The sequence below is a fragment of the Rana temporaria genome, chromosome 12 (assembly GCF_905171775.1).
Source record: "Rana temporaria chromosome 12, aRanTem1.1, whole genome shotgun sequence".
Taxonomy (NCBI): Eukaryota; Metazoa; Chordata; class Amphibia; order Anura; family Ranidae; genus Rana; species Rana temporaria.
The window spans coordinates 43,525,972-43,598,060 of record NC_053500.1 but is presented as its reverse complement, the minus strand read 5'-3'; the positions used below and the strand labels follow the sequence as shown (position 1 = coordinate 43,598,060).

The 72,089-nt window shown below is 45.6% G+C and overlaps 2 protein-coding genes across 3 annotated transcripts; one reads left to right on the top strand and one right to left on the bottom strand.

Annotated features, from left to right (window-relative positions):
• Nucleotides 1-6,273: 6,273 nt before the first annotated feature.
• On the top strand, nucleotides 6,274-6,750 carry LOC120918671 (60S ribosomal protein L21-like). The gene has a single exon (XM_040330353.1). It carries the CDS (start codon nucleotides 6,322-6,324, stop codon nucleotides 6,712-6,714), a length of 393 nt encoding a protein of 130 aa, XP_040186287.1. The 5' UTR covers nucleotides 6,274-6,321; the 3' UTR covers nucleotides 6,715-6,750.
• Nucleotides 6,751-16,603: 9,853 nt separating this feature from the next.
• Nucleotides 16,604-71,251, bottom strand: TOP2A (DNA topoisomerase II alpha). Of its 2 annotated transcripts, none has more exons than XM_040331009.1 (34): nucleotides 71,104-71,251; nucleotides 63,255-63,410; nucleotides 62,316-62,406; nucleotides 62,079-62,142; nucleotides 61,854-61,999; nucleotides 60,639-60,736; nucleotides 57,464-57,676; nucleotides 57,208-57,381; nucleotides 49,690-49,791; nucleotides 49,460-49,597; nucleotides 47,363-47,501; nucleotides 44,674-44,831; nucleotides 43,475-43,600; nucleotides 43,273-43,383; nucleotides 43,067-43,172; nucleotides 41,705-41,814; nucleotides 41,519-41,611; nucleotides 39,928-40,042; nucleotides 39,564-39,834; nucleotides 39,226-39,457; nucleotides 38,856-38,990; nucleotides 38,567-38,767; nucleotides 36,075-36,270; nucleotides 35,901-35,992; nucleotides 35,464-35,604; nucleotides 33,178-33,261; nucleotides 31,226-31,426; nucleotides 29,199-29,337; nucleotides 28,955-29,107; nucleotides 27,107-27,263; nucleotides 25,051-25,193; nucleotides 24,607-24,822; nucleotides 21,874-22,058; nucleotides 16,604-18,109 (listed from the first exon to the last, which is right to left on the bottom strand). In XM_040331009.1, the coding sequence occupies exons 1-34, from the start codon at nucleotides 71,122-71,124 to the stop codon at nucleotides 17,972-17,974; spliced, it is 4,845 nt and encodes a 1,614-aa protein (XP_040186943.1). In that variant the 5' UTR covers nucleotides 71,125-71,251; the 3' UTR covers nucleotides 16,604-17,971. The 2 variants fall into 2 exon arrangements, with proteins under 2 accessions (XP_040186943.1, XP_040186944.1); XM_040331010.1 differs by having other exon boundaries at nucleotides 24,607-24,819.
• Between the last annotated feature and the right edge of the window lie 838 nt (nucleotides 71,252-72,089).

The window sequence follows — 72,089 nt, the reverse complement described above, 5'->3', positions numbered from 1 at the left end:
AAAAAGAAAAAACAAATGCAGCGCCTTCTAAGCGTAGCAAGCTCATTTATTAGTGGTAATATATGTAAAAAGGCTGTGAAAAGCCTACTCACAGACATGAATGAATATGGGCAAGGTAGTTGTAAACAATCATCCGCATGGTGTAGCCGGTGTGCGTACGATGTCCTGATGCAGGCAGCGTGGCGATGTTATTCTCTGAAAGGCAGCAGCTACAGGGACCAAGACGCTCTCGGAACCTTCGCGCTGGTATCTGGTATCCACTGCGGACTGCACGTGACGTCACTTCCGGTTGCGGGAGGTGCACGCGTTCAAGACTTTCGAGTCTCTTCCTCAGGCTGGGCTGTGGCCATTTTACTGAAGACCAGTATATATAGTGGTGATACATAGGTCTTACTTGGGGCTATCATAGTCTTGATATTTCTTGCCCGCCTATAACTCACCACATTAGTAATATATATATATATATATATATATATATATTTTTTTTTGAAACAGTCATTTTATAATTATCAAATTTACATTACCCTATTTATATTAATCCCTGTTTTAGATTAATAATTTAATGATGACGTCGTCAACATCATCAATTCCTTCTGGTATATAGTATAGATATAAAATAAAACAGGGAATATCTGTAAATGTAAATATATATATATATTAGTATATTTTTTTTATATATATATATATATTTTTTATATAATTTTCTTTTATATATCTTTTATACATGTTCATTTTAATCATAAGCTTAGATGGTAATGATATTACCCAAGGCGTTATTGCAGCTTTAATGATTGTTTGTTACCATGGAAGATGATTAACTTTTAATCTCTAATTGGTTTATTTGTGTCAGACCTCAAAAATGTAGTTCCAGCATAGGTTCCCCTAAGGGCCATTATAACAATACCCCTCTATTTAGTGAAATTCTATCTATTTGAAGTTATTTCAAGATCATCTCAATATTATGTCAATTGTTGTTCACTTATTATTTATTTATCTGCATAGTATTGCCAATTAATGTTGTTATTGCAAAAGCAGGCCCTCTTGTGGCCATAGATGTGCCCTGCTATGTTGTTGTAAAATACGATCTAGCTAGATTATATGTGGGGCGGGCCTATGTATCACCACTATATATACTGGTCTTCAGTAAAATGGCCACAGCCCAGCCTGAGGAAGAGACTCGAAAGTCTTGAACGCGTGCACCTCCCGCAACCGGAAGTGACGTCACGTGCAGTCCGCAGTGGATACCAGATACCAGCGCGAAGGTTCCGAGAGCGTCTTGGTCCCTGTAGCTGCTGCCTTTCAGAGAATAACATCGCCACGCTGCCTGCATCAGGACATCGTACGCACACCGGCTACACCATGCGGATGATTGTTTACAACTACCTTGCCCATATTCATTCATGTCTGTGAGTAGGCTTTTCACAGCCTTTTTACATATATTACCACTAATAAATGAGCTTGCTACGCTTAGAAGGCGCTGCATTTGTTTTTTCTTTGCTTCTATACAGATCACTTCATCTGTCAGCTGGCAGCCATCTAAAGCAAGGCAATAGTAAAGTAGTTATACAGTGCCATGGACAATTGATGGACTTTAACATCCACCTTATAGCACTGGTTTCCTTTGGACTTTAATCCCAGTTTCATTTTATTCATTTTTCCTCATCCTTATTTTTACTTTTATTTTTATTTTTATTTTTATTTACATTGTTATATTCATTTTTATATTCATTTTTATATTTATTTTTATTTTTATTTTTCAGCTTAAAATTAGTTTATTTACATTCTGGCCTTTATCTCTATTTCAATTAATACTAGCCTTTTGTGAACCTTAGACATCTACTGGGAGTGCGCTTGAATATCATGTTTTGTTTTGTGTCCTGCGACCACCGGCTGGCGACATCCCGGACAGAACCAACATCCACGCAGTTACGGCAAGGCTGTCGGCCCGGCACACTGTGACACAGACATAGAGCCTGGTCATATGTGTGCCCTGGAGCGTATAGCGACGAGGCATGTCGTGGACAGCCCAGCGCGTAGCTAAAGGCCAGCACACGCTCGATGGCCGAACATGGGGGGGGGACTACAAGGATCGAGGATCCAGCCTGTCACCCACTCGGCAGTTGATTGTAGATCCCAGGATCCAAAAACGCAGGAAAAAACAAAAAGAAAAGCGAGAAAATCACAAAAAAATCTCCAGAGCACATGGGCCCAGAAGAGCCATGTCATCTCCTTTTGCTAGGCAGAGAAAAACTGAGGCTGCATGATAGAGAGAGGGATGTACCCGGGGGATCCGTCCCCTGGGAGGTACTGTACTCTGTGTGGAGTGTTTTAACACTTAACATGCTGTTTTTCTGCCTAGTCAATCTCTTAAAAGGGAGGATAATACCCTAAGGCAGTGTTTCTCAATCTTTTTCCAGTCGGGGCACCCTTAAAAAGTATTTTCAGTCTTGAGGCACCCCAGTCCAAGGCTTGGTTCACATTATGGTGTGTCGCAGAACACGCGCAAAATCACGCTCATTCCTGACACACAGAAAAATGCTCTGCTCTTTAGGGGTACCATTAATTCTTAATGGTACACCCACACATTGGAAAATGTGGGGTGCTTTTGCTGCAGTGCAATTAAAAAAAAGAAGAAGGTTGGGGACTTGTTTCCCTGCATTTTTGTGGGTACAGAAGCCATTGAAATGAATGGTCTGCCCTACATGCAGCTGCACAGATGTGAACCAAGGGCTTGTTAACATGTCAAAGGGGCGGTAAAACCACATGGTTGAGCCGTTTGTACCACCCCCAACTTCTCTATCTTTAGCTGCAGAGGCAGCAGCTGGGGTGTTCACATGCTGTGGCTGCAACTGGAGGTATACCGAGGGTGAATGGGGGTGCACTGCAACTACCCCGCAACTGTGTGCATTGCACGGTTGCGGTGTAGTGATGCTGCATTTACGGGCTTAAAACAGGTAGTAAAGAGGCAACATATAATGCCTCTTTACGGCCTGTCAAATGCCTCTGAAAAGCGATCTGTGCATGGATTGCTTTTCAGAGAAGCAGCAGTCCTTGCTATCAAACAAGCCCTACAAAATCCATTGTCATGGTACAGGAATGGGGGGGGGGGGGGGGGCAGGATTAAAAGTAACATACATACAGACTACAGACACAGGCTTACACATGCATACACATACATACATACATACCAGGGTTGCCAACTTTCAGTAAATTTACGAAGTTTGTAAAATCTGTACTTTTTTCATCTGTCCTTGAATGTCCATTGCGGACATGTAGGCTGCATGTCTGTAACTGACATTCATGGACAAATGCAAAAAGTATGGATTTTACAAACTCTTTGTAAATTTACTGAAAGTTGGCAACCCTCATACATACATACATACACACACACACACACACACAGACAGTCACATGTGCACACATACAGACAGACAGTCACATGTGCACACACACACACACACACACACACACACACACACACACACACACACACACACACACACACACACAGACAGTCTACATGCGCACACACACACACACACATAGACAGACAGTCACATGTGCACACACACATACAGACTAGGGTTGCCACCTCATCCCTTTAAAAGCGAAAACATATTAATTACACAGGTTCTCTGGCTGATTAAGGTGCTGCTAATTAAACTCACTTGGTGCCTTATCGACATTAAATTAGCCCCAGAACCTGTGTAATTACTATGTGTTCGGGTTTAAAGGGATGAGGTGGCAACCCTAATACAGAAAAACCGTCACATGTGCACACACACACATATAGACAGACAGTCACATGTGCACACACACACACACACACACACACACACATATACAGACAGTCAGTCAGTCACATGTGCACACACACACAGTCACATGTGCACACACACACACACACACAGTCACATGTGCACACACACACACAGTCACATGTGCACACACACACACAGTCACATGTGCGCACACACACACACACATACAGTCACATGTGTGCGCGCACACACACACACAGACAGTCAGTCACATGTGCACACATACAGACACAGTCACATGTGCACACACACACACACGCATACAGACAGTCACATGTGCACACACACACACATACAGACAAATGTATAAAGCCATTTTTAAAAATAATAATGTAGCTTCTAGCTCAGTACCTTTCCAGATTTCTCTTTAGCCGGGTACTGCACTCTAGGGGGAAGCAGAGAGCACAGCACACTCCTCTGCACTTTACTTTCATTTTTGAAGCCGACAGAGCTCACAGTTGGGCAGGAGAGCTCATCTGACAGCCTTCTCTCCACTGACCCCCGGCGGCACACCTGAGAACCTCTGACGGCACACTGGTTGAAAAAGGCTGCCCTAAGGTCAATTGCTGCTGTGTCCGTCCATGAACGGAAGAGAAATAAGGACATTTAAAAGCAAAATCGAAGGATGAGGTAAGTGAAGGACGACTGCACTAAGGTAAAGGAAGCTATTTACAGTGCCTTGCGAAAGTATTCGGCCCCCTTGAACTTTGAAGCCTGAAATGTGGCAAAAGTTCGCAAACAAAGATATAAAACTGTATTTTTTTTGAAGAATCAACAAGTGGGACACAATCATGAAGTGGAACGAAATTTTTTGGACATTTCAAACTTTTTTTAACAAATAAAAAACTGAAAAATTGGGCGTGCAAAATTATTCAGCCCCTTTACTTTCAGTGCAGCAAACTCTCTCCAGAAGTTCAGTGAGGATCTCTGAATTATCCAATGTTGACCTAAATGACTAATGATGATAAATACAATCCACCTGTGTGTAATCAAGTCTCCGTATAAATGCACCTGCACTGTGATAGTCTCAGAGGTCCGTTTAAAGCGCAGAGAGCATCATGAAGAACAAGGAACACACCAGGCAGGTTCGAGATACTGTTGTGGAGAAGTTTAAAGCTGGATATGGATACAAAAAGATTTCCCAAGCTTTAAACATCCCAAGGAGCACTGTGCAAGAGATAATATTGAAATGGAAGGAGTATCAGACCACTGCAAATCTACGAAAACTTGGCCGTCCCTCTAAACTTTCAGCTCATACAAGGAGAAGACTGATCAGAGATGCAGCCAAGAGGCCCATGATCACTCTGGATGAACTGCAGAGATCTACAGCTGAGGTGGGAGACTCTGTCCATAGGACAACAATCAGTCGTATACTGCACAAATCTGGCCTTTATGGAAGAGTGGCAAGAAGAAAGTCATTTATTAAAGATATCCATAAAAAGTGTCATTTAAAGTTTGCCACAAGCCACCTGGGAGACACACCAAACATGTGGAAGAAGGTGCTCTGGTCAGATGAAACCAAAATCGAACTTTTTGGCAACAATGCAAAACGTTATGTTTGGCGTAAAAGCAACACAGCTCATCACCCTGAACACACCATCCCCACTGTCAAACATGGTGGTGGCAGCATCATGGTTTGGGCCTGCTTTTCTTCAGCAGGGACAGGGAAGATGGTTAATATTGATGGGAAGATGGATAGAGCCAAATACAGGACCATTCTGGAAGAAAACCTGATGGAGTCTGCAAAAGACCTGAGACTGGGACGGAGGTTTGTCTTCCAACAAGACAATGATTCAAAACATAAAGCAAAATCTACAATGGAATGGTTCACAAATAAACATATCCAGGTGTTAGAATGGCCAAGTCAAAGTCCAGACCTGAATCCAATCGAGAATCTGTGGAAAGAACTGAAAACGGCTGTTCACAAATGCTCTCCATCCAACCTCACTGAGCTCAAGCGGTTTTGCAAGGAGGAATGGGCAAAAATTTCAGTCTCTCGATGTGCAAAACTGAGAGAGACATACCCTAAGCGACTTACAGCTGTAATCGCAGCAAAAGGTGGCGCTACAAAGTATTAACTTAGGGGGGCTGAATAATTTTGCACGCCCAATTTTTCTGTTTTTTATTTGTTAAAAAAGTTTGAAATATCCAATAAATTCCGTTCCACTTCATGATTGTGTCCCACTTGTTGATTCTTCAAAAAAAAAAAAATAAGGATTTTTGTACTCACCGTAAAATCCATTTCTCTGAGTTCATAGACGGACACAGCATCCTTTGACCTTAGGGTTATGCTTCTTCCTACCAGGAGATTTAGGCAGAATTCTTACAGCACTTAAGGTGTTAAAACTTTCCTTCATGCCGCTCCTTCCAGGGGGCGTGGCTCCCCCAGGCATAACCCCCACTCTGCTCTAGCAGCTTCAGTTTGTAACAAGCAGTACAAACCAAGGAGGGGTTCTCTAGACCCTTCCGCAAGCATGGTCCGGTGCCACTGTCAACTTATATGCGCATCTACAAGAAGGGTGATATTGTTGATATCAAGGGTACAGGCACAATCCAGAAAGGTATGCCACACAAGTGCTACCATGGCAAGACTGGCCGGATCTACAATGTCACACAGCATGCTGTTGGAATAATTGTCAACAAACAAGTCAAAGGTAAGATACTTGCCAAGAGAATCAATGTCCGTGTAGAGCACATCCGCCACTCAAAGAGCAGAGACAGTTTCCTGCAACGCGTGAAGGAAAACGAGAGGAAGAAAAAGGAAGCCAAGGAGAACGGCACCTGGGTGGAGCTTAAACGTCAGCCAGCCCAACCAAGTGAAGCTCACTTTGTCCGAACATTTGGAAAGGAACCCGAGCTCCTTGAGCCAATTCCATATGAGTTTATGGCATAAAATACTGCTATTAAAACATCCTTTTCTCAAAAAAAAAAAAAAAAAAAAAAAAAAAAAACCAAGGAGGGGTGGGTGCTGTGTCCGTCTATGAACTCAGAGAAATGGATTTTACGGTGAGTACAAAAATCCTTTTTTCTCTTTCGTTCATAGACGGACACAGCATCCTTTGACCTAAGGGACGTCCCCAAGCAGTGTCAAAAAAACGAGGGGTGGGAAAGATAACACAGCAAACAACAGGTTACACCCCAAACAAAACCGGAGTTACTCAACGGAGGAACTCCAACCTTAAACTGCCGCCTGTAACACCCTGCGGCCGAAGGAGGCATCAGAAGATGCACTCACGTCCACCTTATAAAACTTCGAAAAAGTGTGGACCGACGACCAGGTCGCAGCCTTACACACCTGTAACACAGAGGCTTGGTGTCGGAAAGCCCAGGAGGCTCCAATCGCCCTGGTCGAATGTGCCGTGACCCGAAAGGGAGGCGCCCGCCCCTTCAGGGCGTAGGCCTGAAGCACAACCTGTCGGATCCACCTGGAAATGGTGGCCGACGAGACTGCCAGGCCCTTACTGGGACCGGACACAGACACGAACAGTGAGTCCGACTTCCGGAACGGAGCTGTCGCCGACAAGTAAACTCGAAGGGCCCGAACCACATCCAGAGAATGTAAAACGGCTTCCTTCGGGTTCTTCGGCTGAGGACATAATGATGGAACAACAATGTCCTCGTTAATGTGAAAGGCCGAAACGACCTTCGGAAGAAAAGAAGGTCGCGGGCGCAGCACCGCCTTATCCTGATGGATGACCAAGTAGGGGGCCTTGCAAGACAGGGCCGCCAGTTCAGACACTCGTCTGATAGAGGTAATAGCTACCAGAAAGACCACCTTCTGCGACAGAGTCAGCAAGGGGATCTCCCGAATGTCCTCAAAGGGGGCACGCTGAAGCGCCGAGAGGACCAAGTTCAAGTCCCAAGAAGGTAGCGGAGGGCGCACCGGGGGGGCCACATGCCGGACCCCCTGCACAAACGTGCGAACCAAAGAGTGCGCTGCCACGGGACGCTGAAAATAAACAGCCAGAGCAGAAATCTGACTCTTGATCGTGCTCAAGGCAAGAGCCTGGTCCACTCCCCGCTGTAGGAACAGCAGGATCCGGGACACCACGTAAGTACGGGGGTGCCACTTCATCTCCTCACACATAGAGATGTATGCTTTCCATGTACGATGATAAATTTTTCGAGAAGGGGACTTCCGTGCACGCATCATGGTAGAGATTACCGGGCCCGACAGGCCCCCGGTCCTTCAGTACCTGGTTTTCAACAGCCACGCCGTTAAAGCCAGGGACCGTAAAGCAGGATGGAAGATCGGGCCCTGAGACAGGAGATCTTCCCTCAGAGGCAGGCGCCAGGGGGCGTCTGCCACCAGACGTACCAGGTCCGCGTACCAAGAGCGACGCGGCCAATCTGGGGCGATCAGGATCGTAGGAATCCCTTCGGCCTCCACCCTGCGCAGCAGGCGGGGTAGGAGCCTTAGAGGAGGGAAGGCGTAAATCAGGTGATATTGACCCCAGGGAGCCACCAACGCGTCTGACGCGTCTGCCCACGGGTCCCTTGACCTGGCCACAAACCATGGTACCTTCCGATTGAGACGGGACGCCAGAAGGTCCACGTCTGGAGTGCCCCATTTTTGGCACAGGATCTGAAACACCTCCAGGTGGAGAGACCACTCCCCTTGATCCAGAGTCGTGCGACTTAGGAAGTCGGCCTGCCAATTCAGAACTCCCGGAATGTATGCCGCTGACAGGGCCGGAACGGACCTTTCGGCCCACCGAAGTATGTGAGCGACCTCCGTCGCCGCGGCCGAGCTCCTTGTGCCGCCCTGATGATTGACGTACGCCACGGCCGTGGCGTTGTTGGACTGGATCCTGACAGGACGGCCCTGCAGCTCCAGGGACCACCTGACAAGGCACAGCTTGATCGCTCGGAGCTCCAGGATATTGATCGGCAGGCAGGACTCCTCCTGAGTCCATCGCCCCTGGGCTGACTGGGTGCCCCAGACGCCCCCCCAGCCGAAGAGGCTGGCATCCGTCGTGACCACTGTCCAGCGGCACGGAAGAAAAGACTTCCCGGACCGAAGCACCGGAGACGTCAGCCACCACGCCAGGGAAGACTTGGCCAGATGGCTCAACCGAATCTGGCGATCCAGAGAAGATGGGACCCTGTCCCATCGTGACAGAATCTCCTTCTGTAGTACCCTGGTGTGGAATTGGGCATACGGAACCACCTCGAAGGAGGCCACCATCAGACCCAGAACCCGCATGCAGAAGCGAAGAGACGACCACTTCTGGGTCGACAACTGTCTCACTGCAGATTGCAGGGTCCGCAGTTTTTCCGATGGGAGGAACACTTTCGCCTCCCCCGAATCCAAAACCATCCCCAGGTGTTCCAGCCTCTGGGACGGAACCAACACTGATTTTTTGAGATTCAGAAGCCAGCCGAACTCCTGCAGAGTCCGACACGTGATGGACACGTCCTCCTCTAACTCTGAGCTTGAAGAAGCTCTCAGGAGAAGGTCGTCCAGGTATCCCACGATAGCGATCCCTCGCTGCCTTAGCAAGGCCAGGATCGGGGCGAGCACCTTGGTGAACACCCGTGGTGCCAACGCCAGCCCGAACGGGAGGGCCACGAATTGATAGTGGCCCTCCCCGATCGCAAAACGCAGAAACCTTTGGTGGCTTGTGCAAACGGGGACATGCAGGTATGCGTCCATGATGTCCAAGGACGCCATGAAGTCCCCCTGGTGGAGGGCCGCTATGATAGAACGGACTGACTCCATCCTGAATCGCTGAACCTTGACAAAGGAGTTGAGGGCCTTTAGGTCCAGGACAGGGCGAACCCCTCCCTTCTTGGGAACCACGAACAGATTGGAGTAGAACCCCCGAAACCGTTCCAGCGAGGGAACCGGCACAACCACCCCTCTGTCCAGAAGATCCTGGACAGCCCCGGACAGGGCTAGCCGACGATCCGAAGGAAGCTGGAGGTTGGATGGAAAAAATCTGTTTGGGGGACAAGAGAGGAACTCTATCTTGTACCCCGAGGCGACCACCTCGCAAACCCAACGGTCGGTCAGAAGAGAATTCCACCGATCCGCGAAGTCGTGAAGCCGTCCCCCCACCCGAGACCCGGGCGGGGGCAGACCTTCATGCGGAAGCAGGCTTGTTTGGTTTGTTAAACCAGGGGCGCTTACGCCCGGCAGCAGGGGCTTTTGCCCCTTGCGGACCTTTTCCAGCTGCGCTGGGCGCACGAAAAAACCGCTTAGGGGTAGTAAAAGTAGGACCTTGCTTGCGGCGAGGTTCCTTACCCTTCCCCGACTGAGGGAGCAAGGTGCTCTTACCTCCAGTGGCATCCTTAATGATGTCATCCAGGGATGCCCCAAAGAGCCGTCCGCCCTTAAAGGGCAAATCCACCAAGGCCTTTTTCGAGGACTGGTCAGCCGACCAGCACTTCAGCCATATAAGGCGGCGCAGAACCACTGCGTAGACAGAAGCCCTGGAAAGCAAAGGAATCGAATCCATAGCCGCCTCACAGAGAAACTTCTGACCCTGAATCAACTGCTCAGCCAGGTCCCTAGAGGACTCGGAAGCACCCTGGACCTCCAGATCCTGCAGCAGGAGCTTCGCCCTTTCTTTTATCAGCGGGGTCCTTGAAAGCAGGAGCCCCCTCCACAGGCAACGTAGTAGCCTTACTCAGTCTGGACACAGGAGGGTCCACCGACGGAGGAGTGACCCACTTTTTTAAAAAGTCCTCCTCCAGGGGGTAACGGGTAGCAAAGCTTTTAGGAACAGTAAAAGCCTTTTGCGGTGTATCCCATTCCTTATACAACAAATTGTCCAAATAAGGAACACAAGGGAATACCTTAGCGGTACGCGGTGGTTTGCGGAATCCAAAAGGGACTGACACCGCTGGTGTCTCCGCCACATCCTCTAAATGAAGAGTCTCACGTACCGCAGTAATAAGAGATCCAACAAATTCCTTGTCAGCAGACTCCGCAGCAGAGTCATCCTCGCTGTCCATGTGGGTTAAGCCCGCATCCTCTGACATGACAGAACCAGAAGCAGCAACAGCGTTATCAGATTCTGCGTCAGAGATATCCCCAGAAACAGCCTCCGGGGGGGGGGGGGCGCTTTTTACCCCCCAACCGAGCACTGGCAGCTTCAAACCTGGTGAGAAAAGACTCCAGGACAGCCGACACCGATTCAACAGATGTGGCAGGGGAAGGGGCGCTAAGGGTTAATTCCGGCATTGTGAGGAATGAGGGGCCTGATTCAGGCTCCATATTGCAGCTGCCGTGTCACCCCCACTGCCAATGGCAGGAAAAAAGTCCCCCACAGGTCACCTCCCGGCCGCTAGAGCACAGTATGGGGCCCCCTGAGACTCACCACCCCCCTGGTACAGCGCGGTCTGTGAAGGACAAGTGTGTGCTGAGGAGAAGCTGCAGCGCTGCGTCTGTCCCCTCAGAGGATTCGCGGTCTTTTTTCCCCGCCGAAACGGCCACTAGAGGCCGAACTAGTGCTGAAAATGGCGCCGGCCACAAGAAAATGGCCGCCGAATACTACAAGCGTGGCTCCGGCAAAATGGCCGCCATTGCGCAGTTTTAAAAAGACAGTGTACCCAAAAAAGACAGTACACCAAAACAGCACACACAAAAATGCCCAGAATGACCACCACAGTCCCCTGCAGCGACACAGAACAGCCCCAGCCATACCCGAGTGAAAAATATGAGCCCCAGGGGAAAAAAAAACCTGCACAGCCGTCACCCAAAGGGGGAAGGAGGGAGAGGAATAAGGGAGAGAGCAAAGCAGGGAAAAACCCTCAGTCGACCTCCCAAGGGAAAACATTCCAGCCAGACCACTTACCTGAGTAAGGGGCCACTACTTACATGTCCTGCGACTACCCGGCTGGAGGTATCCCAGACAGACCAACGTCCGCGAACGGCATGGTTGTCAGCCAGACACACTGTGACAAGGCCATAGAGACCGGTCATATGTGTACCCTAGAACCGAAGTTCCCCGGCCGCCCCTGGAGCAATGGGGCCTGTCGTGGACGTCCCAAAGCGGAGCTGAGGGCCGGCACACGCTCGAAGGCCGAACCTGGGGGGACTACAAGGGTCGAGGACCCAGCCTGTCACCCAGTCGGCTGTTGATAGAAGAATCGCAGGATTCAAAAATAAAATAAAAAAGCGAGGAAAAAACTTGCAAGATGCAAAAAAATTCGCAAGAAAAAACTCCAGAGTCCAGGACTCCAGAGAGAGCCTGACTCTCCTGACGGTTAGGCAGAAACAAACTGAAGCTGCTAGAGCAGAGTGGGGGTTATGCCTGGGGGAGCCACGCCCCCTGGGAGGAGCGGCATGAAGGAAAGTTTTAACACCTTAAGTGCTGTAAGAATTCTGCATAAATCTCCTGGTAGGAAGAAGCATAACCCTAAGGTCAAAGGATGCTGTGTCCGTCTATGAACGAAAGAGAAATTACAGTTTTATATCTTTATGTTTGAAGCCTGAAATGTTGCAAAAGGTCGCAAAGTTCAAGGGGGCCGAATACTTTCGCAAGGCACTGTAGGATTTTTTTTTTTTTACCTTTACAACCCCTTTAAGGAGTACATAGCCAAGGAGAAGAAATGTAATGTAAATGGACACCCAGAGCCTCCCACCAGGTAATATAAGCCTTCCAGGTGTGATGAGACAGTGGATATAAAAAGGCCACACACCCCTGTTAAAATGTCAGGTTTCTGTGATGTAAAATAAATATGATAAACAATTTTTAAACTGTACAACTCAATTCAAAAACAAACTGAAATCTTTTAGGGGAGGTGGGAGTCGAAATAAAAAAAATGTGGTTGCATAAGTGCGCACATCCTCTTATAACTGGGGATGTAGCTGTGTTCAGAATTAAAGTGGAGGTTCACCCAAAAAATCTTTTAACATTAGATTGAGGCCAATTATGCGAAGCAGAATCGGGTGTTTATTTTAAAATCAATGCAGTACTTACCGTTTTAGAGATAGATGTTCTCCGCCGCTTCCGGGTATGGGCTGCGGGACTGGGCGTTCCTACTTGATTGACAGCCTAACGACGGTCGCATACAGCGCGTCACGAGTTCCCGAAAGTAGCCGAACGTCGGTGCGCAGGCGCCATATAGAGCCGCAACCGACGTTCGGCTTCTTTCGGCTACTGGTGACGCGCTGTATGCGACCGTTGGAAGGCTGTCAATCAAATAGGAACGCCCAGTCCCGAAGATCATACCCGGAAGCCACAGAGAACATCTATCTCTAAAACGGTAAGTACTGCATTGATTTTAAAATAAACACCCAATTCTGCTTCGCATAATAAGCCTCAATCTAATGTTAAAAAATTCGGGTGAACTCCCGCTTTAAGCAATCACATTCAAACTTATGTTTAACAGGAGTCGGTACATACCATCCATCATTTAAAGTGCCTCTGATTTACCCCAAATAAAGTTCAGCTGTTCTAGTAGGTCTTTCCTGACATTCTCTTTGCAGACAATGGCTTTTGCTGTAGGATGCGACTGAGAGCTTCCAAAGCCATCAGAGGGATCTCATTGTTAAAAAGGTATCAGTTAGTAGAAGGGTACAAAATCATTTCCAAGGCATTAGATATACCATGGAACACAATGAAGACAGTCAGCAAGTGGAGAAAATATGGTATTACAGTGACATTCAACAAGAACTGGACGTCCCTCCAAAATTGATGAGAAGAAAACTGGTCAGGGAGGCTGGCAAGAGGCCTATAGCAACATCAAAGGAGCTGGGTGGGTGGGACTGAGCAGCTATCAAACACCAGACGATGACTGGGCTTATTACGAAAGGGGGTGGATACACAGAAATGTAGCGGCATGCCCAGTCATCATTCCATTGGCTGGTGTTTGATAGCAGCTTGCTCCCGTCCACCCCCGACACCACTGCTTCTTCGACAGACAATCTTCTCACTACATGTAATTACCTGACAGTTTCACATACAGGGAGCGCTCTTAAAGGGGTTGTAAAGGTACAATTTTTTTCCCTAAATAGCTTCCTTTACCTTAGTGCAGTCCTCCTTCACTTACCTCATCCTTCCATTTTGCTTTTAAATGTCCTTATTTCTTCTGAGAAATCCTCACTTTCTGTTCTTCTGTCTTTAACTCCACACAGTAATGCAAGGCTTTCTCCCTGGTGTGGAGTGTCGTGCTCGCCCCCTCGGACTACAGGAGAGTCAGGACGCTCTCTACATTGCAGATAGAGAAAGGAGCTGTGTGTTAGTGGGCGTCCTGACTCTCCTGTAGTCCAAGGGAGGGGGTGAGCACGACACTCCACACCAGGGAGAAAGCCTCGCATTACTGTGTGGAGTTACACAGACAGAAGAACAGGAAGTGAGGATTTCTCAGAAGAAATAAGGACATTTAAAAGCAAAATCGAAGGATAAGGTAAGTGGAGGAGGACTGCACTAAGGTAAAGGAAGCCATTTAGGGGAAAAAAAAAAAAATGTACCTTTACAACCCCTTTAAGCCTCATACACACGGTCGGAATTCAAACAAACTTTTCCGTGGATTTTTGTTTGAAAGGCGTTGGCCGTGAACTTGGTATGCATACACACGGCAGGACTTTAACAAAATCACGTGGTTTTTCAGCTCTTTACCGCCACCCTTTGGTCAACTTCTGCTATTGTTTGTTGATTTTAACATTGGTTCTGAGTATGCGTGTTTGTACGTTGGACTAAAGTCCGATGGACTTCTGTACACACGATAAGGACTTTGCACCGTAGGACTTTTGTTCCCGAAAAGTTTGTCTGTTTGCAGAGCGAACTTTAGTCCGCTGAAAACCGAAAAGTTGGTCTAATAGAGCATACACACGGTTGGATTTTTTTGAAAACCTGCTCATTTTGAAGTTTGTTGTCAAAAAGTCTGACCGTGTGTATGGGCCTTTAGAAGCCTCGCTATCAGCTGCATGTGAAACTTTTACATGCAGCAGGTTACACACAGAGGCAGCCTTTCTGAGCAGTGTGGGGGGTTGTCATTTCTAGGACAAGGTCTGTACTGCCTCCATGGGTCTCAAGAGTCCTGTCCCCCCACTACAGCAAGCAAACAGAAATGTATCCCTGCTCCCTGTAGATAAAACTACAACTGGGCATGCCCAAGACCAATGACAAACAGGATATGCCTGCCAAGTAATGTTTTTATTTGAAAGTTGACCGGCTACTGTGAATAAACTACTGAGCTAAGAAGATAAAGCATATTCAGGAAGTAGGAAACTGGCAATGTAAAAAAAGTTTTTGCCCAGCGTTTTGCTTTAAGTTTTTTTTCTTTACGGTTTTATGCAATTATGATCCGTGCCGCAAATCTGTTAGAAAAGTAAACAGTTGATAGGTTGGAAATGCTTTAGAGGCTACAATTACTATTGTAGATTCTGGTTACCCTGCAAGATGTCCATAACTGGAGATTACATTAAATCAACACCTACAGTAGCAGCAGACTGTTGGCTGTCACCAGTTCTGTTCTCCTCTAAAGCCTGCAAGCCAATTGGAGTGCTCCCCAATCTCTCACTATGTCCGCTAAGGTGACAAAGGCAATTGACATAAAATTTGGCTTTAAAACACCACTACATCCTTGCAGTATACTTGGGTTAAATACTGTACTCATTGCATACAATTACAGTATTAAATATAAAATAAAAGCAGTGTTTAACCCAAATGCAAACATTCGTTTTCCAAGTTAAGCCTTTTCCTTTATTTTTATCTGGTGATCGAGGCAGTGAGGTTTATCCCCCCCCAAAAGTTCTCCTGGAAATGTATCAAAATGTTGAGACAAACCATTTAGCAACTGACAGGGGTGCTTACAATGATCACATTTTGGGATAAAGGTTTTAACTAAATACATGAAAGAAAAAAAAAAGAAAGAAAATCTGGTGCTGTAACCAACGCTATCTAGCAGTTGGCTTCAATTTGTTAGTTTATATAACCCCGCTAACCTATCTAGCACGCCCCTACCCCTAGACTCAATACTACTGTGCAACAGGGCCCCTGTGCTCTTTCATTAACAGCAGTGTAAGGCTGTTTACATTCAGCGTCACAATCTCTAATCGCACTACAATCGCAAAAGGCATGTTTGGGGGTCAATTTTCAATGGCGAATAACACTGTGCGGCTTTTCTAGGATAAAATCTTGTGGCAAACTGCCAAAATCGTGAAAATTAATGGCACCCGAACATGCGTTTCGCAATAGTAGTGCGGGTTGAGATCGCAGGCAGAATCACTATTCTGCCCAAGATCCCAAAAACACCAAATGTGACTGGAGCCTAATACAGAAGATGTGTTACTGGCCAGATCACCAGGTGAAAAGGTCCATTTAAAAAAAAAAAATTCAGTCACCACATCCAAGGATAGGCAACCGCCACTTCCAGTGATGGTTGTAAACCCTCGTGTTTTTTCACCTTAATGCATCCTATGCATTAAGGTGAAAAAACACGAGGGTTTACAACCATCACGTCTGTCACTGTCTTGGTGAAACATGTAGTGCGGAAACCATTGTACTTACATGATGGTGGTACGGAACTGTACCCGAGTTTACAAAAATATTTTTTGTTCTGCTAAAATGATTTTATAATGTATTTAAAAAAAAAATCTTGATTCTACTTATGTGGCATTAATGTCTTCGGCACCTGAAAAATCCCCTCTCCATACCCATCAAAAAATGTTTGAATGAGTAATGGTCAATTATCACAGCACTGAAAAATGACCTGGTAAAGGGGCATACAGGCTAGCACTGGAAGGGTTTACATTCGCATCTATATAGTCAGAGCTTCATTGTGACTTGACAGCTTAATCACTAGCAATAAAATTCCACTAAACACAATTTGTTTCAAGATATTTATTCCAAACAGTAAAGAAAAAATGGACAGACAACAGCAAAAATATGTACAATGTTCACAGACAACACAGAGTATATACAGTATTAGACGGGGACTAGCCAGCTAGATGAACGCAGGATTGCATAAAAAGCATAGGTGATCACCAAATCGTACAACTCTAAAATAGGAATTCGAGAAAACTGTATAAGAGATCTTAGAAAGCTTAAAGGGTGAGTACATCTAACCAATTCTGAAAAGGGAATCACAGGACTGATCCACACACCTGACCTGTTACTCTAACATTACCTCTGCTCATTCCTGTAAGGCCTCTTCTCTTACTTTACAATGAGCAGTAGGAGGGAACAGTTATGCAGCCCACGACAAGATGGAAGTTGAATAAACCAACCAGCATCTACTGTATTTTTCGCTCCATAAAACGCACTTTTTGCCCCCCCAAAGGAGGGGAAATGCCTGTGGGCCTTATGTAGCAAATACTGACCAGCTGCTGCGTTACAATATCGAGCACCTCCCCCTTTGTTTTTCCCACCATGTCCTGTACGCTGGCTGTGGTTCATGTCACTGGCGCAGTGACGATTCGTCTCTGCTCGATCGGTGACGTCAGACGCCAATTGAGCAGAGGATACAAGAGGCCGCCATCTCCAGCGTGTCATCTGCTGGAGTGACCATGCAATGTGTGTACACGCCGTCAGCTAATCTAGTCATTCTCAGGTCTTTCTTTTCCAGACTGCATGGTGAATTCATTATAAGATGGTGATATTTGCTATGGATTGTATATAGACTGAATTTGGTGACAGGGCGATATTTGTTTGCTCCCTGGCACACTTGATAGATGCCTATTTTTAGGCATCAGCTTTGATTGGTACAAGTTACAAACTAGTTTATTAATTGGGGATGTGGGCATCCTCTCCTGTGCTCCAAATCGGCAGCATTTGGTGCAGAATATTTTTTTTCTTGTTTTCCTCCTCTAAAACCAATGTGGGTCTTATGGAGCGAAAAAAATGATACCTAAAATATTAGGCATGTGTAAGTGGACCTTGAAAAATTTAGTTTTGCATTCTTACAAACTCTTGCTAGGATTTAAAATATTTTTTAAATGTGTTTTAACACCTACATGGACTTTGTCATCCTAACAGGAGCAAGAATAAATGGCAATGGCTAAAACCAAGACTAAAAATGTTTTTGTTTTAAGATACACAAATGTCCGTTTATTGGAAAGTCTCACAAAACACTAATGAGATCTTTCCACAAAAGTAAAATAGTTTTTTTTTTTTTTTTTTAACATAGCTGCCTTCATCTTAGATCAAGAAATATGACCCAATAAACAGTGGTTCTGATGGGGAGAACAGTACTTATTACTCATCATCGGAGTCTTCTAGGTATGTGACCGGTTTCTTGGCACGGCCTACCCGGGAACGCACGGGTGCACTGCCCATGTCTGAATCTGAAGATGTGAGGTCTATATGGAAGCTGTCATCCGCTCCCTTTGGTCTCTAGAACAAGGACAAAAGACATTGATGGTTATCTCCAAAATGTTAAACCTCATTTCATTCCTAAAAACTAGAATGTAAATGTATTAGACAGTATTGGTCTTTTTTTCTATTGACTTGGTGATCCTGCCAATAACACTTTCATGTCCACACACAGTACTTTAGAGTACACTGGGGTGACACAATGTTGCTTCCCCATAGACTACAAATACATTCTCACCTCCATTACGCAGGGAGAAGGTATTTTGTTCATAGAAGATAGTGTTTGAAATAGCAGCGTAATGACTATAGGTTGCATGGACACCAATTCTGCCACGATCAACAGGTATTTTTTCACTTCTTGCGAAAAAATTTACAAAGCCTGAAAAAATAAAACCAATGCAGGCACCACATAGAGGGCTCAAAAAACACCACTTATACATGACTTTTTTTTTACGCCTGTAAATGGCCCTTATTAGGGGGAAAAAATACTCTGCCGATTTTGTACTTTTGCCCACTGACAAAAATGGTCAGTCTATTTTATTAAAATAAATGGTAGAATTTTAACAGTGAGAACAAAAAATATCCAGAAAAAAAAAACGCATAAAAAAAAAAGTTATAACTGACTTGCATTTTAAAGCGGGGGTTCACCCAAAACATTTTTTTTTAACATTACATTCAGCCGAGTTGTCATAATGACAATTGGCTGTTCCCCCCCCCCCCCTCCCCGTACATACCGTAATTTCACCACCACTTCTGGGTATGTCTTCTGCGGGACTGGGCGTTCCTATCTGATTGATGGGCTTCCGACCGTCGCATACAACGCGTCACGAGTTGCCGAAAGAAGCTGAACGTCGGTGCGGCTCTATACGGCGCCTGTGCACCGACGTTCGGCTTCTTTCGGCAACTCGTGACGCGCAGTATGCGACGGTCGGAAGCCAATCAATTAGGAACGCCCAGTCCCGCAGAAGACATACCCGGAAGCGGCGGTGAAAATACAGTATGTACGGGGATAAAAAAAAAACAGCCGATTGTCATTTTGACAACTCGGCTGAATGTAATGTTAAAAATGTATTTTTTGGGTGAACCTCCGCTTTAATGAGTAAAATAAGTATTTGGTCCCCTATCAGCAGGATTTCTGGCCCCCAGGTGTCTTCTATACAGGTAACAAGCTGAGATTAGGAGAACTCTCTTAAAGGGAGCGCACCTAATCTCAGCTTGTTACTTGTATAAAAGACACCGATCCACAGAAGCAATCAGATTCCAATCTCTCCACCATGGCCAAGACCAAAGAGCTGTCCAAGGATGTCACAAGGCTGGAATGGGCTACAAGACCATCGCCAAGCAGCTTGGTGAGAGTGACAACAATCGTGCGATTATTTGCAAATGGAAGAAACACAAAATAACTGTCAATCTCCCTCGGTCTGGGGCTCCATGCAAGATCTCACATTGTGGAGTTTTAATGATCATGAAAACAATGAGAAAACAGCCCAGAACTACACGGGAGAATCTAGTCAATAATCTGAAGGCAGCTGGGACCATAATCACCAAGAAAACAATTGGCAAGACGCTACGCCGTGAAGGACTGAAATCCTGCAGCGCCCGCAAGGTCCCCTTGCTCAAGAAAGCTCATGTACAGCCCATCTGAAGTTTGCTAATGAACATCTGAATGATTCAGAGGAGAACTGGGTGAAAGTGTTGTGGTCAGATGAGACCAAAATCAAGCTCTTTGGCATCAACTCAACTCGCTGTGTTTGGAGGAAGAGGAATGCTGCCTATGACCCCAAGAACACCATCCCCACCATCAAACATGGAGGTGGAAACATTATGCTTAGGGTGTTTCTGCTAAGAGGGACAGAACAACTTCACCACATCAAAGGGACAATGGACGGGGCCATGTACTGTCAAATCTTGGGCGAGAACCCCCTTCCTTCACCTAGGGCATTGAAAATGGGCCATGGATGGGTCTTCCAGCATGACAATGACCCAAAACACACAGCCAAGGCAACAAAGGAGAGGCCTAGCCAGTCTCCATACCTTAATACCATAGAAAATATGTGGAGGGAACTGAAGGTTCGAGTTACCCAAAGTCTGCTTCAAAACTTTAAAGCATTTTTTTGGGGTTAACAGATCCTGTTCCCTTAAAGCATGTTATACAGCACAGCGCTTGTGCCGCGTCATTGGGCACATTATATACAATAATAAAAAAAAATGTCTGGCTATGCCCTCCACCCACTGCAATCAGACCAAGATAATCATGGCTACTGAGCCCTGACATTGTGGTCCGTTTGCATGATTCCATCTGCCGCAGCTCTCCTGCTTCTGTATCTTGTCTGTTCTCCTCCCCCTCCTGCCTGCCCGATTGTACCTGTATGAGCGCCACTCAGCTGACGCACGGCTCTCTCCTCCTTCCGGAGTTGATGTCAGTGGGAGGGCTCTGCCCCGCCCACTGCAGCTGTGAGCCAGAGAGACAAGGGAGGAGAGGAATCAGCTGAGCGCCTGGAGCCGAGCTCATACAGGTGCAATGGAGCAGATTTTTTACAGAACACAGGGAACTTCTTATAATGGTACAGAGAAGATGGGAGCAATCAGTAGAAGGGGATGAACAACCACTTTAATAACTTGGAGAGGATCTGTAGAGATGTGTGCAAACCTGGTGGCCAACTACAAGAAACGTCTTACCTGTGATTGCCAACAAAGGTTTTGCCACCAAGTACTAAGTCATGTTTTGTGAAGGGGTCAAATACTTATTAGAATGCAAACCAATTAATATTTTTTTTAAATATTTTTTTCTCATCCACATAATTTTTCTCATTTCTCATCCACATCAGTGCCTGACCTCACAAATGCACGGTCACCCTGTGTTGCTAGGACACAGCGCAACTCCGATCTCTGTAAAGTGCTGCGTCTGCGGTTCTTTAACCATGTGATCAGCTGTGTCCAATAACAGCTAGTCACATGTAAACACTGAGGTGCTGGTAATTGGCTCGCCTTTACACTGACAGAATGTGTGGCCAGGAGAGCCGATAAGAAGCATCTCCACGCAAGGGGACATCTAGGAACAGCAGTGATTTGTGTGAGGAAAATGATAAAAAAAAATTGTTTGGGTACAGTGTAGCATGACCACACAATTGTCATTCTAAAGCCTCGTACACATAATCGGACTTCAAACAAACTTTTCCGCAGATTTTTGTTCACATGGAGTTGGCCATGAACTTGTTCTGCATACACATGGCAGGACTTTTTCAGCCAACTTCCACCAAATCACAAGGTTTTTCTACTCTTTACTGCCACCCTTTGGTCAACTTCTGCGTGTTTGTACTTTGGACTAAAGTCTGATGGACTTCTGTACACACGATAGGATTTTGAACCGTAGGACTTTTGTTGCCGAAAAATGTGTCCGATGGAGTGTACACACAGTCGGATTTTTTTGAAAACTTGGAAATTTTGAAGTTTGTCGTCAAAAAGTCCAACAGTGTGTATGGGCCTAAAGTGTGACAGCACTGAAAGCTGAAAAATGGCCTGGGCAGGAAGAGGGTGCAAGTGCCCAGGAGGCAAGTGGTTAAAGTTCATGTGTGTGTAAAGGCAGGTGTCCCAATACTTTTGATAATATAGTGTATACAGTATGTGTTTTACAAAAAAATATAGGATAACAAAAACACACCAGCTGCAAAACTACCGATTCAATTTTTCATAAAAGTATAGAAATCACATTTAGCATATCAGAATATTAAGATTTCCAGCAAGTTTGGCTTTTTCCTATCCAGCCATTTAAATGTGAACCTTACCTTGGCCGTTTTGCTTTTCAGCTTTGGACCAGAGTCTGAGTCAGAATCGGAGTTCTTCCTCTTACGTGGCTTAGCAGTCTTTTTAGGAGGAGCAATCTCATCATCCGAGTCATCTGTAATTCTTGCTGCAGTAGACTTGGAAGTTTTGGGCTTGGACAAAGCTTCCAAGATGGATGGCTGCTTATCTGGAAAGAGACCACAAGACAAACTCATTGGCACACTTGCGGAGGAACTGGTACAATTATCCTATAGTATCGCCTATTCATCCAAATTATATTTTATAAAGAGAGCGATCTGCTTATTGTAAATATCCAAGATCATACATCAGTTGACAAATTTCTTAACCGCTTAAGGACCACCTCCTGCACATTTACGTCGGCAGAATGGTCACAGCTGGGCACATGCACGTACAGGTACATCCTCTGCTAAGTGCCAAGCCGTGGCTCGCAGGCGCGCGCCCGCGACCCGGTCCGAAGCTCCGGCGGACCCTTTCGCCGCTGGAGTCCCGCCATCGGTCCCCGGAGCTGAAGAACGGGGAGAGCTGTGTGTAAACACAGCTTCCACGTTCTTCACTGTGGCGGCGTCATCGATCGCGTGATCCCTTTTATAGGGATACACAATCGATGACCTCACACCTACAGCCACACCCCCCTACACTTAGAAACACAAATGAGGTCATACATAACCCCTGCAGCGCCCCCTTGTGGTTAACTCCCAAACTGCAATTGTCATTTTAACAGAAAACAATGCATTTTAAATGCATTTTTTGCTGTGAAAATGACAATGGTCCCAAAAATGGGTCAAAATTGTCCGCCATAATGTCGCAGTCACGGAAAAAAAAATCGCTGATTGCCGCCATTAGTAGTACATTTTTATTTATTTTTTTTATAAAAATGCAATAAAACTATCCCCTATTTTGTAAACGCTATAAATTTTGCACAAACCAACCGATAAATGCTTTGAGATTTTTTTTTACCAAAAATAAGAAGAATGCGTATCGGCCTAAACTGAGGAAATTTTATATTATATATATATATATTTTTGGGGGATATTTTTGTTACAGCAAAAAGTAAAAAATGCATTTTTTCAAAATTGTCGCTCTATTTTTGTTTAAAAACCGCAGAGGTGATCAAATACCACCAAAAGAAAGCTCTATTTGCGGGGAAAAAAGGATGCCAATTTTGTTTGGGAACCACGTTGCACGACCGCGCAATTGTCTGTTAAAGCGACGCAGTGCCGAATCGCAAAACCTGGCCGGGTCCTTTAGCTGCCTAAAGGTACGGGTCTTAAGTGGTTAATCTGCTTACCACTTGCTTTACTACAAAAGCATGTTAAAGCGGAGCTCCACCCAAAAGGGGAAGCTCGGCTTGTCTGCCTCTCCGCCCCCATTATGTCACAATGTAGGATATAAGATGGTAGGGTATAAGATTTCCTGTCATCTGTGCCCAGTCTTGCCACACAGAGTTAATCCAGCTCTGAGCAATCCTCTTATTGTTCAGTGAGATAAAATGGACTTACAGAGAAAAACCTTAGTCCGTTCCTCCCCCTTGCTGTGAGTGACAGGTTATTTACATATCTTATGCACTAGCCTGAGACAGAGGCACATCCTGCCTAAAAAGTTCACAATTCACATCCCTCTCCCCTCCCTCCAGCTCTCACAGGATTGGCTGCATTTCCTGTGTTTTGACTGGATGTTTCTCATCATGGGGTCTTATCCACAGTTCAGTGTGACGAGGAAATGCATGGATATTGCAGTGAAAACACAGAACAGAAAGCAGAATGTACACAGACAAGTGATCTGATTTAGGTTAGTGAGAGCTGGGCAGAGGAGAAGCTCAAAGTGATCTGATTGTTATATTGCAGAGTGTGTGTCTGAGGTCACCTGATCACAGTTGCAACATCAGGTTATTTACATATCTCATGCACTAGCCTGGAGACAGGCATTATTTAATTCCTACCCCTTTTCTGAAGTCATGTGGTTACTCTTCTGGATTTTGACTGGATGTTAGTGATCATAGCAGAATTTAGTGTAAGGAATACATAAAGAGAAAATGCATGTTGACAAGGGGAGTGTAGAGGTGGGCGGGGAGACTACTGACATCACAACTCCACCCACCGAGCTCCAGACAACAGACCCACCCACAGAATCTGCAGTTTTTCGGGTCTCATGACAGACAGAGGGGAGACATTGGACAGGTAAGGATACACGCAGGAGACATCTATATCCTTATAGATCAGCACTATGGCAGTAGTTTAGAAAGGATGAGAGTGGCTTTACATCCACTTTAAGTTACCAGCATAACTTATAACCACCCAAGTCTATACAAGCATATGGACAACTGCAAGCCCCCCCCCCCTCCTTGTTACTAAACAAAGCCCTTCTCAGGATGTACACCGTATTAAAAAAAAAAAAAAAAGACACCCTTCAGCAAGCTTGCATTACAGGAACATTTTCTGAGTATTATGGAGGCCACACAATGCTGACCTTCCGAAAAAAAAAAAAAAAAAAAAGATAGTTGCCTGGCACTTCATAACACATGACGGGAAAACAAGTTACATGTTACTGGAAAAATCAGTGCGGAATTTAGAACTGTGAATCAGCATTCTTGTACGAGTCAGTGACCAAGTATTGAAGCCAACGCTATACTACAGGTTTATTTATACTACATCAGTGTGTCGGGAAATAGTTTACACAGGAGAAAAAGATAAGGCCCTTTTGGATGCCCCACATACCTTTCTTGGTGGCAGCGTCATCCTTTTTCTTGGCTTGTTTCTTGGGTGCTGCCTTCGCACCGGCTGGCTTTGCAGGTTTCGCTTTGGTAGCCTTTACAGGCTTCTCCTTTGCTGGTTTCTTGGCAGCTGGGATGGCAGTGGTGGCAGCTGGGATGGGAGGGGTGGCTTGTGGCAGTGACACAGGACAATCCTCATCATCGATATCAACGACACCTGCTAAGATATGGTTTAAACACCTCATCAAAAACTGAATACTGATAAATGACAGAACACATAAGAACCAATTCATAAAAGTAATGTGCGATAATGCGTAATAAACAAAAACATTTACTCAAACTACTGAACAGCTTATTGCCAAGTTAGAAATGACAAACATCCCACCACCTTCACAGGCTACACAGTACTACATGACTTTAATCCCACATTTCACCTAGATTTCCATACCTGTTGGGGATGGTTCTGATTTCTTGTCAGGACTGGGATCCTCGTCGGTAGTTGTTTTAGGCACTTCTGAGTCTTTTGGAGAACTTTTTTGCTTCTTGCTAGTCTTAGCTGGTTGCTCTTTCTCCTGACTGCCACCCTTACGCCTGTATAAGAAGAAACCAAAATTTTACTTAATGCAAAACTCAATATATAAAAAGCATGTGGAACGCCAGTATAAACCTAGGCAAACATCTACCATACATTTAGTTTGCACCCTCCGATTACCAGGTAGTTCCTCTTCTCTTCAGTGGGCAATTTGTAGTACAGGCATACTCCAGGGTTTACGTCCTCTTTAAAAGTGATGGGTGTTACTTCCTCTTTGTTTCCCTGTAGGGGTAAAGCATAATGGGCTACTATGCATTGCATAGTAGCACATTATGTGACACTTACCTGCAGGAGAAGCCCGCGGTGTCCCCATCTTCCTCGCTAGTAGCAAGCACCCATTATTCACCCCTCTTCCGGGGCCGCAAACTCCGGCTCTGTGACTGGCCGGAATCGTGCGACGTCACTCCTGCACATGCACGCGGGAGCCACCTTTAGCGGCATGACCCGAGATAGAAACTGCACAGCATGCCCTTTCTAACTCCGGCGCATGCGCAGGAGAAATCGCCGTACAACGATTTGCAAATATCTCCTAGACCGTGCAGGTCTGGGAGATTTTTTAAGCACCTACAAGTAAGCCTTAATCTAGGCTTACCTGTAGGCTAAAGTGGTCGTAAAGAGTTTACAACCACCAAGTACACAATGAGGTTGATTTATCAATGGAGAGTGCAAAATCAGGCTCACTTCTGCATAGAAACTAAATGAGCTTCTAACCCCAGCTTGTTCAATTAAAGCGGAGGTTCACCCCTAAATTACACTTTTTCCCCTTAGATTAATGCTCGTTTTGTCTAGGGGAATCGGCTAGTTGTTTTAAAATATGAGCCGTACTTACCGTTTACGCGATGCATCTTCTCCGCCACTTCCGGGTATGGGCTGCGGGAGTGGGCGTTCCTTCCTGATTGACAGTCTTCCGAGAGGCTTCCGACGGTCGCATCCAACGCGTCACGATTTTCCGAAAGAAGCCGAACGTCGGTGCGCAGTATAGAGCCGCACCGACGTTCGGCTTCTAGTGACGCGATGGATGCGACCGTCGGAAGCCTCTCGGAAGACTGTCAATCAAGAAGGAACGCCCGCTCCCGAAGACCCATATCCCGGAAGCGACGGAGAAGATGCATCTCGAAAACGGGTAAGTACGGCTCATATTTTAACACAACTAGCCGATTCCCCTAGACAAAACGAGCAGGAATCTAAGGGGATTTTTTGAAAAAAAAATTCTTATGGGTGAACTCCCGCTTTAAGACTGGTAATAAAAGCTGGAAGCTTATTGGTTTTTGTGCAGAAGCGAGCCTGATTTTGCACTCTCCAGCGATGTAACCCTCCCTTACTTCCCCCCCCAGGATGCAGAGCTTGGCACTGGAGCAGCAGCTGCTAATCTGTTACCATGTCACACAAGGACACTACCCCACTTCGCTTAAAGTAGGGATGCACCAATATACCAGCTGCCAAAAATAGGCAAATTTTTATATATATATATATATATATATATATATATATATATATATATATATATATATATATATATATATATATATATATATATATAAAAAAGGGGGGCACCAAAAACGCACGATTTTACTCAGTCTACGGTGAAATTTCATAGGTCATGCGACTCAAACCGCACCAAAAAAACTTTAACTGACCAAATATGCACACAATTGAAGTAAACGGGATTTTTAACTCATTTAAAAGGTATGTATTATATAGTACTTGTGCGCGGCTATGTATATAAATTCACACTTGATTGTAAACAGCTGCAACCATTAGTGACCTCACAAAAAAAAAAAATGTAACATAATTCAAACTTCCCAACCTATACCTTGACCATAATCGGCAATCAAAATCATAAAATGTCCACATAAAAAGATGAATTATCCAATTATTTCATAATATATAAATTCTGAAAGGGACTACTCACTTGGGTGCAGCTTTTGGCTTGCGTGCCGGTTTAGGAATTACAAAGGATTCATCATCATCATCAGAATCTTCTTGGTTGGACACATCACTGTCACCATCCTCCTTGTTGCTGCCAGCACCCTCTTCCTCATCAGAATCCAATACATATTTTATTTGAGCTAGAAAGGAAATAAATGGGTCATATTGCGGTCGATGAAAGTTATTCTCAGCCCTGTAGAAGAAACCCGCAATGACTGGCTATAGCATAGTTTGCAGGCTGCTGTCATCACAAGAGCAATACAACGGTAATCAATGGTAACAAATACGTAAAACACAAGTTCCAATAATGAAAGCTTTAGTGTACTGTGGAAAAGCTGAAGGTCTACTTTAGTTCTGTTTGGGGGTTAGGTTATGTTCAGTTTGGTGTCCGACTGAGTGTCAAGTCAATAGCCTTGGAAAACCATATATTTGCCTCTCCTTGTTCCACCGAGAGCTTCATCTTGATGCCTACTTGGCATCTTAACACTATGAAAATCTTCACCATTGAGACTCACGGATTGCAAATCCCCATGCAACTTTCCATTAGAAAACATGAATATTGTGGTGCAGATATGAAGGCACCTTGCATGACGCACAGCGAAGACCTTGGTGTAGCGGGGACAGGTACACGGCTTTCAAGGGCTGTTGAGGACCTTCTAAAACGACACAAATTGTTTTTAACCGCTTGGGACCAGCGCATGACTATACAAGTCGACACAATGGCACGGCTGGGCAGATGGACGTACCTGTACGTCTCCTTTAAGATGTGGCATTGTGGGCACGATCGTCTCACAGAGATGCTGATGTAAACAATTTCCCCAGTCTTCCTAGTGACAGGACACTGATCACAGCTCCCTGTAATTGGGAGCGGTGATCAGTGTCATGTCACACATAGCCCACCCCCCCTACAGTTAGAATCACTCTCTAGGACACATTTAACCCCATTCAGCGCCCCCTACTGGTTAACATCTTCACTGCCAATGTCATTTTTAAGTAATCAGTGCATTTTTTATAGCACTGATCACTGTATCAATGACAATGGTCCCAAAATGGCGTAAAGTGTCCGAATTGTCCGCCATAATGTTGCAGTTACGATAAAAATCACTGATTGCCGCCATTACTAGTAAAATAAAAATATTTCATAAAACTATCCCCTATTTTGTAGACACTATAACTTTTGCGCAAACCAATCAACGCTTACTGCGTTTTTTTTTTTTTAACCAAAAAAAAAAAAGCAGACAAATACGTATCAGTCTAAACTGAGGAAATGTTTATATATATTACACACACACACATTTTTGGGGTAATTATATAAATATAAGAAGAAAAACCGCAGAGATAATCAAATCCCACCAGAAGAAAGCTCTATTTGTGGGGGGGGGGGGGGGGGAGACGTAAATTTTGTTTGGGAGCTACGGCGCATGACTGCGCTATTGTCAGTTAAAGCGACGCAGTGTCGAATCGCAAAAAGTGCTCTGGTCTTTGGCCAGCCAAATGGTCCGGGGCTTAAGTGGTTAAAGCCAATTTTTTTCTTCAACTTGACAGTTGGAAAGTAAAACTGCTGTCAGGATTTGTTTTTGCCAACCGCGTTTAGTAATTTTTTTTTTTATAGCAAAAAAAGAAAAAAAAAAAAAAACACTGCAGAGGTGATCAAATACCACCAAAATAAAGCCTTTTGTGTGTGTGTGTGTGGGGGGGCACGACATTATATTTGGGTACAGCTTCGCAACCACACAATTGTCAGTTAAAGCAACGGAGTTCCCTATTGCAAAAAATGGCCTGGTCATTAAGGTGGCAAATCCTTCCAGTCCTTAAGTGGTTCATATCTTACCAGCAGCAACCCGGCGTGGCTGAACGGAACGCGGTACAACTTCTTCTGGTTCAAACTCACTATCAGAGTCCATTTGTTTCTGTGGTTCTTTTTGCACGGGTTTGAATGGAAGAGTCAGCTGCTTCTTCCCTTTAGTTTCTTTAGCTTTAGTACCTGTTAAAACAATCGATCATTAAAATGCAAGGACTTACGTTTGGAGGACTTACGTTTTAAATACATGTTACAGTATAGCACTATCACGAACCTGGTTCTTTCTTAATTTTTTTCAACAGTCTCTCAGCAAGGGTCATTTCTTCAGGACTGTTCTCTGGACTGACTCCTGGGCTATCCCTTGTATCATCATCATCATCACCAAACTCCATCTTCCTGGCAACGTCCTCGCTCTAAAAAGTACACATTGTAATTATTATATTTTGAATAACTTAAAGTGATACTATAGGTTCAAGTTTTTTTTTTAAAACATACATATATCATACTTTCCTCCACTGTGCAGTTAGTTTTGCAGTGGCCTCGATCGTCCTCTTCTGGGGTCCCATGGCGGCTCCTCCCTGCATTAGATAACACTCTCTAGGAAGCTCTCCCCCGAGGGGGCTACCATGCGGGGGCACGCCTGTGCCATATACTCGGCGTCCAAAGAAACCAAACGTATGACTTGGCCACGCCCCCCAGCAGTCGCTTCATTGGATTTGATTGACAGCAGCGCTGCTCTAAATCTATCCAATAAAGAGCAGAGAAGCCGCAGGGGGGGGGGGGGGGGGGGGGGGTGTTGAAACAATGGCCTTGAATAATTACACAACCAGATTGCAACACTATGGTCAAATGTGAGTTATGAAGCCTATGACACCATCAAATGTATACAGCCTATTTTGAAGAACTAATGGTCCAATTATGACAGAAGGCAATGATCACTAGTATGCAAATGTGTAGCCTTTCTGCATTAAGCAGCGTCTTGATGAGACAGAGGCCTAAGCTGCCCATTGCTACAGACTGGTTCCCAATAGAGGTCACAGAGCCCACAATACATTTAGTGGCTGACCAGCAGAGCCTCCCATTTTAAGAGCAAAATTAAATGGAGACTGGACATTTTAACCCCTCAGCACTACCTCAAAAACTAATGTGATCAGATCCTTGCCATGGACCTTTTTGTGAAAGTACGTAGTAATGAATCAGTACTCTGACAACTTACTGGGAAACACTTTGCACATACCAGAAAGTTATTGTAACTGACTGCAAGGTCAACATTGGACAGTGATCAAATCGGTCACCGCTTTAAATGGGTGTTTACTTTAGTATTGTGTACAGACAGGCATTTTTCATTGGTGATTAGAGAAGGCGAGAATTTATAGATATTACAATTTCTGTTAGAAGATATGCTCCAAAAGGTTATGCCTGTCTGTACCAAAGTAGTATCTATAGCACCTATCCTTGACACCCATTTGGTTCACTTACTTTTTCCTTAGATTTCCCTTCTGTTTTTTTTCCCCTTTGTCTGAATTTCTCACTTCCTGTTCCTCCTCAGTAAGCTGTTCTGGCTGACCAACACCCAGCCAGAACGGCTCCGATGATGGGGGCAAGCTTACCGAGGAGAAACAGGAAGTGTGAAATTCAGACAAAGAAAAAAATTTTTTAGAAGGGAAATCGAAGGAAAAGGTAAGTGAACAACAATACACTAGCTTAAAGGAACCTATTTACAAAATAAAAACAAACCTTTACAACCCCTTTAAGAAGCAAGAAATCTTGCCGATTGATAGGGGATTAAATACTAACTTCACCTATTAAAATGCAAATCAATAAATGCGCTTTTCTGGATATTTGAAATGTCTGGTCAGTGGCCAAACGTACAAAATCAGCAGGGGATCAAATACTTGTTTCCCCTCACTGTATCTTAGCAGTCCAGTAAACACTTTGTTTTGGGGTTCAAAGGGTCCCCTTTTATCAGGAATTGGCACTGTTAAACACATTGGCTTTTTGTGACATAACCGAAAAAAATTGAATCTGGACTTTAGACATTCAGCATTTGGTACTTATCTTCTTGTACACCCAGTCGCTATATCAAGCAAAGAGCTGGTCTACCACTCCTGGGAAAACTGCCCAATGAGAAGCCATTCCCTCTGTGTTGCCTAAGGCTGGACTAGAACATCTACTGCTTTGAGAGATCCAGTGCCTTACATAATTCTTGTAGTCCCTGAGCGTCTGCCTCCAAACACATTCGTTTCATTACTGGCTAAAAATGGACAATGTTTTAAGTTTTGAAATCCTATTAAAAAATACCTTGATTTTCTTTTTAGTAATTTTCTTGGTGGCCTCAGCTTTCATGGCTGTTGTAACTCTTGGAACGACACGTCTTCCATGAGGGGATGGGAAAGTCTCCTGGTGCTGCAGCTTTTTCACCTGTGGTTTCCCACTCTTGCTCTTGCCCGCTTTGCCCTGGATAGCATAGGCATCATCTTCCCTCTGCTTCTCTTCAACACGCTAGAGAATAAATAAAAAAATAAAAAGATGCAAATCATTGAGTTTGATCAAGCAAAAGATGAGGTAATGAACAATAAATCACTGAAGCAAAAAAAAGTACCTCTAATGAAGTAGGATAAAATAAGCTTTAACTACTTGCCGACCGCCGCACGCACCTATACGTTGACAGAATGGCACTCATGGGCAAAAGGACGTACCTGTACGTCCCCCTTTAAGGAAATGGCATTGTGGACACACGCGCCTGCCGCGAGGCCACCCGCGGACTCTATCACTGCCAGGGATACTCGCGATCGTCTTACGGTGAGGAAGAAAGGGGGAGATGCTGATGTAAACAAGCATCTCCCCGCTCTGCCTAGTGACAATGACAGTGATCACAGCTTCTTGTAATCGGAAGCGGTGATCACTGTCTTGTCACACACAGCCCACCCCCCTACAGTAAGAAGCACTCCCTAGGGCACACTTAACCCCTACAGCATCACCTAGTGGCTAACCCCTTCACTGGTGGCCCAGTCTTTGACAAGAAAAATGGTCCAGGGCTTAAGTGGTTAAAGTGTATGTATATCACCACAAGAAACTACCCTCATTTGCTCCCTTAAAAAATAAAAAGAGAAAGTTTCAAGGAGTCTTCCCAGTTCTAAAAATAGCGCCGCTATACTGCCTGAAAAACTCCTGCCCAGCAAACTCAATGTGAAAGCCTGAGGGCTTTCACACTAAGGCGATGCGCTGGCAGGAGAGAAAAAAAATCTGTTGTCAGCAGCATCTTTGGAGCGGTGAGAGGAGCGGTATTGTATACTGCTCCTTCCCATTTAAAACAATGGGAAACCGCGGTAATACCACTCGCAATGCGCATTGCAGGCGGTATTAACCCTTTATCGGCCGCTATCGGGGGTTAATACCGCACCGCTAGCGGCCGAATCCCACCGCAATTCTGGCGGTATAGCGCCACCGCGCCTCCCGCCCCAGTGTAAAAGTGGCCTTAGGCTCTCATGGCCATAGCTTGGGGAGATAGCCTACTACACAGAGGTTTTTTTTTTTTTTTTTACGGTTTGAATCTTGCCGAATACTATGCATGCTTGCTGTACATTAGATTTCACAATTTGTGTAAATGAGGCATAAGTTTGGTTTGCATTGTTTAGTTTGAGCACCTGGAAGGGAAAAAAGTATGTGTAACAGTTGCCAAGAATTCTAGTAAGCAGAAAATCTGGTGCTTTAATTGGTCTCATAAATAATAATAAAAAACACAACTATTTGCAAAAAATAACCCAAAGGATTTTATAAACAGCTTTCTGCAAATTTCAAATTCAAGTGCTTTAAAGACACCTTTCACACTGAGGGCGTATTGCAGGTGCTATAGCGTTAAATAGCGCCTGCAATCTGCCCTCAAACAGCTGCTCTATTGTCTCCAGTGTGAAAGCCCAAAGGCTTTCACACTGGAGCGCTGCGCTAGCAGGATGGTAAAAAAAAGTCCTGCTAGCTGCATCTTTGGAGCGGTGTGTTTACCGCTCCCCAATGAAAATCAACGGGACAGCGCGGCTCTACCGTCCCGCAATGTGCTGCTTCAGATTTAGACCCTTTCTCGGCCGATAGCGGGGGTTAAAAGTGCCACGCTAGCGGCCTAAATGCGCCGCAAATCCACCCATAGCGTTGGCGGTAAAAATAGCGGTGTTTTACCACCGACACTATAAAGCGGCTCAGTGTGAAAAGGGTCTAAATCGTAGTTACAACTGCTTGGGTTATCCAAATTTACTTACTTCCAACTCTTCGATAAAGGCTGCAAGATCAGCCTTCCACAAGTCAGATGGAGATTTCTTTTTAAGATCTTCCAACTCTGCAATCTGAAATAGATATAAAGCTAGATGTGAGGTATGAAATATTTCATTTGGAAAAAAAATAAAAAAAAGTTTTTTTATTTTACGTGTAATCCTATTGTGGAGTACATCACTTGACATCTTCATAGTGTGGTGGACTCACCCAGGACAGAGGCTTTTGGAGGGGACTGAATGCTGGCCCCTTGCCTACTGATTATGGACCCTGGATTTTGGGGGAACGGTGCTCTTTGCGAAGTGTATGCGAGGGGACCCTTGAGGTGCTGTTACTTTGGATTCAGGTCCATGAAGACAGCATAGAGAGAAAAAAAAACAAAAACCAGAGGACGTGGTAATCACAGTTTACCGTTCTACGCTGCATCCAGGTGAGCACGCCACTGGTGTCTTCAGGGACACAAAATGTCTGGCTCAGGATCACCACTCTGGACCTGTATAGCAGATCACCAACCTTTATCTGCTAGTCCAAACAGGCAAAATAAATTTGCACAGGGTCTAGTGTTGAATGGAAACATTGCAAACCATTCCGGTTTGTATTTTTTGGGGATCTGGCATTATTCCTATTGGTCCTAAGCAACGGATCAGGATAGAGCCAGCTTAAAAAAAAAAAAAATATGCAGAGACCGCACACATGACCACCTCACTAGCAAAAAAACTGAGGCTGTGCCTAGCTGGGAGGGGATTACTGTCTTTTTGTCAGTGTCCATCATCTGAAGTTGGCAGCATAACCCTATTGTGATGATATGAAGATGCCCTTTGATGTACAATGCAGAAACATTTGAATTTGAAGAGCAATGTTATACTAAAGGGTAATGTGAGGAAAAAACGTGCAGCACAAGGCTGAGGAGCAAACAAGTAAAAACACTGCAAAATCAGTAGTGTAGATCATAATAAAAAGGGAAGCAGGAAGAACAAATTTTATCAAACGGGGGATGGACTAGAACACACAAGCTCTGGCAGACAGCAACAACATGGTTTTATTCATAGGTAGCCTTTATGTTTCAACACATCCTAGTGCAGATTCCAAACCATTTTTGTAAAGTAACTGCATGGACGGCAGGTAGTTTCCACATTTATCCATCCATTATTAATTTTAAAAAAATTACTGAACAGTCTGCTTCAATGATTGTCTTCCTAATCTGTTACATATGAAATTTTGGAAAAAGGGATATAACAAAACCATTTTTTTTTTTTTTATCCTGATTGTCAAGGATTGTTAAAGTGGTTGTAAACCCACTATTTGGACTTTTACCTACAGGTAAGCCTACAACAAGGCTTACCTGTAGGTAAGGAGAATATCTCCTAAACCTGCACGGTTTAGGAGATATTACCCCCGCAATGCGGGCGGCGCATGCGCAGGGGGGAATCCACGGCTGAAGGACCGGAATCGCCGGACCCTGCCGATTTTAAATCTCCCGCGCGCACGCGCGGGAGTGACGTCATCGCCGCTCCAGCCAATCACAGCGCTGGAGCGGCGATACCCGGAAGACACGCCGGAGCAAGATGACATCCTGCTCGGCGTGGACCAGGTAAGTGGTACACACCTCGTTCCGAGGTAAGTATTTCATAATAGGCTAGTATGCGGTGCATACTAGCCTATTATGCCTTTTGCATTGCAGGTTTGGAGAAAAAAAAAAAAAGTTTATGCGGTTTACAACCGCTTTAAAGCGGAGTTCTATTCCAGCCTTTTGGTGTTTATTAAAAAGTCAGCAGCTACAAAAAGTGTAGCGGTCCAGCAAAGCGGCAGCTCGGAGCTCTGCTCCCCCCCCTCTCCGGCGGGCGACTCCAGTCATAGTGTGGGCACCCGGCCGTGACAGCTTTTAGCTTCACGGCCAGGCACTCACTGCGTATGCGCGAGTCACGCTGCGTTCTATGAATGGACAGGTGATCTCCTGAGACCTGTCGCGTGTCCCTGGAGATCGGCTAAAGGGAGGGACCGCCTAAGGCAAGAAGAGAAGACGCTGAGGCGGTCCCTGGGCAGAAGGAGGTAGTGGGACAGGAGGTCCCACTCCTACCGAAACCCCCACTCCCTCCCCCCCTAAATAAATGACATGCCAAATGTGGCATGCAAGGGGGTGAAGAGTTCTTAAAGAGGAAGTTCCACTTTTGGGTGAAACTCCGCTTTAACCAAGGAGTAGGGTAAAAACAAACAAATGGAAGGTGCAAAAAAAAAAATCTCTGCAACAAATACAAACGTTTCTCGCTGAAGCACACCTTAGTATCTCTCTGTTTGCACAGCTCCTCCTTCTTCTCTTTGGTCAGGTACCACATGGGCATGTTAAGGAGATAGTTGAAATCTGGACCGGTAACAGCAGCTTCAGCGTCCTCCTCTTCAATCAGCTCTCCAGTTTGCTCCTGTGAGGACAAAATAAAATGAGATTAGCATTTCATTAGGATATGAAGAGAATGCATATTTTAGGAAATGTAAGGCAGGCCATAGATAATGCATTTTTCTTTCCTGGAAACATGGGTCCCTGCTGGAAGAACATAGATTACCACTTTGGCATGAATCTCATTTTGCGAGACACTTGCAAACCGAGTCAGGATTCTGTTTTTAAATACAGTGCTCGTATTGCGAAATGCTCGTTAACCATGTTACTCGCAATCCGAGGTTCCACTGTAGTTCTATATCTATGCAGATAAACAAATACCTTTTCTTGGGTTTGCTTCCAGGCTTTCACTGGGTCAGAGTCATATCCACGTTGGACCAGCATCTGGATGAGTTCTTTCTTGGGCTTGTTTTCTGAAAAATAAAAAAATAAACGCTTTAGAAAATAGTCCCCGACATATTAGATTTAGTAAAGCTTGTATTGCCATTCTCTTACCAATAACAATTTTGCCCTCAATCTTCTCTAGAATAAATCTAGCCTGGTTACTAAGCTTGGAGGCTTCAGCTGTTAGCATGCCCAACATCCAATCCTTCCTGAGTCCATAGTAGCGGAGACGCAGATCAAAGAACTCTCTCAAAATGTCCATCACGGTCTCATATTTCCTCAGGCATCCCGTATGATCAAACAGCACCTAAAAATCCAATAGTTAGACAGCATAAATTTAAAACATGTCAAGTGATTAGTCGAGTTGTCCAAATTTGTTTTTTTAGACCTGCACCTTTACATGAATGAATGACTTGTATAGCGCTACACATGCAAACTGAATCGCCTCTGGGCGCTTTTCCAGCCAGTGTCTGCTTGGCTGGTGCGGTCATTTTACCCCGTAGGATCTCGACACGCTAGGGACACCAGCATGAACAGTAGATGGGAATGTTCCCTCTCAGTTGGCTTAAAGTAAATACATATGGAACAATAAAGAAATCTAAAAAAGGTGGCCAAACAATCCTTTAGATTTACCAGCAACTATGACATGCGATTTAAAGGATTGTTTAGGTAGACTCTATGAAAGAGTTGGTATGGATACTTAAGAATAACGGAGGTGCTAGGCAGGACTGCACAGAGAAGATCATCGAAACAGGGAAATATCTACAACAAAATGCTGCACTTGGGGGAAGTTTGTAAAAATATATTACTCAAAAAGGATATAAAACTACTTTGCATGCACAAAACACAGTTGTAAACCCAGATGATATTGCCATGTAAAAATAGCAGGGACATCACTATGCAGCACATAGCCTGTGCAGATAGCAAAGCTGTGGAAGGGACCCAGCAGCAACACCTACCACAGGCTGCCTGCAAAAAAACTACACTAAGGGGAGGAAGACCAGTCACCCTGCACAAAATAAGAGAAAAGTGACTGGTCCTTATCCACGTGCCGACCAACACACGTGTAGTAGTACGGCGGCAGAGTGGCTCTCCTGTGCCGGATCACGTACTAGGTATGCGATTCTAGTACTTCCAGTTAGGGAGCACGTCGGCTGTGCTGCGATTAGACAGCACAAGCCAATCAGCGGGTGCCAGCCAATGGATTACTGCCGACACATGCCGATTGGCCAGAGCTCTGTCAGTGTAAACAATACAGAGCTAAGGGATGTGCTGGTTTTGATTTCCCTGCAAAGCATGGAATAAAAACCAGTACATTCCTTAGTAAAAGTACCTCAACAGTAAACACACTGAGCACCGTTAGATACACATTGAACCCTTTGATCGCTCTAGATGTTAACCCCTTCCCAGCCAGTACAGTGTGTAGACGCTATAACGCTCAGCAGGTAAACCAATATAAGCTTGTTGGGATTTTACCAAAAAATATGTAGCAGAATACATATTGACCTAAATGTATGAAATTAGATTTTTTTGGAGTGGTTTTTATAGCAGGTTTCCAAAATACCACCAAAAAAGCCATTTGAGTAAAATAAAAATAAAATGCAATTTGTGTACAGCGTTGCATGACCTCACAATTGTCAATTTAAAGTAACGCAGTGCCAAAAAGTCTGGTCATGGAGGTTAAAGTGGTTGTATACCCCTAATTGTGCGTTTTATCCATAGGTAAGCCTAGATTAAGGCTTACCTATAGGTAGTGAAAATATCTCCTAAACATGCACCATTTAGGAGATATTTACCTTGTAGTGCGACAATGATGTAATCGGTGCATGCGCTGTGAAGAAACGGACCTCCGTGACTGGCCGCCCCTGCACGCATGTGCGGGAGTGATGTCACATGGCTCTAGCCAGTCACAGAGCCTGCGCCCCCAGGAAAAAAAGAGGGACGAAGATGGATGTTTCCTGCAGCGGAGACATCATGGGCTTCGTTTACAAGTAAGTGCCACATAATAGGCTAGTATGCGACGCATACTAGATTAGGCTTTTACTTTGCAGGGTTTGCTAGAAACAAAAAGAAGTAAAACCCATCAAAACCGAGAGGGAAAGGTCCGGCACAGAGTTAACGTTTCACACTGGATTACTACACAGATCCTGGAGTTCAGCTGGAGAATGTTTTTTTTCTGATGCGTTTGATAACTGGACATAAACCTTGTGTATGGGTTGACAACTTGAAGCCTGGGTTCACACTGCTGCGGTTCAGACATTGCATGTAATTCTCACAGGAAACACAGCACATGCCTGTGCGAATTACATGCAGTGTCTCTGGGGTGCGGTGGATTTGTATGGCTCAAATCGCACACTGCATTCCTAGCAAACTGGTGCAGGGCGCTTTTTCTGTCCGCACCAGAATCGGATGGCACGAGTGTTCACACCCATGCAATCCAATTCCGCGAACGGATTGTGGGGCGTCGTTAACATACATGCTGCAATCAGTTCACATGGACAGGATGCGATTTAGATGTGGTGCCAAATTTGCTGTGAAGTCTCACCCCATCTAGAGTGAACCTTGGCGAAAAGTCCAGAGCAAGTTACAGCATGCAAACCTACCATAGAGTTACATGTAAGCGGTGCCTGGAGCTTGAAGACTTTGTGCAGACCAACTGCCTCGGCCTCAGCCAGCTTTTCTTCAGTCATCTTAATGATGAACTTGACTGTTGTGTCTGTGTGATATTCTTTGTAGTCGATAATTAGAGGAGGAGTCTTTTCTGTCCCATTTAGCATGGCCTCCAGTACCTGCTCCTTATAGTTCTGTATGAAAAGTGCAATATGACAAATTATAAACCATTCAGAAAACAACTGGCAAAGAAAAGGAATGAATTGTGCTGTTGGCACTTACCTGTGTCCATGTCCTGACTGGCAATTCAGAGATTTCAAGAGTAGTTGTGTCAAGAACGGAGATCTCACCATTAATGATGTAATGGTTAACAGCAAGCTCATGGATCATTCCCTTAAAGTTCTTATAGCTTGGGAGCTGTTCAAGAAAAAAGACAATCTCATATTTACATGTCACAGCACAAGTGAACAGCAGACGAGACTCATTTATCAAGATAGCGGAAATGCCCCATATTTCTTATCCAAAACAATTTATAGCTGAGAGTGATGGTAATGATACCATTCACACCCTTTAATATAGAAAGATACATACACATTTTATACCACACGTGTTGACAATTCAGCAATTTGAGCATTAAAACTACAAGCCTCACCATTGGCAGAGGTTCTTCTCCATGCAACATCCTTTGAACGTTGCCTACTATTTCCCGGATATCAAAATTTGGGATTTTACAGGACCAGCCGGTACCGATACCCTCTGCACCGTTCACCAGTACGATGGGGATGATTGGCATGTACCACTCTGGCTCGACCTTTTGGTTGTCATCATTGATGAATTTCAGAACACTGTCATCCGTTGGAGGGAATAAGAGGCGAGCAAGAGGGCTGGAAATGAAACCGGGTAAACGTTATAAAGAGGGAATATACAGTAAATGCATCATGTGATAAAGCTGTACCGCTACTGCCTCTTCATTCCTTCCAAAAAACTTACCTAAGCATAGTGAAGATATATCGAGGGCTGGCAGCATCTTTGCCACCATGCAATCTGGTACCAAACTGACCAATCGGCTGTAGGAGGTTAATGTTGTTGCTACCCACAAAGTTTTGTGCCAAATTGATAATGGTCATCATCAGCGAGATCTCACCATGATGATATGCCGACATTTCAGCCACGGAACCAGCCAACTGAGCAACCTTCACCTCTCGCTTGTCATTCCTCTTGAAACAAGTGAAGAGCACTTTTCTCTGCCCGGGCTTCAAACCTAGAGCCAATGTAGAGTTTTCATAGAAGTTTCATGAACACACACACACATATAGAGAGAGAGAACAGCTAGATATGAAACATGCATACATACCATCAACCAAAGACGGGATGGAACGTTCATTGTCAGAGTTGGAGAACAAAATGAGTTCTTTGTTAATGAAGTCGTTGTAGGTCAAGTGCTTTGTGGACTTTCCATACAAGAATTCCTGAGAATGGCAAAAAAAGGTGCAAATAGAACTGATAAAAAGGGATGTCTTATTATATATAAGTGATCAAGCACAACCGCAGAGAATTGCATACAGGTGCAAAAACACTCACCTCTCCTAGTCTGTTTTCAAACCAACAGCACAATAATAAAAAAAATTATATATATATATATATATATATATATATATATATATATATATATATATATATATATATGCAAGACGTTCCCTCCCGCTGCCTGGGATAATGGGCGAGCCGGATCATCTGTTATCGCCAGATAGCTAACCATCTGCTCTGAAAAATGGTACCAGGGTATACCCTGCAGCTGCAGGCTATACCCCCACACAACCACTTTCTCAAGCCGATGTACCGGTACGGCGTTGTGCGTGAAGTGGTAAAACTCACACTGCTGGAAACTCAAATTATACCTACTGTGACAGTCAAAGTCAAGCTTCAGGGGTTATTCTGTTTAACAGTTTCCCATTGATTCCTATATGTTAAAAAAGCTCACTAAATGGCACAGAAAAAAAAAAAAAAAAAAAACATTTAATGGGCTTTCAATGTCTGCTTTGGTATGACTGATCTCTGTAGGCTCAAGCAGAACTATGAAGGCTTCACAATGGGTCAGATAAGGCCAAGCCTTGCAAAAGAAGATGATCAATTTTTTTTTTACTCCCCATTGAGTGACACAGTCTTAAGCCCCGTACACACGATCCGAAAATCAGATGACAGATCGTCCGTTTTTTTTTGCATGTTAGGTCATATATAGAACATGAAAAGCTTACTAGAGTTACGAAAATTCTCAGTCAGAATAAAAAAAAAAAAAAGGAAGTGATGTAATGTGTTGGTGTATTTGTATTTTCTGACGTCAACTGTACTGATTAAATGTAAATCATATGATCTGGTATCGTTAGGGAAAAAAAAAAAAGTGCTCGTCCGATCAAATATCATCGAATGAACGGTCATCCGCTCTCGAAAGCTCTCTGCCAAAGATCCGGAAGGAGTATTTTTTGTACGATTTTCGGATTGTGCGTACGGGCCATTTGACTGTACTGACACTTTTTGGAGGAATTATACACTGGCTGGTCCTTAGGCCAGCATAGCCCCTTCTCCATTTAGAATGTCACAATTGTGTAGCAAAGCCATATCAGACCAGAATATAAAGATGAAGGGGTGAAATCTTGTGTCCAGGTCCCTCAATTCCGAAGATTTTTTTTTTGCAAATACAAAAATCCTATTTTCTCTCATTTGAGAGTCACAGGCATCCTTAGACTACTATGATGTCCAGAAGCACTCCAATTGAGTGGGCAAACAGCGAAGAAAAAAAAATAAAAACCCCATACATTCATCATCCCAGGACAAACCACTCAGCAAAAAACTGACACAGTCAATCAAGAACTGCAGGCTATTTCCCCATCCTATGCCCTCCTGGAAGAGAAAAATGGCACTCTAAAAGAGGTATTGGTAAATCTTACCTCTGGCAAACCAAGCAGTTTCCGCTGCCTACGGTCTTCCATGAAGTTTGTCAGCCATTCCTTGCGGTCATCCACCTTTTTCTTGCTAAAGGCCTAAACAGAGTACTGGTGTTATTTGTGTTTCCGAGCATATGGACCACAGAACTGCATTCTAGTATACAGCCACATGCAAGAACATCCTCTTACCAAGGTGATCGCAGCATCATCTATTGGGCCACAATATTTGAAAGGAATACGATGTCTCTCCATATCAGCAAAATATTCCTTTGCCTCTTTAGCTGTGCTGGTACCCAGACCTAAAGAATCGGCCAAGTAAAGAACATGTAAATTTATTTCCAATGCAGTAACAGTTTTGGAATTAAGATACAAGGGGAAGGGGGCAATTACCCCAGTTTTGAGTCATTTATACATTTCTCTCTCGTGACTTGATGGACCCTTTTGTGTTCAGCCTCTGCACAAATCGTAATGAGCAGATTTAAATTGATTGGCTCCTAGCTCCGTCTCGCATCCTCAGAGAGCTGCTTTTCAAGGGTCCTGCTGCTGCGCCCATTGACATACAGGACTCGGCCCTGCCCCCCCCGTGTCACTGGATGCATTTGACAGCAGTGGGAGCAAATGGCTCCTGTTGCCATCAATCCAATGAGGACCCGAGGCAGCGGCCGGAGCTGCTGTGCTCCTCCTCGGCGCTGGAACATCAAACTCGATGTTCGCCGGTGGCCTGCGATCAGGTCACGGAAAGATGTAAACAGAGCATTTCCCTGTCCTGCCTAGTAACAGGAAAAAGGTTGTGTCACTTGTAGCCCAATTCCCCCCTCCCCCACAGTTAGAATCACTCCCTAGGACACACTTAATCCATTCCCTGCCAGTGTCATTTACACAGTAATCATTGTATTTTTATAGCACTATCGCTGTATAAATGACAATGGTCCCAAAAAAGCGGCAAAAATGTTCGATGTGTCCGCCATATTGCAGTCGGACAAAAAAAAAAAAAAAAACCCATAAATCTATCCCCTATTTTGTAGACGGTATAACTTTTGCCCAAACCAATCAATATACGCTTACTGCGTATAGGAAAACATTTGTTTTTATATATTTTTGGGGGATTATAGCAAAAGATTTAGCTTTTTTCCCCCCCAAAATTGACGCTCTTTTTTGGTTATATCGCAAATAAAACGAACGCAGAGGTGATCAAATACCCCCAAAAGAAAGCTTGATTTGTGAAAAAAAAAAAAAAATCTATTTTGTTTGGGTACAACGTCGTGAGTTAAAGCGGTGCAGTACAGTATCACAAAAAGTGCTCTGGTCAGGAAGGGGGTAAATTCTTCTGTGGCTGAAGTGGTTAAAGTCAAGCGAATTTTACTACTTACACTATGGGTATAGCTTACAGTTCTATACAAACATGACTAGTGTACATAGACATTCACCAGGGTGACAAGTAGAGGCAATTAAGTCCACACCACCGTGATAGCCCACCACCAGCACAAGCATGGAAGAAGTTGGGTCTTACTTGCCTGCCGAGCACTACCACACAGGGTTTTTAGAACAAACCTTTGTAGTACTTTATTTTCCAGCTCTTGTGACTTTCAGTGTTGTTCTTCCAGTCCTCAAACTCAGGGATGCTGTAGAAGGGGAGTTCTTGCTTATTTTTGGAAACCTGTGTGGAAAGGAGCAATTGAAATATACCGTAGGTTTTGGCTTTCTACATATACAGTATAAAGTCGAGAAAGATTTCTATAAAGTAAAAGGCTTCACACCTTAATAATGGGGGTAATAAACTCTTCCAGGAAACGGTGCCTCAGCAGAGAGGGCCAGTTGTGATGAATAAAGTTGATAAGCAAGCCTTTAATATGGGAACCGTCTTGATCCTAAAAATAAATAAAAATTAATATGAGATGTATGTAAAAGGGTACAATGAACATAGCTAGTCAGCCCGAGAAGCTGGATCCCTCTCCTCACCTGATCTGTCATAATCATGATCTTTCCATAACGAAGACTTTTCAGAGATTCTTCGTCTTCATAGTCTTTCTTGTACTGCAGGCCAACAATCTTAATTATGTTGTTTATTTCGGCATTTTCCATAATCTGAAAGCGCAAACATTTTGTTTTAAACAATGAAACACCCAAGTTTGACATTGTACAATGTGATGGATAACAAAAAGCGATACACTATTTTTTACGGACTGGGGCTTGGTAGTTTGGCGTTTTAGCTTTGTGTCTTGTATGGGTAAAGAAACATTTTCCATACAAGCCACAGTGAAAATTCAGATTGCGAGTAACCCGGTTAACGAGCGTTCTGCAACACTAGCAATTTTTGGGGAAAATCCAAATTCAGTTTGCGAGTGTTGTCTCGCAAAACGAGGATTCAAGCCACAGCGGTGTCCAGTACCGCATGGGACCTGGGGTTCGGGGGCGCCAGAGCCAATTGGAAGTACTCCGTTCCAAAGTTCAGCCAAGCTGTCCCTAAACCTTTCCGAGGCTCTCCAGCCCCCCCCCCCCCCCGCATGCGGTATTGCATTCCATGGAAGTCAATGCAGAACAAATTATTTTCGTTTCCATTGACTTTTATGGGGAAACTCTCTTTGATATGCGAGTGCTTTGGTTCCAAGGTTCCACTGTATTTGAATAAACGTTGAAAAGGATTAAGAATGCAGTCTGATTTTATATTCCACCCATCATTGGAGGATCAGCAATGTTAGATGACATCCCATGAGTGGGTTTCCGGATATAATAGTGTGTGCAGTCAGATATGTGTTCTACAAGGCATCATCACTGTGCCTGAATATGTGCCTGAATATACATAAAGCAAGAAATAACATTTGTTTGGGGTTTCTGAAGTCTCCAATATGTATTGACTATGCTACCAATTCCCACCAAGGAATCGGTTTACACCACTGTCTGGACTGGACGTAGAATAGAAACCATCCATATGGCTTATGAGCAAATGTTCAGATAAACAATCTCATTGTGTTCAATGCACTCTGCACTAGGTCCCTATGGTGCAAAGCAGAAAAGCCAATAGTAGCAGTTCCAGTAAAAGTATAAGCATTTTGCTGATGTCGAAAGTCACTACATATGTTGAAACCAAATGGAACATTTTCAAAGTATATTTTCAAAACAGGGCGCAGTTTCATTTTGATGAGAAGAGAGAATATTACCTGTTTGTGTGAGGCTTCCCGAACGTTGAGCAGTTTACCCCTCAGTGGGAAGACCCCATACCGATCCCTTCCAACCACACCCAGGCCAGACACAGCCAATGTCTTGGCCGAGTCTCCTTCAGTTAGGATGAGAGTGCATCGATTGGAGAGTTTGCTTCCTGTAAAAAGGAAATCCAGATATGTTTAAACACTATGCTTTTCTATTTACATAATTATAGGATGAAAAAAAAAACCTCCATATACACAATCCTATACGTACAGTCAAAATCCCACTAAAGCATGGTCCAATTTTTCCCAGCAGGGGAAACAAAAAATCCTTCCTAATCCCCAAGAAGGTAATCGGATATAACATGGATCAACAATCCCTTTTAAGTTAGGCCTCATGCACACTGTAGGTGGCACAGGCGACTTTTTTCTTCCCCTAAATGTCCCTCTATGTTAGTCTATGTGTCCATGCACACATTTAGGAGTTTAGAGGCAGGGGGATTTGGGCAGATGTCTGAATGCACCAAAACCACATTCAGGAGAGGAGCATTTAAGCAGAAGAAAAAAAAAAAAAAAACCTTCCGATGTGTCTAAACATGCTAGGTGCATCGCTTGAACGTTTATTCCATTTCAATGGCCAGAATATATGGTCCAATGTAGAAAACACCCACGCGGGTTTGCAAAAATAAATAAATAAATAAATAAAGAGTTCAGGCACGTTTTTGAAGTTACTTTTCTCCTGCAAGGAAAAGTGTTTACAATAGTGTGCATGTCTTAGGCTGCATTCACACCTGAGCGTTGTGTCGCCTTAAGCTCCAAAACGCTAGAGGGGGAAAAAATACATTATTCTCAATGGAGATGGTTCACATCTCCACTCCAAAATGCCTGACGCCGAACGCCTGAAGCTCAGACAAGTTCTGGACTCTTTTTTGTCGCTCGAATTGAGCGTATTTGGGCGTTTTTCTGTTTTTAACATTGGGGACCCTAGACCTGTCCAAAATCGCGGTAAAAACCGCTGCGACAAATCGCGGTAAAAAACGCTGCAAAAAAAAAAAAAAAAAGCTACGCTTAGGTGTGAATGCAGCCTAAGAGAAAGATCAATGGCAGAGGATTTATTCTTTGTTCAGTACCAAGTTCTGGGAAGAAAGTGCTAATTTACTGACCACAATTCTAAATGGTCAGGGAAAAGCTGCACCAAAAAGGTTTACTTTAACCTCTTGGTGCCTCCAGGCCCTTTAAGTGGTTTAGGGAGCCGGGATGCTGGACTCATGATCATGTGGCTGCCACATAATTGGAAAGCTCCCGATCGCAAGCGGATAATGCGTTATCGGCACCGCTGTATCTGCCAGTTAATGCAAATATGCAGCCGCTCAAGGCCAAGGCCCGTCCGCAGACAGGCAGCATATTTGTGTGCGGCTAGCACCAAGGGGTTAATGTAGAGAATGCATTAAAGCGGAGTTCCACCCAAAAATGAGCTTCTGCATTTCAGATCCCCCCTCCGGTGTCACATTTGGCAACTTTCAGGGGGGAGCAGATACCAGTCTAATACAGTTATTTTGCCCCCAGTTCCGGGCATAGATATTTAAGCCACCTATCTACGCCACTTCAGGCGCCTTCTGGGAGACACACAGGTCCCAGAAGACAGCAGGGACCAGTGAAATTGCGCGTGCGCAGTAAGGAACTAGGAAGTGAAGCGGCGGGGGAGGGGGGTGTGTGTGTGTGTGTGTGTCCAAGATGGCGATCTAGGACGCAGGATCCAGAGCTCTGCTGGCTGCTTGTCTTTTATCCTTGCTCTTGCCTGTTTTACCGGACCCTAAACCACCCAGTTGGTCTCCGGATGCCAGCTAAGACCAGGCACAGGGTGGAAGAAGGAAGTGAAACCCGCAAACCTCCACTTCCCGATTCCCTTACCGAAGATAACGGCGCCTCCACCCGAGAGCTGAGGGATAGATCGGCTTTGGGTGCAGACATCGCGGGCTCCCAGGATAGGCGAGTGAAAGAAAATAAATAAAAGACGTTTGGTGGAACTGCGCTTTAAAGCGGAGGCCCACACAAAACAGCAACCTCTGCTGTCCGGATTCCTCTCTCCCCCTCCGGTGTCACATTTGGCACCTTTCAAGGGGGAGGGGGGTGCAGATACCTGTTTAAGACAGGTATTTGCAACCACTTCCGCACATAGACCCCTGCATTATCTGCAGGAGTCTACGCCACACCTGGCACCACCCGCTGTCTTCTGTGAGACACACGGGTCCCAGAAAACAGTGGCATTGCGCATGCGCAGTAGGGAACCAGGAAGTGAAGCCCCAAAGCTTCACTTTCCGATTCCCTTATCGAAAATGGCAGCGGCAGCACCTAAGAGCCAAGCGATCACTTGGCTTCACGTGCCGACATTGCAGACGCGGTGGACAGGCAAGTGTCCATATAAAAAAGTCAGCAGCTGCAGAATTGGTAGCTGCTGACTTAAAAAAAAAATAATAATAATTTGGGGGACCTCTGCTTTAATATAAACAAAACTTTAGCCTTACAAACACTTTGAGGGTAAGGCATTTTAAATTGCAGCAAGTGTGAAAACGTTATATATCTGATACAGCACCAACACTTATTCTCAATTTACAACAGAACCAGCTAAAAGAGGAACTACAAACCCCCAGAATCCAAAATGAACAATGCAGAATTATTCCCCTATAGGTTCAGTGATATTTACCAGCATCATTGGCATCATCAAGTTTGGGAATGCCTTTAATCTTCGTATGCTTGACCGCAGAGCATTTCTTATTCAGCTGATTCTGTGCCTTGAACTTCACCCAGTTCAAGATGCTTTCCACAATCCCACAGCTTGTGGCCTAAAAGAAGAATAAAAAAAGTTTAGACACGCTCACAACTAGCCTAATCTATTGTGGATTTAACCAGGATGGCAGATTTGTTGGACAAATAGTAAATTGTTGGCTTTTCCTTTTTTACTGAGGACCCTATCCCCACAATTCATAACATCTGTGCAATACAAGCACATTTCTCAGGTTTTTCTCTTTAAAAAGGAGAAGTCCAGCCTTAGCTCTGAGCTTGTTTAGCTGGGCTTCTCCTATGCATCACAGGAGTGCAATTTGTTTTGCACTCCCGTGACCAGTTTTCAACAGAGTGGGCTGAAGACGTCACTGGAATCAGTCCAGGCACCGCGTCATCATGACAGTCTGGATCCACCAGGTACCCGTCTCAGCCTCTCAGCGAGCTGCTGAGGGCCGCAGACAGTCCTCACCCCTCCACAGCTCAGCGCTCCAGGGAAAGTGGAACAGCAGAGCTCCTCTCTGCTCAGGGAGCTGCAAGAACCGAGCCATCGGCGATGTTTGATCGCTCGGTTCTCAGTGTAGAGGTGCTGGGGGACCGATACTGCGTTCACCCAAGTATGATGAATGGGAGAAAAACAAATCATACTTCTCTTTTAAAAACACTGCAAATATGGAATGCATCCATTGCCAGCAGCACTGCATTGTCACCTTAAGAACGTAGCCCACACTTGATGAATGTCCTTTAGCAAGGAACATACGTTTCACATTATTACCAAAATGAGTGCGTGCTGTAAATTGCCTGCAGCATTACTCCCGTTACTTCCTATTGGAGGCTGCCATTTTGTTGAAGCCCCTCGTTCATACCATGGTGCAGAGATGTTAATTTTTCTGCAAGGGCTCAAAAATAAAATAAAAAAACGTGCAGATTTTTTTCTGCACAGGAATCTGCAACGTATAAGCAGTTTTCTGCATGAGGGGAAAAACAAAAACACAGACATGACATCAACATTGGCGTGAGATAGGGCACATACCTGATGTGCACAAAAACTGATATCTCTGCAAGTGAAATCTGCACAATGTTCCCATCAGTTAAATGCACATATGGTGTGAATGAGCCCTTACATTCCTGAAATGCCAGGATTGCTGTCACATTTGCTTGTGTTCTCAAACTGTTAAACCATTAAATGGCTGGTGTCATAACTGATCGCATGTGTACCATCATGGCAGTTGCAGATCAAACAGAAGCAGATTCCTTGGCTGTAAAGTATAGGAGGGTTTGATTCTGCTTTAAAGTGGTAGTAAATGCCATTTTTTACCTACAAGCTTTTAAAAAAAGCTTACCTGCAGGTAAAATGATTATCTCCTAAATACACACCATTTAAAAGATATCCTAGCGAGCAGCAGCTGGTGACTGCACCCGCGCATGCACCCTGATGGAACGGCAAACGTGTGCAGTTCCTTCAGAGCTGTGTGTCGTGGCTGAGACGTCATCAGAGTGCCAAAAAATAAAATCAGTTCCCACAAAAGCAAAACATAGCGATCATATCACTTAACTTATACATTTAGACCCCTTTCGCACTGAGGGCGGTTTGCAGGTGCTATAGCGTTAATAGCACCTGCAATCCGCCCTTAAACTGCTGCTCTTTTGTCTCCAGTGTGAAAGCCAGAGTGCTTTAACACTGGAGCAGTGCGTTGGCAGGGCGTCAGGAAAAGTCCTGCCAGCAGCTTCTTTGAAGTGCATTTACATTGGTGAACTCACAGCTGCTAATGCGCTCCTGCGCATTGAAATCAATGGGCAGTGCCATGGTACCGCTAGCAATATGCCGCTGTAGCAGCGCATTGCCGGTAGTATTAACAATTTCTCGGCCACTAGCATGGGTTAAAAGCGCTCCCGCTAGCGCCCGAAATGCACCACAAATCCGATGGTAAAATAGCAGCGTTTTACCCCCGACGCTATGGGATTTGGCAGTGTGAAAGGGGTCTTATGTTAAAAGATGACATTTTCTCTCAACACTCACCGCTTTTATGAATTTCTCAGACAGTGCACATTTAGATCCAAAGCTCTTTGACTGCAACGTCATGTTCTCCTTGGTCTGGGAGTCAAATGTTGGGTTCTCAATCAAAGCGTTCACAAAGATCCACATGTGGTTTTTCACCTGCAAGGAAACATCGGTTTATTACAGAAGTCAAAATGCCAACACAGCTTAAAACAGTTGAGACTTCAATGACAAATGAATCGTGTACATACCTGGAAAGGTTTAACAGCCACTCCACCCTTATTCTTCTTCTTTACAACATCAATGATTTTGGTGATAATCTGATCAGCGATATAGTCAACATGTCTACCACCCTGGTAAGAACAAATTAAAATAATTCAAATCATCACTTGAGCAGAGATCCATACAGATAAATATGACCGCCACACGGACATAACTACAATACATTGCGGCTTTGAAATGGTCTAACCCTGGTATTTATATTTTTCCAGCCGTTGCCTGGCTTTCTCCCGAAAACGTTCCAAGCAGCTCACGAACCGCTCAAACAATTTCAGAAGTGGCAGGAGGGGACGTTCCCCCTCCCCACAGTGTTTGTCGGGCTTACCAATTCCACCAGCACACCCGTGAAATAATCCGATGGTGCGGCTGGCTGGTCCCAGAGGAGATCAAAAGACCAGATTGGTCGCGTCTATGGCCTTGGAGGACTGGAGCGATATCACTTACGCTCCAGTTTGGAAGTAAACTTTTTTTTTTCCGTTTAACCACTTCCATACCACAGTACGTCATATGACGTCCTGGACTTCAGTGGGGGATATCTGAATAATGCCTGCAGCTACCAGCATCAGATATCACTGTTTTCAGGCGGCGATTCTGCGCACCATAAGAACGATCCGCCACTTGATTGTTCTTCTATGTGGCGGGAGGGGACACCCCCCCTCCCGCCTTCATCAGGTGCTTCTCTGGGCTCACCTGTGCCGAATCGGCCGCCGAACAAAGAGCATAGATGGTCACCGGTCATCTCTATGACCGTCGGAGGCTTGGGCGCGACGTTATGTCGTCACGCACGGGTACCCGGAAGTAAACAAAGCCGCAATCTGGCTGAAAGCACGAGATCTGTGAATTTTTTTTTCCCGATCTCATGCTTCCCAGCCTGGAGATGAGATGTGGGGTCTTACTGACACCACATTTCTCCATAAAGAGGACCTGTCACACACTATGCCTAGTACAAGGGATATTTATACTTCTTGTAATACGAATACAAGCGATTAAAAAAAAGTCAAGTAAAGCGCCCTTATCCCTGCGTGAACAGTGTAAACGTGAGGTATCGCCGCTAAAGTTGGAGTGGGAAAAATTCTAGTGCTAGACCTCCTAACTCTAAAAAAGAGATTTTTAATACAGCTTACCTGTAAAATCTTTTTCTTGGAGTACATCACGGGACACAGAGCGGCATTCATTACTATATGGGTTATATGGAGTACCTTCAGGTGTAGACACTGGCAATCTTCAAACAGGAAATGCCCCTCCCTATATAACCCCCTCCCATAGGAGGAGTACCTCAGTTTTGTAGCAAGCAGTATGCCTCCCAAAATGGTCCTCAAAAAGAGGGGTGGGAGCTCTGTGTCCCGTGATGTACTCCAAGAAAAAGATTTTACAGGTAAGCTGTATTAAAAATCTCTTTTTCTTTATCGTTACATCACGGGACACAGAGCGGCATTCATTACTATATGGGATGTCCCAAAGCAATGCTTACAATGAGGGGAGGGAGAACATCTCCAAGACAAAAGGATTTAATTTAGAGATATACTCAAATCATAATAAATCCAACTTATTTGAGAAAAATAATCTTAAATTTTAAATTTAACTCAAAAAAAGAAGAGGAGCCCCCGGGATCCGAGGGTCTCAAACTGCAGCTTGCAGCACTGCCTGCCCGAAGGCAGTATCAGTATTCCTTCTTACGTCCAACTTGTAGAATTTTGTGAATGTGTGGACAGAAGACCAGGTTGCCGCCTTGCAAACTTGAGCCATAGAGATCTGGTGGTGTGCTGCCCAGGAGGCGCCCATGGCTCTAGTAGAATGAGCCTTTAATGATACTGGAGGAGGCAACCCTTTCAAGCCGTAGGCCTGAGTGATTAATTGCTTGATCCACCTAGAAATGGTGGACTTTGCAGCTGCCTGCCCCTTCTTGGGCCCATCCGGTAGAATAAACAGCACATCTGTTTTTCGGATTTTCTCTGTAGCTTTAAGATAGGCCTTCATGGCTCTGACAATATCCAAGGTATGCAGCAACCCTTCCTTTCTGGAAGTAGGTTTAGGGAAGAAGGATGGTAATACCAAATCCTGGTTCAAATGAAAACTGGATATGACCTTCGGTAGGAAGGAAGGATGAGGGCGAAGAACGACCTTGTCCTTATGAAATATAAGATATGGTTCCTTACAGGATAAGGCTGCCAGTTCCGAAACTCTTCTTGCGGAAACTATGGCAACCAAAAATACCAACTTCCTTGTCAGTAGAACCAAAGGAACTTCAGCCAATGGCTCAAACGGTTGTTTCTGTAAACTTGACAGGACAAGATTTAAATCCCACGGACAAAGCGGGGATTTAACTGGAGGTTTAATACGTAAGACCCCTTGAAGGAAGGTCTTAACCAGCGAGTGGGTGGCCAGCGGCCGCTGAAACCACACTGACAGAGCAGAAATCTGTACTTTGATTGTGCTTAATGCCAATCCTTTATCCACTCCTAGCTGGAGAAAACTTAAAACTCTATCAATGGTGAATTTGCGAGGAAGCCATAGCTTGGACTCACACCAGCCTACATAGGCCTTCCAGACCCTGTGATAAATCACCCTAGAGACCGGTTTCCTGGCTCTGATTAGGGTAGAGATTACCTTCTGAGACAGACCTCTACCCCTGAGAATCAAGGATTCAGCTTCCAGGCCGTCAAATTTAGATGCCGTAAGGCAGGGTGGAGGATCGGACCTTGCGATAGCAGGTCTGGCCTTAGAGGCAGAGTCCAAGGGTTTCCCACTACCATCCTTAGGATTAGTGAGTACCATGCCCTTCTGGGCCATGCTGGAGCTACCAGGATGACTGGTATGCGCTCCACCCTGATCCTGCGCAGCAGGCGGGGTAGTAACTGGAGCGGGGGAAATGCATAAAGAAGTTTGAACTGATGCCAAGGGCAAACCAGAGCATCGGTTCCGCAGGCCATCAGATCCCTTGACCGGGACATGAACCTGTCTAGCTTCTTGTTGAGTCTCGATGCCATGATATCCACGTCCGGCACTCCTCAACTTTGGCAGAGTGCTTGAAAGACCTGTGGATGCAGAGACCATTCCCCCGACCATAGAGTCTGGCGGCTTAAGAAGTCCGCCTGAAAGTTGTCCACTCCGGGAATGAATATTGCCGATATGCAGGGCACATGAGCCTCTGCCCATAGGAGAATCAAGCTCACTTCTCTCTGAGCGGCCTGATTCCTGGTTCCCCCTTGGTGATTTATGTATGCCACTGCCGTGGCATTGTCTGATTGAATTCTCACCGGGAACCCCTGCAATTTCGACGTCCAAGCCCTGAGGGCTAGTCGAACAGCTCTGAGCTCCAAGATGTCGATGGGTAACAGCTTCTCTGGCTTTGCCCAAATACCTTGGCGAGTGGAACCCTCCACAATTGCTCCCCAGCCCGTTAGGCTGGCGTCTGTGGTCACTATCTTCCAAGCCACTGGGCTGAAAGACCTTCCCTTCAGTAGGTTCTGAGGATCTAACCACCAACACAGACTTTGCCGGATTCTTGATGAGAGTGGCAACGGGATATCCAAGGCCTGTGGCCTTCTGCTCCATGCTGACAGGATGGCTGCCTGCAGGATGCGAGTGTGGCTCTGGGCGTATGCACCGCCTCGAAGGTAGCCACCATCTTGCCTAGTAGTCTCGTACATAGGCGAATAGTCGGTTCTTTCTTGCTTTGAACCAGTAGGATTAACACCTTGATGGCCTTGACCTTCCTCAGAGGTAGGAACACTCTTTGTTGTTCTGTGTCTAATCTCATGCCGAGATATTCCAATTGCCTTGTGGGCTGGAATGCTGACTTTTCCCGGTTTAGGACCCAGCCGAACCTCTCGAGGTATTGGACCGTGAGGGCCACTGCTCGCTCCAAGCCGGGAGACGAGTGGTCTATGACTAGGAGGTCGTCCAGGTATGCTAGAATCGTGACCTCTTGAATCCTTAGCTTGGCTAGGATTGGAGCTAGAACTTTCGTGAACACGCGGGGGGCCGTAGCCAACCCGAAGGGAAGCGCCATGAATTGGAAATGACGCGAAGCCACCATAAAGCGTAGATATCTTTGATGTGGCTGATAAATTGGAACATGAAGGTAGGCATCCTTTATGTCTACGGACGCCATGAAGTCGTCCTTTTGGAGTGTGGCAGCTGCTGACCGCACGGATTCCATCCGAAATGAGCGGACTTTTAAGTATGCATTTACCATCTTTAGGTCCAAAATTGGCCTGACATCTCCATTGGGGATGATGAATAGGTTGGAGTAGAAACCCAGTCCCTGTTCCAGGACTGGTACCTCTACTATTACTTCCTGGGAAAGTAGATGAACTAGAGCCGATCTTAATGCGGCTCCTTTCTCCAGATCGTTTGGAATCCTCGACTCCTGGAAATGAGGAGGAGGAAACCTTAGGAACTCTAGCTTGTAGCCTGTGGCCACGGAAGACCGTACCCACTCGTCGGGAATGCTGGCTTCCCAAATCTCCGAAAAGAGTCGCAGCCTTCCCCCCACCTTCGTGGGTGGGGGCGCCCCTTCATAAGGTAGACTTGGGGGCTGGTTTTGCTGGTTTGCGAAACCACTGCCTCTTGCCTCTAACAGCCTGTCTTTGTGATCTGCTGTTGAAGCCGAAGTTTGTTCTTGCAGGAGGCCGTTGATACTGCTTAGTATTAGAGGGCCCCTGTCCAGGGGAGGACTGTCGTTTAAACGCAGGCCCCTGAACCTTCTTCTTAGTTGGCAAGAGAGTACTCTTGCCGTTTGAAATGGTCTGAATGTATTTATCTAGGTCTTCTCCGAAGAGCCGACCTCCATGGAAGGGGAACCCTACCAGGAGTTTCTTGCATGGGGGCTCAGCCTCCCAGCTTTTTAACCATAAGAGTCTTCTCATATGGATAAGAGATAACGATAAACGTGACGCTTGCTGGATAGAATCCTTGATAGCGTCTACCGTAAAACAAATGGCCTTAGGGACATCCGAAAATTCTTCTGCCTGCTCGGCAGGAATAAGTTCAAGCATTTGCTTAAATTGATCCGATAAAGCTTGAGCGACTCCAATCGCAGCCACGGCTGGCTGTACTACTGCCCCTGCAGCAGTGAAGGAGTTTTTAAGTAGTGCTTCCAAGCGTTTATCCACTGGATCCTTGAAAACCTGTATGTTTTCTACAGGGCATGTTAACGATTTGTTAACACATGAGATGGCTGCGTCTACTGCAGGAGAAGCCCATCTCTTGGAAAACTTTTCTTCCATAGGATACAAGACAGAAAATTTCTTAGGTGGTAAGAAAACCTTGTCTGGTTTGTTCCAATCTTGGAACAAGACTCCCTCCAATAGAGGATGGATCGGAAACACCGCACTGCTTTGAGGCGCCCTCAGTGAGCCCAAAGCTGAAACCGTCGATACCTGGAGATCTGGTATAGGCAGGTTGAATGCCTTATGGACCAAGTCCGTCAAGTCTTGAATCCACCAGCTCTCCCACAGGGAGACTGCCCCAGACTCCTCTGTATCCGGATCATCGATCCCTGAACCTACTTGGTCCTTGTCCAAGAGGTCGTCCAATTCCCCAGAGGAAAGGACCTCCTCTTCCGAGGGTCCGCGCACGGGTGACGGAGATCTATTCCGCTTACTACCCCGCATAGCTGCGGCTATCATTTTTCCCATGCTTTTCTGCATCTCATTTAAAGAGGTAAGTAACACCTCCTCCGTGACCATCTTAGGATTGGGTTGACTCGCGTCAGCTCCAGCCCCCGATCCCGATGGCCCAACGGCTCCCAGTGGGGAAAGCAGCGGCATAGCTCTATCCGAGACCTCAGACCCTGTGGGGGAATCCCCACCTTTTGTACCCTCTGATTTGTTCTTTGATGCCATGGTACAATACCGAGGTACACCTGCTACTTATTGGTACCTGGGACTTATAAATAGTTAAATGCCCAAACACCTGTTTGGGGAATAAAAAATGTTTCCTCTTCCCCAGATGACACTTTTTTTTTTTTTTTTTTTTCAAAAGAAAAAAACTTCTTTTCCTTTTTTTTTTTTTTTTTCAATCTAGGCAAGAAAAAACATTCTATCCCCCTGAGTAGTATTGCCAAATTAAAGACTATGAGATGGAAAAGAAAAACAGCCTATTCCTAGGCTAAACCACAATCTTCTGAAGACTGTAGTATTCTTTCCGGCCACTGTGTGTCCTCGGCGCCCCGTGCTTCACTCCAGTCCTTCCTCCCTCAAACCATAGTATTGAATGAACTGTGGTATCTAAGGAAGGGCCGCCCCTTCCTTAAATCACTGACCCGCCCTTCCCCCCCAGCAAAAACGGCGCCAAATGCGCCTATAAACACGTGCACGCGCGCCGCGCGCGTGCCCGCCGACGGGGGGGGTGTATGGGAGGAAGGGCCTCTCTGTTCCTGCAGCCGCAGCCAGAAAACACACGAGGAGGACAGCGTTTTGCCTGCCTTGCAGGCATGAGGAAGAGGACTGGATAGAGCATCGCCTGGAGGCTTGCAGGTAAGCATAGCTCTCTGACACACACATACATTTGTACACAAAAGGCCCCACTCACAGCTTTTCCAATACTACCAGGGAGGTCACTTTTTTAAGGGGAATAACAACATATAGAGCCATCCTATCTTCATGATATGTGACTGGTTTGCCAGATGCAATGCATAACTTTTAGGCATGTCCCCTGTGACCTCCCAGAAAAAACTTGCTAAGAGCCAAGTTCCGCAAGTTTTCCCCTTACTTACCTGCTCCATGCCGCAGGACTTTGCAAAGCAAGAGGCCCAATCTTCCCCCATCTCCGTGGGGATGTCTAGACCTTCAGGCCCTGGGAACCTTCTTCTTCCATGAAGGATCCACTGTCCTGGACCCATACAGCACCCTGGCAAACAGAAAACATTAGGCGCCCAAAGGTTATCTAAGTTCTGGGCCCAGGGTCCAGCTCTCTTAAAAAGAAAGCATTATGGGCTATACCCCAAGGGTTTGGGGTCCGGTTACTGACCACTTTAGCGCTCAGGCTTTTTTGGACAGAACCGGTAGCTCACCTAATCCCAAGGATGCGGAGGCAAGCTAAACCATGACTAACACCTAAGACACTGGCGTAAAAACTGAGGTACTCCTCCTATGGGAGGGGGTTATATAGGGAGGGGCATTTCCTGTTTGAAGATTGCCAGTGTCTACACCTGAAGGTACTCCATATAACCCATATAGTAATGAATGCCGCTCTGTGTCCCGTGATGTAACGATAAAGAAAATGTAATTTTTAACAGTAAGCGTCACCTATGGAAATCTTTTAAGTACCGTAGTTGGTTGCGATACGAGCCTGCGGAACAACTTTAAAGTGTGACATGTTCATTATCCTTACATGGCGCAACATCTCTCTCTCTCTCTAGAGAGAGAGAGATTTTTTTAAATCATTTAAGTATGTTATAATTCTTCCCTGTTCTGACAAAACAAAAAAGTTTAAGACGCCACCTTAGAATTAAAAAAATAAATAAATAGAAAGAGCAAATATACCTTTGTGGTTGCAATGCTGTTGACAAAGCTGACTTGCTGAAAACCCTTTTCACTCATGGTCAGACACACTTCCCAGCGATTGTTTACAGACTCATGGATAATCTTTAAAGCATTTCCCGTCTCATCCACCTTATCTTTAACATACATGTCCACATAACTGCGAAAGCCAGTAACCTGAAAGGCACACATTTCATTAGAACCAACATAGAAGTCATAAAATGCCACCAATACATTTGAATATTCTGACACCACCTACAGGAAGCTTTTTGCCATTGAGAAAGACTTTGACTCCTTTGGAAGAGCCTGCTATATCATAAGCTCTTCGGCCCATCAGAGCTACAATGTCCTTGTCCAGAATCTGCATGCTGAATTTGCTTAGGTCTGGCTGGAAAGTGATGCAGGTATAATCCTCTCCATCAAATGGTTTAATCTTCGATTCAGAAGATTTTGCCATGTTATTGGTCCAACTCTGTTAAAAGAAAGAAAGTTCATACATAGATTCAGGTGCTATGATTTAAAAAAAAAAAAAAAAAAAACACAGACAAAAGCACCTAGGCCACTGTTGCATGTTCAGAGGATTCTCCTTCTACATGTCCCTATCCCTAGTTGAAGACATTTTTTCTCAAACTTTGATTGGAGAAAAAGTCACGCCAATATATACACAAATTGTTATATTTTCCCATAGTTCCAGTTGGGCTTCCTCTGCGACACCCAATATGCCACAATTGCTGGCACTCCCCCCTATGTCCGTCGTAGGATCCTTAAAAGTGTTCAAGTGATTTTTTAAATATCATTTATGCATTTGAAAAGCAATAATGTACCATCTGCCTCCTATTTTGCATTCAGACCTTTATCAATTGGTTGAAAAAAACAAAAACTTTTCATATGGACTATTCTAGTACCGTATATACTCGAGTACAAGCCGACCCGAGTACAAGCCGACCCGAGTACAAGCCGACCCGAGTACAAGCCGACCCGAGTACAAGCCGACCCGAGTACAAGCCGACCCGAGTACAAGCCGACCCGAGTACAAGCCGACCCGAGTACAAGCCGACCCGAGTACAAGCCGACCCGAGTACAAGCCGACCCGAGTACAAGCCGAGATGGGTCAACAATGCCCATTTGCACGCCTCATTATGCCCATTGCCACCTCACTGTACCCATGTGAGTGTACCTGAAATTTTTACAGGCTGCGGGCGCCCATTCATGGTTTAAAAGTCGCAGTCTCCTCCTGGTCCGTTTTTCCAGCAGCCTATCACAGACATCTTCTCATCCTCGGTTTCCCAGCAGACACTGTGTTCACTGTTTAGCCCATCACGCACATTCTCTTGTCCGAGGATGAAAAGAGGTCCATGATTAGCGGAACACTGAACAGTGTCTGCTGGGAAACGCCCATCATGGAAGGGACCAGGGGGAAGCCGTGACTTTTAAAACAAACAATGGACGCTTGCAGCCCTTCAGGTACGCCGACTCAAGTATAAGCCAACAATTGAGGAAGAGGGAACTGCCGCTCCAGGTGAGTGCACTATGCAATCAATGTCCTCTCAGAAGCGTGGGTGCCAGCAATGCAGAACTTGAAAAAAAAAAAAAAAAAAAAAAAAATGGACAGCCGCACTTCCACGAAAATCTTAAAAAGGTGGCCTTTAATGATAAAAAGAAACGGAACAAAACACAGCAAGCAGTGGGGTATATAGCCGACGCGTTTCACACTTTGGTTTCAGTGCTTAGTTTTAGCTCAAGTATAAGCCAAGGGGGGTATTTTCAGCCCTAAAAAAAGGGCTGAAAAACTCGGCTTATACGGTATATGTAATAGATTGATTCTTATTTTTCCATTTGTTCTGTGCTAAAATCTTGTATGTTCTCTTAATACATTGATTGTGCCCATTTTCTTGTAGTTCCATATGCTTTACAGCTCAAGAATCAAACAAGCGAACATGTTGAGCACTGAAGCATTGTGATTGATACAGTTTTACCTCTGTTATGTATATGTGGTATATATATCAAAACTTTAATAATTTGGCCAGTAACTAACCTGACCAAACATTGTTAAGATTGTCGAATTTAATAAAAAAATATTTTAATAGATTTTTGTTCTTTGGCACCATTAAAAATCCCTTTCCCAATATTTTGATGAAATTCCTCTTTCAAATACTCAAACAGCAAAAAACAATTATTGGATTTGCCATCTTTCACTCATCACCCACATTTAGCCCACTTTACCTGTCACCCCAATGGTTAATGATTAGATTATGTATAAACTCCAGTATCTATGATTAGATCTCACTACCTACCATCTTGTCCCCATCCATAATCATTTACCTTCTCTTTCCCTGGTACTTGATTAGCTCCTTCCTACCGAGTCAGCGCCTACCCCTGACTTTTTACAATAAGACATGATTGGCTGACTGCGACTCTTTTCCCACTATCGGCTTTTATCTCTGCCACCCATATGCCATTTAACTTAAAGTAGTTGCAATCCCCAGTCGTGGAATTTGAGCAAAGCACATCTGTAGCATTTACTTCTCTCTCCAAAGCTCTAAGTGCGTTTTTCTCTGGTGCTCTTTTCCTCTGTTAGCAGGAGTCATTTCTGAGAAGTTATCCGACACGTTGGCTAAAAAAGTGTGTCGGGGAGGTAGATAAGCTGGGAGCTGATCTATTCAGAATACAGCTCTGCATGTTCCTTTAAGCCTCCGCCTATGTGGAGGGGGACAGCGTTTCATTCCTTAAATCACTAACTGCAGCCTCTTCTCTGCTGCCGACAGATGAAAAAAGATTAACAGGATCTGCACTTTTGAAAAGGTGTAGTTAGGGCAAAACTGCAAGTTAAAAAAAAAAAAAAAAAAAACACATGTAGGAGGATTTGTTTAATCTCTGTGTCATCTGAGGCTATTCACTTCACTGGGTACAGGTGAGGCATTATAACCAACCACAATTATCTACCATCTTACTGCCCTCATTGTCCATCAGGCCCAATGTACAAGACCAATTCCAGGCCAACTATTCCAAGCACTCCAAGGACATGTTACACTCATATTCAGGGTGTAACATGTTACAAAAAAACTGGCCCCAACACCCCGATATGACAGCCAGCAGGGATCCTCTGTTCCCCGCTGTCTCAATTTGAAAAATTTGTAGTTTTCAGTGAACTACTATGGAGCTGTGGTAGCTCATTGAGTCTGTCAGAATGTATCAGTGCCCTTGTATGAGGAAGCGATACACTGACAGGTCTGCAGGAGTCCTAGATTGACATTAGTGATCCGCTGGTGCAATGCTTTAAAGGCTCAAAAATAATAATAATAATTTTTTACACACATTTATTTTTTTGTTAAAAGGTGAACGTATCCTTTATGTTCGAGAGCTGGCAAACAACAAGGCAGTCTGGTTGTTTCTATCACTATAGGTATACATTATCCAGCCTCTGCGGTACATACCTGTTTGAAGACCTTCTTGTACTCCTTACATGCAGTTTCCACTGTAAATTTGGTGCTAAAGATGTTACACAACTTGGCACCATAACCATTACGACCACCTGCAATATAGATAAAAATACATCATGCAAAGCCATAACGTGTAAGCAAGTGCAGATACCTAAAGTTTAAAGGGGTTGTAAAGCTTAATTTTTTTTTAAAATAAACAAACATGTTATACTTGCTTCCACTGTGCAGTTCATTTTTGCACAGAGTGGCCCCGATCACCCTCTTCTGGGGTCCCTCGGCGGCTGTCTCTGCTCCTCCCCTCAGGAAGCTCTCTCCCGAGGGGGTTACCATGCGGGCGCGTACCTGTCTCACACACTCTGCATCCATAGACACAGAGTGTATGCATGTCTTGGTCCCGGCCCCCAGTGTCATAGGATTTGACTGAAAGCAGTGTCAGCCAATAGCTGCGCTGCTATCAATTTAGCCAATCAATGCTGAGAAGCAGTGGAGAGGACGACAACTGGGGACGTGCACAGCAGGTGAACGGGTTTAGGTAAGTAAATGGGGGGCCGTCATTGCCAGGTGTTTTTCCACCTTAATGCATAGGATGCATGAAGATGCATGAAAAAAAAAAAACATTTATACTTACCTCCACTGTGCAGCTCATTTTGCACAGAGTGGCCCTGAACCTGGTCTTCTGGGGTCCCTCGACGGCTGTCTCTGGTCCTCCCCGCAAGAACTCACTCATTCATGCGAGAGAGCTCCCATTGTGTGTAGTCCTTGCGGGCGCGCTCCCGTGATACAGTGAGCGGCCATAACAGCTCGCTGAATCACTCGGCATCGAATCACTGGATGTGATTGACAGCAGCGCTGCTTTCAATCCATCCGCTCTAGCCAATCAGCAGCCAGGCTGAGCGGCGAAGAGGATCTTGGGACCAAGCGCGGGACTTTCTAGGGGTCGGGTAAGTATAAGGGGGGCCCGGTATACTCTGAAGTTTTTTCACCTTAATGCATAGAATGGTGAAAGGTGAATTTTTTTTTTCCTTTACAACTTTTTTAAATCAACTGGATTACAGAAAGCACTAAACTTGGCAGTTCCTAAACATTCTCTACTCTATCCAAATACAAAGTATAGCATTTTACCTTAATTTGTAAGAAAAGAAATGTGTTGATGTGGAAACAATAGCAAAATAAGGTTTTCAGACAATTTTTAGCAGGAACAAAACTCACCAGTAACTTTCTTCTGGTCGTCGTCATAATTACTGGAGGTCAGCAGTTGCCCAAAGATGAGGGCAGGAACGTAGACCTTCTCTACTTTGTGTTCAACAACAGGAATACCTTTCCCATTATTCCACACACTTACTGTATTGTTCTCACTAGAAGCAAACAAAAGGTGTCAATTGTCTCATTAAAACTGGGAAAACATTCTGCCTTTAATTGCAACATTCTACTTACGGGTCAATAACAATCTTGATGCAGGACATTGTTGGGTCCCTCTGCTTGTTATCAGCGGCATTTACTGAAACAGAAAAAAGTGACATGCTACCAACAGCCTGATACAATGCTGCAATCAATCCTCAAGTCAGGCCAATTAAAGATTCACTACGATTGGCTGCAATGAGATACTGCACATTGTTTTGTTGCCCACTACTTTAAGATGACCAAAATAACAAATGTGTGATGTAAACTCACCTAAGATTTCATCAAAGATTTTATACAAGCCAGGGACAAATGTCACTTCTCTGCAGTTTAGGCCGACTTCTTCATCAAACACCCACATTTGCTGGAAAGAAATTAAAGAAAATGTTACTTTTATCACAACTTGTCTTGCAAACCGAAGATTTTTTTCCCCCACTGAGACTGAGAACCAAGTGATAAAAGACCGTTGATCACTCGATTCTCAGAGCGCTGGGCTGTGGAGCGGGTGGCAGTAACAAGCTCAGGCTCTCAGCAGCTCACCAAGAGGCTGAGTGAGCCAGGTCCCGGACCAGGAGTGTTGGCAGATTCCGACTTTACTGTCATGATCTTGCCCCAGCCTGGACCAGCTCTGTGGCATCAGCCGACAGTGGACTTCAGCCCGCTGTCTGCTGAAAACAAATCACAGGCATGCAAAACAACCTGCAGTCCTGTAATCCACAGGAGAAGTACAGCCAAACAAGCTTTGGCTGTACTCATAACTGAAGAACAAGGGATACAAAATCATTTCTTAGTTGTCAGAAAAGAAGTCTATATTGGAAGTCACACCACTTTCTGTCCCAGTGCCTATTGGAAAGATGGCAGATGCTCCAATTTTTCCCATATCTGGGTACCAAGATTTGTCTAGGTATAGGATATTTACACGTATATACCATAAGAAAGTGTTCTAATGCCCATTGTTAGTATTTCTAAAATGCATGATTCTCTGGAGACCAGACAGATCTACACAAAACTTGAAGAAACCAAAAAGTGACTTAAGGTCCCCCCCAATTCCATCCTCACTACACCGAAAAGCTTGGAGGTTCTCTCTGCCAATTTAGATAAAGTGTGTACCCTTGTAGAAACCGCATCACAATAATGTTGAACAAGAAAACCCAACAGATTGTCTATACACTCCCCCTTCTACATCATAAGAAATAGGCTCATTACTCTTACCTGTGTAACAGGCTCTACAGAGCCAATGTAGGTATCTGGACGGAGCAATATATGCTCCAACTGGGTCTTCTTCTGATAAATGCGTTCTACAGAAAGGCGTCTGTCATCACCTTTCTTCACCTTGCCCACCGCAGTCTTGTTTTCATCAAAGAGAGGCTGAAAGAACCACAAAATCATTGATGTTACAATATTTGTAGAGCTGCAAATACATAACTAAAATAAATAGATGCGCTTTTTTTTCCTTCTCTCTTAATTTTACAGAGGGGTATTAAGTCCCTAGGCAAGAGATTGTTGCAGCACACTGAAAACAATTGAATGCATTTGTTTCAAGGATCACTGAAGATAATTTTTTATTTTTAAAATAACAAACATGTTATACTTACCTCCACTGCGCAGCTCGTTTTGCAGAGTGGCCCCGAACCTAGTCTTCTGGGGTCCCTCGGCGGCTGTCTCGGCTCCCACCCTCCCACCTTGATGCGAGCGTGCTCCCATGGTGTCGAGTTCTTGCAGGTGCGCTCCCGTGATACAGCCAGCGGCCATAGCCGCTCACTCTATCACTAAGCCCCGCCACATCATTGGATGTGATTGACAGCAGCGCAAAACCAATGGCTGCGCTGCTTTCAATCCATCCACTGTAACCAGTCAATGGCCAGGCTGAGCGGCGAAGAGGATGTCGGGGGCGAGCGCAGGACTTTTGAGGGGTCAGGTAAGTAAAACAGGGGAGGCTGGTATTGTTGGATGTTTTTTTCACCTTAATGCATTAAGTTGAAACAACGTTTACCATTACAACCCCTTTAAGCTTCTTATTAGAGAAATGGTGGCCGCCAATACCAACTTTCTGAAAATGCCAGTTACTTTTTGTCATTCACCTTCAACAAGACTACAGGCTCTGCACACTTGTTTCAAACCAGACAGGTAACCAACATGTTCAGGTGGTCGGTAATGGCAGAATCCGGAAGCCTTCCATAACAGGTTTTATTAACCACTTCCAGACTGCCCACCGTACATATACTGCAGCAGGGTGGCCCAGCTGTGCGAACCGACATACCTGTACATTGGTTTGTGCATTAGATAGAGGCAGAATGGGGATCTGCCTATGTAAACAAGGCAAATCCCGGATGGAGAGAGGGGGGAGAGAGACAGCATACTTAGTAACAACATGACACCAAAACGCCAGTGCTGCATCTAGCCGGTAATACTACAAACCCAGTGCTGCAAGTTCTTGTTTCAAACATTAAGGGCCCTTTCACACAGGGCTGTCCATGTACGGGCTCCGGTTTAGCTCAGCGGGGATCACTCCGTCGATCCCCGCTGAACAGGCAGATGACAGGTCTGTCTCTGCATACTGTGCAGGGACCGACCTGTCAGAGCGCCGATCTCCCCTATGGGGGATCGGATGATTTAGGACCGGGCATGCCACCTCTGACATACGTGGCTCCACAGAGGTCCGCCCGTGTGAAAGGGCCCTAACAGTATAAAAAAACTGTCTAGCAGAAAGGGTTTTGGCCACCCCTTAGGCATGCTTTTAGTTTTAAGGTGCCCCTAGGGTCATGCTCCTAAAGGTGGCATCAAACCCACCCATGAAGAAGTTCAGCGGATTTTATGGTACAAAATCTCATTTAACCACGCACTTAGCCATGCTACACTTAAGCCCTGTACACACAATCTGAAAATCGTACGAAAGGACAGTTCATCCGATAATATTCTATCGGACATGCACAGAATTTTTTTTTGTACAATGCCAGATCGTACGATTTTCATTTAATCAGTACAGCTGTCGTTCAAAAATACAAATGCATTACAACACATGACATCACTTCCGAATTTTTATTTTGTCGTACGAGAATTTGTGACTTTAGTAAACTCAGATTTGACATGAGATTAGCATGCAAAAGAAAAAAACGTTGATCATTCGTCCAATAATCGGATCGTGCGTACCAGGCATAAGACCTATATAATGCCATATATCAGGGGTTAGCAACCTATCAATTGCAGGCAGGTGACGGGTAGATTGTGATCACATCCCTGCCTTGTTGAGCCTCAGCCTAAATTGCTCCTCCCCAACCTGAGCCTCAGGGAAGCAATAATCCCGAGTAAGGATGAGCTCCGGCGTGTTCGCATTGAACACGCGCGGAGCCCGCCAGGAAGTCGGCGCTGCGCTAATGACAGCCAGGGAGACATTTCCCGATCTCTGCAGCCAAGCACCGGGAAATGTCTCCCTGGCTGTGATTAGCGCAGCGCGGGTGCCGACTTTCTGGTGGGCTCCGCACGTGTTCAATGCGAACACGCCGGAGCTCATCCTTAATCCCGAGTATACTGCGCTAACCCCCGCTGTCTCACCTCTCCATCCCAGGCACCTCTGTGGGACATGATGTGGGATTGATGAAAGGAAGGGCAGCAGGGATCAGAACACATAGATTCATCACAGCAGATTCCTTGTGCCGCCCTGCAGGTGGAGGAAACGGCTACTGTACCATGGACTACCACGCCCTGCTTACCCCCCTCTCCTCGTGGAGGAAAGGCTGGACAGGACCCGGCATGCAAAAGCCGAGTCGTGGATGATAGACAGCACTGGGCATGAGTAATCTGCTCAGTGGGTGGTGGCCCTGCCGATGATCTGACGATCTGGTTCCAGCTAACGAGCTGGTTCCTGTAAGGACTGCGCTGGCGCAATCCTAGCCGACGGAAATCTCCGAACCTCGGCCGGCATCCAGGGCGACGTGGGATTTGAGGAAAGTGGCCAGTCGGCCTCACGGCTCTTTTTTTAACATCCTCCAATCCACGGGGATGTTAAAGAATGAGCCTGGATGCCGGCCGAGGTTCGGAGATTTCCGTCGGCAAGGATTGCGCCTGCGCAGTCCTTACAGGAACCATCTCGTTATGGGAACCTTAACGACAAGTCACCGGCCCCTCTCACATTTCACTTTTGTTCAAAAAAACTTTCAGCCAAATAATGACTACATCCAACGAGCTGTATGGGGCCACTATGACGGAGGCTGGAGATGTTTACTAAATAACTGCAATGTTTTATTTTTAACAAATAGTTTTCATGTGCCTGTTTTGCATCTCAGTGCTTGTGAAGTGTACAAGTGTCATCTACATACAACTGCTCTGCACCAAATGCTGATGGTGACACCAAACATGTCTGAGCAACAGCATTGTCACCTACAGTCCCCGGCACAGGTCATTGTGCAACAACTGAGACCGGGATCAAACACTGCTACCCCATAACCAATGCCCGCAAATGAGTGTTGTCACCCTATTATACAGCGCCACCAACAGTTTGTGCAGTGCTTTACCACATGGCATAACCAGTGTCTGCACCTAGGAGACCAGGAATGAGGACGGGTACCCCATTATACAGGATTTATAGGGAGACTACAGTTTGCACAGAGCTTTACATAATGTCTGCAAATGGGAAACCGGGAATGAGCGTTGTCCCCCCGTAACCAGGATCATTAAAACCTTGTATAATAACGCGGTGACAGACTGCAGCGCAGTACAAAATGGCATAACCAGTGTCTGCAAGAGACCGAGCTCAAGCACCCCATAACCGGCATCTACAACGGGACGAAAGGATCGTGCGTTTTCCTCCCCCCAACAATTGGAAGAGTGGGATCGAGCACTGTCACCTCTTATTACACAGGATTGTTACAAAATGGCATAACCGGAGTCTGCAATGGGGGGACTGGGCATTGTCACCCCATTGTCTGCCAATTGTAGGTGCCACTTAGGAGGTGACAACACTTGGGCTCTATTCACACCTGATCAATCTGCAGCCGCTTTTTTTTTTTTACGTATTTGGAGTGGCACCATTCATGTGAACGAGCCTCCCTCTCCTCCAAAAGAAGGCCATGCACCAAATCTTGGCACAGAGCCAGGAGCGTTTGCAGACGCAACTTTTGACGTGATTGTAGTGCGATTTGTCGTTCGACAATGGCAGAAAAAAATAAAAACCTACCCCGTTTGGGGTGCCAGTAACAAATAATGCCATCGCAAACACGTTCCTGGAATTGCAGCGATTCCACCCACGACCCAGAACGTTATGGGGTGAATGGAGCCCTAATGCCTGGTTACCAATTGCCAACACTGTTATGGAGGTGGCAATGCTTGGCTCTCAAATGCAGATACTGGTTGGAGGTGACAGAGCTCAATCCTTGTGTCCCATTTGTAGATGTTGGGTACAGGGTGACAGCGCTCATTCCCTGTTTTTAAATATCCTGAATAATAATAAAAATAAATAGGTGACATCGCTCAATCCCAGTCTCCCAATTGCAGGCAATGTTAGATGACAACGCTTGATTCTTTTGTCCCGGGTGTAGATGCTGGTTGAGGGGTGACAATGTGTAATCCTTCTGTCCCAATTGCAGGCTTTGTTAGGAGGTGACACGCTCAATCCTTGCAACTGGAGACACAGGGATCAAGCGTTGTCACCCCGAGTCTGCAACTGGAGACACAGGGATCGAGCGTTGTCACCCCGAGTCTGCACCTGGAGACACAGGGATCGAGCGTTGTCACCCCGAGTCTGCACCTGGAGACACAGGGATCGAGCGTTGTCACCCCGAGTCTGCACCTGGAGACACAGGGATCGAGCGTTGTCACCCCGAGTCTGCACCTGGAGACACAGGGATCGAGCGTTGTCACCCCGAGTCTGCACCTGGAGACACAGGGATCGAGCGTTGTCAAGCCGAGTCTGCACCTGGAGACACAGGGATCGAGCGTTGTCAAGCCGAGTCTGCACCTGGAGACACAGGGATCGAGCGTTGTCACCCCGAGTCTGCAACTGGAGACACAGGGATCGAGCGTTGTCACCCCGAGTCTGCAACTGGAGACACAGGGATCAAGCGTTGTCACCCCGAGTCTGCACCTGGAGACACAGGGATCAAGCGTTGTCACCCCGAGTCTGCACCTGGAGACACAGGGATCAAGCGTTGTCACCCCGAGTCTGCACCTGGAGACACAGGGATCGAGCGTCGTCACCCCGAGTCTGCACCTGGAGACACAGGGATCGAGCGTTGTCACCCCGAGTCTGCACCTGGAGACACAGGGATCGAGCGTTGTCAAGCCGAGTCTGCACCTGGAGACACAGGGATCAAGCGTTGTCACCCCGAGTCTGCAACTGGAGACACAGGGATCAAGCGTTGTCACCCCGAGTCTGCAACTGGAGACACAGGGATCAAGCGTTGTCACCCCGAGTCTGCAACTGGAGACACAGGGATTGAGCGTTGTCACCCAGAGTCTGCAACTGGAGACACAGGGATTGAGCGTTGTCACCCAGAGTCTGCAACTGGAGACACAGGGATCGAGCGTTGTCACCCAGAGTCTGCAACTGGGGACACAGGGATCGAGTTGTCACCCCGTCCCCATAGTCTGCTACTGGGGACCCAGGGATCGAGCGTTGTCACCATATCTGCAACTGGGGACCCAGAGATCGAGCGTTGTCACCCCGTCCCCAGAGTCTGCAACTGGGACACAGGGATCGAATGTTGTCATCCCGTCCCCAGAGTCTGCAAACCAAGGACCCAGGGATCGAGCGTTGTCACCCCGTCCGTAACTGGGGACCCAGGGATCGAGCGTTGTCACCCAGTTCATAACTGGGGACCCAGAGATCGAGCGTTGTCACCCAGTTCATAACTGGGGACCCAGGGATCGAGCGTTGTCACCCAGTTCATAACTGGGGACCCAGGGATCGAGCGTTGTCATCCAGTTCATAACTGGGGACCCAGGGATCGAGCGTAATCATTACCGGGATGGAGTGTTGTCACCCCATTATACAGAATTACAAGCAGATTGCTCTGAGCATTACACAATGGGGACTACTGTTCCATTTGTTCCTGTTGATTTCACATCAAGGAATTCTATAGTGGCCACACGTAAATCGCCGTTTGAGGCGTTATAACCTATATAACATCATTGGAAGTTCCATCGCTGAGTTCTTGGCATCAGGATCTGTTGAGACATCCCTCTTTGGTCTATTAACCTTACAAGCTTGATTGACCTAGTGAGTGTTACGCTTATCTGGGTTCGGTGGTGCATCGTATATCAATTTTCCTTAATAGTCACAAATAGACGGTGTTCATTCACTTATTATTTGGAATGCTGTTACTCATTTTTGAATATCATCATCAGTATTTACAATAACCATTAAGACTAATGTTTTTACATTTTTTTCACTTGAACGTTATTTCACTACGGTGCATACATGTGGTGTTTTTTGTCTTCATTTGATTTATGCCATCAGTCATCAGGCTAATTTCAGCGCTGCACTTTCATTTATATTAAACAATTGGGACACCCCACATCAGCAATCAGGAGACAGTGCTGGAGCATTGTCACCCAACAACCAATGACTGAACAGGTCTTATGTCAGTTTTTTTGTAATGAATCATTTGATTGGACAGAAATGCAGATACAAGGGATGTATTCAAGTTTTGTCTCTGGTTGTATCGTACAGAAAGCAAAGGTCTGCTATGACCCCTAATACTGAGCCCTGTGATCAGTAATATATACACTATGAGAGCTTAACGTTAGAACCCCAATACCGGCCACACAGCACCCCCACACCGGCCACACAGCACCTCCACCCCCGATCGCCCCAATACCGGCCACACAGCACCTCCACCCCCGATCGCCCCAATACCGGCCACACAGAACCCCCGATCACCCCAATACCGGCCACACAGCACCCCCCTCCTCTGATCGCCCCAATACCGGCCACACAGCACCCCCACCCCGGATCGCCCCAATACCGGCCACACAGAACCCCCGATCACCCCTATTCCAGCCACACAGCACCCCCCCACCCCCGATCGCCCCAATACCGGCCACACAGCCCCCTCCCCACAATACCAGCCACACAAGACTCTTCCCCCTCATCACCCCAATACCGGCCACACAGCCCTCCCCTCCTGATCACCCCAATACCGGCCACACAGGCCTCTCCCCTCATCACCCCAATACCAGCCACACAGACTCCTCTCCCCTCATCACCCCAATACCAGCCACACAGACTCCTCTCCCCTCATCACCCCAATACCAGCCACACAGACTCTCCCCCCTCAAAACCCTAATACCGGCCACACAGGCCTCTCCCCTCATCACCCCAATACCGGCCACACAGGCCTCTCCCCTCATCACCCCAATACCGGCCACACAGACTCTCCCCCCTCATGACCCCAATACCGGCCACACAGCCCTCCCTCCTGATCACCCCAATACCGGCCACACAGACTCTCCCCCCTCATCACCCTAATACTAACCACACAGCCCTCACCCCGTCAACCCAATACCAGCCACACAGCCCTCCCCCCAATACCGGCCACACATGACTCCCCCCATCTCCCCAATACCAGTCACAGACCTCCGATCACCCCAATACCGGCCACACAGACCTCCGATCACCCCAATACCGGCCACACAGACCACCGATCACCCCAATACCGACCACACAGACCACCGATCACCCCAATACCGACCACACAGACCACCGATCACCCCAATACCGGCCACACAGACCTCCGATCACCCCAATACCGGCCACACAGACCACCGATCACCCCAATACCGACCACACAGACCTCCGATCATCCCAATCCCGGCCACACAGCCCTCCCCCCAATACCGGCCACACATCCCTCCCCCCAATACCGGCCACACATGCCCCCCCCCCCCGATCACCCCAATACCAGTCACAGACTCCCCCCCCCAATACCGGCCACACAGACCACCGATCACCCCAACACCGGCCACACAGACCTCCGATCATCCCAATACCGGCCACACAGACCTCCGATCACCCCAATACCGGTCACACAGACCCCTATCGTCCAGCACGGGAATCTGTACTCACTCTCAGTGGTTCGGTCTCCATGACTGATACGATATACCGGACAAAACACACCGACAACAGACAACTCCACGCGACTCCTAATCCTATACTGAGCGCGGACCGTTAACACACGAAACTTCACAATTCCCCCAACCCGCCTAAATCCGACAACCAATCCGCCGCTACGGCGGGTCGTTGAATTCTCCAATCACACTTCTGAGGGCGGAGCTGGGTATGAATTCCCCAATCAGCGCCAGCTTCCTGCCAATAATTACAGCGTACGAGACCCGACCAATCGCCAATTGGCGGGGGGAGGGATTTGTTACTGATTGGTGGGATACAGGCCAATGAGATTGAAGTCTTTGTGTTTCCCTTCCCCTAATGTATTTACAAGTGACGATCGATTACATTCAAAATACAAGTGGACGGGAAGAACGTCAATGTTTTCTATCAATCATGTTTGTAGCGCCTGTGTGCAGATAACATACACGCAGTGTGCTCTTTAGTCTATACTTTACATGCCATCACACTTCCTGGGCAGTGGGAGAAGGGGTGTGTTGCAGCATGGAGGATTACCTGTGTCAGGTGACACGTTACTGCAAGCTGTCACTGCCAGTCACATAAGGCAGGGCTTCCTGATGGCCAATATATACCAGGAATTCCTTATTTAACCACTTGCTGTTCCCATTGGCTCTTTGACCTATGAATCAGGTCAAGCCGAAGCTAGGCAGTGTAAGGAGTTGCTAGTTTACTATTGGGTAACCCCCTCAAGTCTGGAAAAGTGTGGGAAGCATTCCCATTGGCCCTTGGCTGCCCTAAGCTGGTCAGGTGACCACTGTATCTGGGCAGCTAAGGGGTTTTCTGTGGAGATTTCACTTTCCTGGTGCCTTCCATGGCAGCATACATATGGTTGGTTACTCTGCCCCCAACCAACTTACAGGACCAATTATAACTCTTTAAAAGAGTGCCCGCCATTTTTCTGTGGATCTTTTCTGGGTCTGGAGTTC

What these genes read in the sequence shown, in the direction of transcription:
- TOP2A (XM_040331009.1), bottom strand. Translation starts at nt 71,124, where the DNA reads ATGGAGACCGAACCACTGAGA. An exon ending in CAGTCAGGACATGGACACAG is followed by an intron (nt 38,768 to 38,855) that starts GTAAGTGCCAAC and finishes CTTTTCATACAG; the next exon opens with AACTATAAGGAGCAGGTACT. An exon ending in TGACGCTGCCACCAAGAAAG is followed by an intron (nt 22,059 to 24,606) that starts GTATGTGGGGCA and finishes GTCTCTTTCCAG; the next exon opens with ATAAGCAGCCATCCATCTTG.
- LOC120918671 (XM_040330353.1), top strand. Translation starts at nt 6,322, where the DNA reads ATGCGCATCTACAAGAAGGGTGATATTGTTGATATCAAGGGTACAGGC.